This window comes from Scleropages formosus, chromosome 22 (genome assembly GCF_900964775.1).
Source record: "Scleropages formosus chromosome 22, fSclFor1.1, whole genome shotgun sequence".
NCBI lineage: Eukaryota > Metazoa > Chordata > Actinopteri > Osteoglossiformes > Osteoglossidae > Scleropages > Scleropages formosus.
In genome coordinates this window covers 19,430,550-19,502,638 of record NC_041827.1, presented here as the reverse complement: position 1 = coordinate 19,502,638, position 72,089 = coordinate 19,430,550, and the positions used below count along the sequence as shown (strand labels likewise).

The following is a 72,089-nucleotide window of genomic DNA, read 5'->3' as shown; positions in this document are numbered from 1 at the left end:
AGCAGCAAGGGGCTGCGAGAGACCCTTGGAAGGAGGAGGAAGTGCTGAGGCTGTGCATACTATACGCAAGGCTGTGTCTCAGAACTTTGATGTTCTGCAGATAGGCCCCTTGATGATAATCTTTGCTACCAAAATTCATGAGTTGTGTTTAATGGTGAGTAAAGCATCTTAATTTCAGGAAATTGTTTTAGCCCACTATTGGCTTTGGGGTCTTTTGGAAGACTTTCCAGTGGAAAGCAATGAAGATTTTTCCTGAATATCAGCAAGCGCTAAGACTGAACAGGACCATTATGGCTTTGTCCTAATTCTGTGTTCTAATTCATCCTAAAGACGAATCCCAAAATGGGTTGAGGTTGAGGTTCTGCACTGGCCACTGAAGTGTTCCATGTGTTCAGAATCCATGAATCTGTGGCCCATTTTCCAGCAATCTAAGGGGTGATGAGCAGAATAATTTTCCATTCTTGCCATTGTATGAGTCAGTGGAGCCAAAAGTCTGTATGTCTTCCAGTACCCTAATTATTGAATAGTGTTGGACAGCAAAGAGGATATCAGAATGAGTATTGTGACAGTTGAACAGAAGATCCAGTTTAAGTTTAAGTGCAGTTTATGTTTAACGATGCACTTACATACACACTACCTGATGGCCACACATTTTTAATGGGCTACAGTTTCAAAGAAATGTCACATCAGATTTGTCATTATTTATTGATACATTGTGAACTGTATGTGCTAACTACTGGAGGATCGTTTGTACTATTTAGCCTGACAGATTCTAAGCAATGTTTTTATAATGGAGTGGCAACAATATTAGATGATGAGAAATAGTTTTTGCAGTGAAGAAACTGAGTCGTTAAAGCTTTAGGTGTGTAAGTGTTACCCAGAAGTTCTCTGCCAAATTTGAAGCTAACCATTTTTTTTGGCCCCCCTTTTTTTCCTCTCAAATAACTTTGAACTTGAACAAGGGCCCTTAAGGCCTAGAGCAAACTGCAATCTGCTTCAAGAGCATCAGAAAACTAAATCAGCGGATATTCCATTCACTGTGTACCCTTCAACATCGCAGTGAGCACACTGTGGATTGACACTCAAGTGATTCAGCATCCAGGGTTATGAATAATGCATCCTGCAATCTCATTTGTGTGTGCAAGCCACTGATAGCAATTTTCAGTCTGAGACAGCTTGCACAACAAGTGGGACGTTTCTTAGAACAGTGAGGATTTTTCAATTTTGCAAACGACCAAACGGAAACCTTGGGGATGCAGTTTGAGACCCTGTTTTTATGCCATGCTGCCCCTTAGGCTCGACTGCCCCGAATGGATGGGACTGGCACTGAGTTATCACGACAGAAGGACGTGGAAGGAACAGCAGCATCAGATGCAGTAGCTTCAGATGGAGAGGTTGTGTGCTGAGTCTACAGGGTGCAACTTATTAATGCAGCAAAAGTAGCTCAAGCACTGACCAAGAGTCTGTGAACTTGACCATGAGCCAAGTCTTGTTGTTTAAACTTTGTTACAAAGGAGAAAGTTAATGAATAAAAGAGCTAATTCAGTTATCATTGGCCAGTTATTCTCAGATGTATTCAGAGACAAAATCAAAGAAGCATTTCAGCATCTGCATGCAGATTAGGGATGATTTTCTTTTTTTCTTTTTTTTTTTTGGCAGTCCCTGGATGTTCGTTGTGAATAAAAGAAACCTGTTATTTGACAAATGGTGTACATACAGACATAAAAGGGAATAGCAATATTAAGATTCACAGCAACAAATGTGGCGATCGCAAACAAATCAGGAGATGCTGTTCTCAGGTTAGGTAGGGATACTTGGTTCCAGATTCTCTTATTTGTCAATGTGTCATACATCCAAAATTAAAACAAAATCTAAACTCATGAAATATGTATATTATAAACAAATTATTTTTATACATTCTTTTATGCTCCTCTTTGTGGAATTCTCTTGCTAGGCAAAGATGAGTCTTGACAGTCAAAGCAGATGGAAATACTACCGCAGTTAAACTGTTCTTTTCATAAAATGTTTCCATGTTTTTTTCTGAATAGTTTTAAAATGTTTGATGGTGAAATGGAAAAATCTGAAATCTTATGCAGTGATCGTGCAATAGCAAGGCTTCTATAGCTTCCTGTAGGGTGGGTGATTTATTCTTCAGTATCCTGATTTTCCTGGCCCATGCAGATAATGGACTCCAGTGGTTTTATCTTCACAGAATTCCATCACTTTGGACTTTGAGTTACCCCCTTCTGACCACTGTCCTCTGTTTCTCCTCTCCAGTTGTTTCTTGACATCCGTCCCAGCTTGTGGTTTAATGACTGCAGAGGGTTTAAAATCTCCAGGTTAAATAGACTTGCTTTGTCCCTAAAGGTCAAAATACATGTTTCTTCAAACTCCACAGAACTTTGGCTAGTGATTTTAAAACCTTCAAAGACTGCTGAAAACAATTAGGAACGCAGGCAGTGAGCCAAGCGGATTTGTTCTTCACTTCTCTTTGCTTGCTCTTTTATTCATCTTCAGTTTCATGAAGGCTGCTATATGAAAATCAATCGCTAAGTAAATGCGTGTTAAAAATGGAGAACGCTTGAAAAGACAACTGCTGTGGGGATGCTGAAAGCTGTCAGGTGGTGCAACACAACTGTGGTATTCGTGAATGGAATGGAATGATGCTGCAAGTACTTTTGCCCCAATGCCGGGCCTGCCTACACCTAAATAGCTGAGTCAAAACCCAAACATTGGTTTTGAGCCAGAGGCCAATGGTGATTGCTTCCTTTATGCCCATCCGGATTTTTTATGAGCAGATTATCTGTCTGCAGAAATAGTGAGTCCATAAACTACCAGTCGTAGAAGATCTATTTCAGGGCCTTACCAGGGTGTACCGAAGTGTACGGCGATGCAGTGGGTGGTGCTGTTGCTTCAGTAGGGTCCCAGGTTCCAAATTGGCCTTGAGTTTGTGAAATTCCATGCTCTTACATGTGGATTTCCTCCAAATAGCCTGATTCTTCCCATTCTTTAACAGTGTACGGTTTAAGTTCATCGGTGGGTCTAAATTACTATTAATATCTGCCAAATGTGTGAAGTTTTCTACATTAAATGTGCCGCTGCTCTGCTTTTTTTTGTGAGTCATCAAATTCTTCAGTTTTTGTGAGAACATTTTTTTGTGGCAAACAGTGTGCTATGGTTTACTATTCTGTGACAATGTGCCTCTGTCAGGAGCAGTGAGGCAGGATCGTGCTATCAGAACAATACATGTCGTGCTCTGACTGACGTTCTTTTAACGAGAAACGTCTTTGGCCTTGTTCTCCGTTTCTGCTGTTCCATCCCAGTGAGCTTCAACTCCAAACTAATTGGCATTACGTGGATACGTGAATTTTTTCTGTCAGGCTTGGAGACTGCTTATAATTTTTACTATTTCAGAGTATTCAAATTGTGTTCTGGAGTGACATGATTTTTTTTCTGTTTTTAATAAGTCAGCAATGAGTTATAGTGTAGAGTGTACATTCAGCCTTTGCTTAATTCATCTGCACATGTAATAGGGATAACTTCAAATGTGTGGAAGTAACTGAAAGATAAATTATATTGTCTTTAAATTGCATTGTATTCAGGTTTTTTGTTTTAGTCTTGGGATCATTTCATGTCACTGAGTTCTTTCTTTTTTGTGCAAAAGGCTGGGTTCTGAAACTGTCTGCATATGATCAGAATTTTTCCAGGAGAGTAGAATTAGGTCGCTGGCAAGTTTTCCACTGCAGACACATGGAAGGAGAATGGAAGACATCACCTCACGGAAACAGGGTTGTAACTGCAGCCTCAGGGTTTGACTCAACTCTTTAAATGTTATTACAGAACATGAAGCACATAACATTAAGGATTTCATCAGTGGCCTTTGAGTTGCTGGATGACATGGAGAGGAAGTGTTGAGAAACTGATGCACAGAGGCTATGGAACAGGATTGTGGGTGACAAAGGTGAATACTTTTACTCATCTTCCCCATACTAATTAAGTCAGTGGCAGTAGGCAGCATAGTACCTAGAGCTGCCACCTTGCAGTTTAAGCATTTGGTCTTGAACCCCAGCTTGTCCTCTATTATCCTTGAGGAAGGTACTTACTATGAGTTGATATAGAAAAAAGGCCATGCTTGAAAAGATCATCTTAGCACAAAAATCCAATATTTAAAGTTGTTTTCAGCAAAGGTGTCAATGAACAATGAATAAATAACAATTTACTGTGTCTTTTCTGGGCGGAAATGAAAGAGAAAGTCACTTTGGGACAATCCATTTCTCACAGTTCATCCCTGTGCTTAGATTTTAAATGAAGCATCGTTTGTATGGTGAACATAAGCGCTAATGGAATGACGTGTGTAAGATATTGAGTTAACTGTTGGTGGCTTTTTAATAATGATGGCTGATCCTTGATGCAACTGTTTTCGTGAAAACGTTCTCAGGATCCAGTTTAAAAAGATTGATAATATTGTCTCAGCGGGGGTTGTGGCGGCACAGTGGGTTTGGCTGGGTCCTGCTCTCTGGCAGGTCTAGGGTTTAAGTCCTGCTTGGGGTGCCTTGTAGTGGACCAGTGTCCTGTCCTGGGTGTGTTCCATCGCCCTCCAGCCTTGTGCCCTATGTTTCCGGGTTAGGTTCTGGTTCGCCGTGACCCCGCTTGGGACAAGCAGCTTCAGCCAATGTGTCTGTGTGATATTGTCTCAGTGCTTACTTGACACCTTTGTCCAAAGCAGTTTGCAGCATTTGACTAATTTACACAGCTGTTTTTTTTTTTTTTTCCCCCCCACTGGGGATGTGTAACTTTCTCTACGCACTGTAGTATGGAGTGTGGACATGTGAGCAGTAAGCAGTGAGCAGCATGTATGTTGCTTACTAACCCAAGTTGAAAAACCTACAAAAATCCCAGTATCCTTCATTATTGTGAGCTTATTTTGTGAATGCCCATTTATTCTATTCCATAACTGCATTCTGTTAAATATGAAACTAAGCTGCCCCCTTTTAGCCCTTGGGTATTTAGAAGTGCATTTATTTTTCTGTATCTTTAATAACAGAAAAGACAAAAGTTTTGCACAACCTCTTACTAATTTTTTACATGTGTAGAAAATTATTTTTGTTTCTCAATACATCTCAAAATGAAAATAACATTTTATTAGAATTCCCAGTGATCACTTAGCCTGAAAAAGAAGGAGAATCCAGCTTTACATACCATAATTGAATTAAGAAAGATTGTCGCCGGCACAGTGCCTCCCAACCTGTTAGAAAGCACATGGTAAATCTTATTGTCATTTCTATTATCTTTTATTGAAGGTATACATCAAAGCCAAGCTCCAGATGTCAAGCAGCCCAATAAAATAGTATGTCTATAACCTGTCGACATCACTGCAAGGGGATATAGTCATAAAACAGTGTAGGCAAACCACAGGTACATGCAGTAAGGTGTCAAACAAGACAGCCCATTTGTTTCTTATTAATAATCGGAAAAGAGACCTTGTTTGCCTGGATAAGTGCTTAGCTTCTGTGTGCTATGAGAGTCATTGGAAAGCACTTGGGCTAGCAGGTGGGGGCTTTAGAGAACATTTTTTTGTTTTTATAAAAGCCTTATTTATATTATTATGTCTCAGAACATACTGGCCTGTTCTTGAGTCTACAAGTTTTTGATCTCATGTGCTTTTGGTGTACAGCCACAATTATGTTGTTTAAAAAAAAATAAAAAATCATGTGCTTGTTTTTTCTGACCCTTTACGGTAAGTGCTTCCGAGCTGCTGGCCTTTTGTCACTCAGAGGACCTCTACAGCACATTTCCTGGATGGGGTGGTGAGGGGGGGGGTTCAGAGGCTTAAATCAAACATGTTTGACCTTTCAACGATTTACAGCATAGTCATCTTTACAGAATGGCTGCAAATCAAAGAGAACTGCATGCCGAAGAGCTACACCACTTTGTACAAGGCTCACGTTGATGTAAATGCTACTGACTTTGACTGTGCATTAATGCAAAACAAAAAATAGAGTATCGTTTTACATGCACCATATTAGAGTTATATATGTTTTGTTTATTGTCTTTTCTTTTATTACACCTTATTACACCTGTGTTTGAAACTGAACTTCATATTCAAAAAGAAGTGTTTGAAGTTCAATGCCGGTGTGTGCAATGTCACTGCTTTTTAGATTCATTTTAGTTTATGTCCCTCGCAGCACACACCATGTAGAGACTACTTTCTTAATGTTTTGCATACTAATGTCAACACTGCTGGGTCTCTAGGCAACAGCAATGAGAAGCAGAACTTCAGCACTTGGATCCACTACTTCACGCTGCTCTTTTTTGTTAGTGCAGTAGCCTCTTATGGTTACCTCAGATTTGCTCAGCTTCCTTAAAAGTAGGACTTGGAACAATATCTGAATTTTACTGAAATGACGACACTGTATAGCTTAAAACGAAGGAAGTCAAGATAAATGACAAATGAAGAGTTTTGATCTTAGTGACCGCTTATTTTTGCTCAATAACAAAATAATGAAATGATCATTCTTATGTTAATGCAGTTAACACGATGACGTAGAAAACAGAATTTCTACTATCAGCTCTTCATGTTTGCCGCTTTTGCAGCCAATCGAAAGTGGCAAGCGCATGTGACGGAATCTTTCAGATCAGCGCTCTGTGCAGCAACACTAGAACAGTGCGAACAGGCAGCGAGGCCTGCGGACGACTGACGTCTGCACTTCAGTCTCCCTGCTCTGTCCGTATATCCACAGAAATTAAAAGCAACTGTGTCTTTGGGAGCACCACCTCGTCTGAAATGCTGAGTGAACCTCCTCAGCGGCCCAAACACCCACACGGCCATACACACATACGCACACACATTCACTCTCTATACAAAAGGCTTGTGTTCCATTAGAGGTTTCAGACAGACAAAGTTGGATTAAACCTCCTAATTGATGTCAAGAAGATCAAACATGCAGGTTTTGAGTACACTAAAAGATGAGGCGGTGATAACTCAGAGCTCCGAGTTCAAGGAGCAGACCCAGAGGGAGCTGGAAGCAGACGGAAAGCAGGGGGACCTTGCCAGGCGTGCCCAGCTGCTGAGACAATCGCGTCTGTGCTCTACACACAAGCGGCAAGCAAAACCGTTCGGGGACTTGAGCAGGTTTTCGGCTCGGCATCACACACTTCCAGCAGCTGTCTGTCTATGTGGTTTGATGTTCTTCAGCGGCGCTCTTTTTCAGGCCCAGTTCTCAGTGCTCCAGATGGAGAGTTTGTATAACTTGTAATGCTTTAGCTGAGCATTTGGCACTTCCTAATTGTTATGGCATTAACATTAATATTTTCATAATCTTAACAGCTCATAGAGATAATCTGTTAGAGCTTGACAAAAGATGGACAAAGTGAAGTTTTACTGTACAGTAGTTAGTGTAAATGTCGCCGGAGAGTTTAGCCTTGCTGTGTGTATAAGGACATCATTTGAAACACGAAAAAATGAACATCATCTTCTCTATATTATGTTCTTATATTTTTTTAATTGTTTCAGCTGATCATTGGGTACAGTGTATTTGTTATAAGTATAAAAATGGGGATATAAGTATACACATCCCTACCTTGTGTTATAAACATCTGAGGTATACATTTTTGCAGATATGATCAATTCACATCTAATTTTTAATTGAAATTTTCCTTACCGTTCCATTTACTACAATTTTCCTATTGCAGTGAAAAAAAAAAAAAAAACTGTCCGCATTTCCCGTTGCCACCATTAGTTGGCAGCAAGTATTACAGCAGGTAGTGTAGGTAGTGTAGCATCACTGCTTAGACAGCTTCGTTTCAATCTGCTTTTTTTGATCACCAAATGTGGTTTAATTTTTCATTCTGATTACTTCATGTGCCAAATAAATAAGGGCTGCTGGTGGCACAGAGGTTAGAGCGGCTGCCTTGACTCCACAGGGTCCAGGCTCAAATCGCACTACTGGCTGCTGCTGCGGCTGCTGCTGCTATTGCTGCTGCTGCTGCAGTACTTTTAGTCAGGGTACTCTGGATACTGATATAGTAAAAATTACCCATTTATGTAAATGGGTGAATAGTTGAAAACAGCTTAACATTGTATGTATTGCATATACTGTATATTGATGTATATGCATAAATTCAGGTTTGTTGCCTCATGCACACTGCTCTGTCCTCGGTGCCATGCGAGAGATAGCATCCGGTTGCTCCCCAGGGTCCCTTGCTCCTGAAGGTCTCTCTAACTAAGCCTGACTGAACCTCCTAATTGAGACCTGGGAGATTGGGGTCCCCAGGGTCTGAGGAGGGCAAGGAACAGGCGGCACATCATTTACTCTTTCAAACGCAAAGGCAGAGCTGATGAAAGCAGCACAGGGCTCTGCATCTATTCACCACGACTGCACTGGAACATGACGCCACGGCGGATTAATACTGTGGTGTAATGTTGTACACAAATCTTACAATCGATAATGTGCTGATCCAAAAATGGAATCAGCCCATCAGCATCAGCGATATTTGTATAGTGGAGAGAATGTTTCTGTGGAGTATTGCAAATGGCTTTTTCTGCATTTTAATATCTGACCTTCGGAGCTTTATTAATAGCCACTGTTTTTGAAATCCTTAAGCTCTAATCGTGGCATTCTTGACCTTGGGAAATTGTAGCAAGATTCTTTTTTGATTCCGCCTTGGAATAATACAGTCACGCTCCTCTTATCCCCTGACATGCAGCCTGAGGATTCTCATTCACATTTTAGCCATTAGTGCTGAAGTGAGTTGACAGAACATATTCTGTTGAGATGGCAGAACAACAACAGGATATTCAACCAACAAAAACAAGGCTGCTTCAGCAGAGCAGGTGCTAACCTTATTTAAAGTGCTGTCATGAATGGAGGGTTCTCATCTGAAATTGAATCTCATTTCGGTAACCGTCTGTGTACATTCAGTGTCTCATATTTGGATGGTCATGCTGTGTGGGAAAACATTTAACGTGGATGCGGGTCCAAACATTAAATGTGTGAGCGTAGATATCTTCTCCAATCAGGGACCTTGTGATGAGCGTTCAATACAGTGCCAGTGAAAAAGGAAGGGAACCGGAGGTGGCTCACTGGCCAGTTGGTACAGTTTTACTGTCTGCACTGGGAGCACCGCTCAGTGATCGTAGCCAGATGGTCTGAGCTGCCTGCACATGGATCTCGAACATGTGATATCAATATGCATGGTTTTCATCTAAGTCTTTTTTTTTTTTTTGTCCTAGACAGATGCTGCTTCTTGGTTGTTCTTAGATCTATTACAGGTTCTTTTCAAACTGGAGCATCTGCATGTGCACAGGTTCAGAAGAGCAACATCTGGGGTGATTTTTTCATCATTCAAGCCTGTCTTCCCACCTGGTCCATTGAAGACATATAGAATGCATTCCTTAGACCCTTTATACACACTAATAGTGGAAGGTGTCCTTTTATTTAAATTATGCTCAAACTTGATATGTTGATTGAAAATACATAACTTAAAACACAATTTACATTTCTCCCATAACTCCAGTTACCACCATACGTTTATAGCATTGTTTGAATAGCTACCTGACCTGTAAGGTATGTGCTGTGATCAGACCTTTATCATGACACACTAATGCCACCATTCATTTCAGTAGAATTATTATTACTTCTTTAGTGGACACCTCTCACCAAGGCAGCTTACAGCATTAGGTTTGTATACTGTAACATTAACAGTTCAGGGTAAGTAACTTGAACAAGGGTACTGTAGCAGGAGGGGGGATTTGAACCCAGATCCTTTAGTTGCAAGGGAGTGACTCTAACCACATTGTCACCTATTGCCCACTCCCCAGGATCAGGAGTTTTTTCCCCAGCTGGCACAAGAAATACATGTGTGGCTGTGATTTCTGCTCATTAGTATTTTTTATTAACATTCATTCAGTTGATGTCTTTCTCCAGGTTGACTCAGAGGGTTAGATAAGTGATTTGGCACTTATTTACCCCTTTATACAGATGGGTAACTTTTACTGTATCAATTCAGCAGCACACAGAGCAAATGCACTCATATCTTGTGTTGGAATAGAATGGCAGTTATTGCCTTTAATCCGTTTTCTTTTCTTTCTTCCTACTGGCAGACCTCTGTGTGCTCTGGGTGTTGTTCTAGCGGAGCAATTAATTTGCTGTGATTGTTGTGTAAATGTTAATTGGATAAATTCTGTTTAATGGAGAATTAAAATGTAGGATTTTTTTTTTTTTTTTTTTGAAATCAAGTTTGGGAGGGTTTTGTTGCAGGCATTTCTAGTTTCCATTCGCTCTGAATATTTATTTATTTATTTTTTTCCAGAATAATTAATACATGATGAAGGTTTTCATAGTGTATTTCTTACATTTTTGTTTCTTTGACTACAGCAGAATTCTTTTACTGCCCTTTACTGTCCTTTATTGCTGACTGTCCTATAGCTGGACACCACCCTGTCCACCTGCATTTTTATATATGTTGTTAAAGGAGCCGTAGGAATTAATTGTATTAACATTGACCTGTATTTCTGAATGCAGTGCTCTGTCAAAATGCCTGTCAGCGTGAGCGGTCACTGCTCACGCCTAACCTTTTTTGCAGAAATAGTCATTATGCGACCCACCAGGGTTGATGGACCGCTTCCCTTATTCTGAAATACCAGTATAGTCCCCAGCATTACTCAAGTGAGTGACAGCAGACTTCACCGACACAGCCTGGCGACCAGAGCAGATGTTTTACAGCTTCACCGCTGCATCTGCAGCAAATGGCTTTCCTTTTCCCCCCTAAAAATTTTCCCTTCTTGCTTTACATGTCTTTTTATTACCAAATAAGTCATATTTTACACTTATTTACAAATGATTTGAAGACACAACAGTACCAGTATATAATATAGTGCCACTGCCAAACGACAAGCAAAAAACATACAAAAAAGCTGTGTGCGACCTGCATTTATCTTTGTCTTTTAACGTCATTGTTTATTGTTATACATTACAGTCTAGCCTACAGAGACTGCCATCCTGTCCGGCGGTAGTGTGGTAAGTCCGATGTTGCACTGGAATATACATTATGTATATAAATGATCAATTGGAAAGGAAAGGCCATATACAACAGAGAGGGGAAAAAAAATCCAGCATTGAAATTTGAATCCATGAATTATTCATAAGAGGTCCTGAAAAGAATGTGAAGAGAAGTTCCCTATCAGTCATAATCTCTGGGACAGCAGTAATACAACTCCGGGCTTTGGGCACTTAGCGGCCTTTCCAGAGATACCTGAGCATTTAAATAAAGGAGAAAGAGGAGACCTTTGTATTCAGCATGAGCCTTTGCACTCTGTATGCGCCGCATAAAGCGCTGATACGTTCACACTTAGATGGCAACGGTTCGGATTCGAGAATATAAAGCAGAAACCGGGTTTGATGGGATCTGAAACCTTGTAAGGATAGAGATTTACACACTGTTGGGGCGGAAGGAAATGAGACTCGCCTTTAGAGAATTTTACCTAATGTGACAGACAGCACATATTAAATGGTTATCAGTTTAAGCCGGTAATTTGAGCTAAAATTGCAAAATGATTCACAAGACGGCTGTACCCTGCAGGGCGCAGGTTCTGGTGGTCAGACGCAGTGTCCACCAAAAAAAAGCTCCTTCTCTTTCAGAGAAAGAGGAAGTAAATCATGTTCGGAAGCGCGTGTAATAACGAAAAATGGTTTATTTAATGGAGCATTTTAAGACTCGTTTGGAGAATACTGTACAGCTGTAGTGTATAAAAACATTTGACAAAAATGAGTGTTCGGTTTTCAGTATGAGGATTTCTCACATAGCTTCATTTAGCCTTGCTATCAGAGGAGAAAATAGTTTTAATGTAGTTCTTATGTATTATTTTATTCTTTTTGTATTATCTGCAGATCAGGGCCACACATCTATGCATTTTCACCTTTTGTCATTTAGTACTCATTGAAGTGTTTAATGCAGTTCAGCGTAATTAATTTTAACTTGCATGTTCATAAACAGCACTGCTGGGACCTTTATCGAACTATGAAAAAATGAAGCACAGCACCAATCTCTGTGTTAACACAGGCAAGTGTGGTGTAAATAGCCCATACGTGCCATTTAATTGCATAGCGCAGAGAAAGATATGTGCTGGGATGGTCCGTCAAAAATCTTCTTGGACTGAAATATTTTTGTAACCTGACAGCAAAATAAAGATTTTGCTCTGAATTTCACTGCGCGCATCCTACCGCGTGCCGCTTTCTTCACGCCCACTCTCCGGCTCGCGCGTGTCACTGTGATCTGTCATTTGTATTTTGCGGGCCCTATTAATATGCTGTTGTCAATATAACTTTTAATTTTAGTTTGCCAGCTTTCGGGATGTCAGGGAGCGAAGATGAAGTGATTTGTTGGAACTACTGAAACACTGCATGTTGTGGGTATATGTTGTACACAGATACATTGTGCACAGTTACCATTATTATTCCTGTAAATAAACTTGTCAAATGCATGATTATTTATTTATTTATTTAAAGGAATTCACAACATTAGAGTCGCAAACAGCTTTAGTCACTTTGAATTGTCGTGCCGGGGGGTGTGTCCCATCTAACGATTCATTAGCACGCTGATTTTTAGCTCTTACATCTCCCAGAATCCAGTACGACTCCCCTGTAGGATATTAGCGCCGGCATCGGTGAATGGAGTTCTGCACTGTTAATAAAGCACTTCTGTGTCTCCTGCAAGCCCCCATTGTTCTTTCCAGCCTCGCCCTCATTTGTTGCTTCATTTGTTGCCGTTTGCCAGGAGACATAATCAGTCGGCGTAATCTTGTCCCACAGCCAGGAGATGTTACACCTCCGGTCCGAATTGGGGATACCTTGGGTCCGCTGGATGGGAACCAGAATGGCCCCACGCTGAGCCTCCCCCCATGGCACGTCTTCTCCCTGAGCCCTGCTGACTTCAGCAGCTTTGTTCCATCGCTCGGAGTTCATTCTAGGCCTTTCCAGGAAGCGATGTGTAACCCCGAGCGTAGCCTTGGGGAATAACAGCAGCAGGTGGCATCATGGCCAGAGCTACTGCCTTGCACTCAAAGGACCCAGGCTTGAATTGCACCTCGTACCGTGAATTGATGCAGTAAAATTACTCAGCTGTACAAAAGGTAAGGATACTGAAAGGTGTTTTGGAGAAAGGCTACAATAGATGAACGGCGGAGCTGGTAATGGAATAGTTTGAACAGCTGCCTTTGGACCCAAAGGTGTCAGCTTCAAATCCTACCTCCAGCTGTAGTATCCTTGAGCAAGGTACTTACCCTGAATCGCTCCATAAAAAACAACCCGGATGTATAAATGGGTAAATACCTGTAGGTGCCTTAACACTCTAAGTTCTGAGCTAAATGTATCCATGTAAATAAAATCCACTGTACATGTGAAGAAAATAGTCTGAGCTGTATATGTAGTGTCTGTGCTTTAAAGTAGAGATTGAGATGAATTTATTGTTCCTACAAACTCATGGTTGCTATGTGTAGAGGAACAGAACACCGTGAGTGACAAACACCACTAGTTACTGCTAACCCTTTGACCTTAGCAAATATACCACCAAACTGCACTTAGCATTACTCTGCCCCCCCCCATCACCGCCCACCCAGAGCAATAAATGACACGTCGAGATCCAGGTCAGGCGTTTTACACATGTATGGCAGCGTCTTGTGTGAGTAACGCTGTCGGAGGGGCTCGTTGTAGGTTGTAAGTTTACAAACTGCCTGCTTCCTCCCACCTGCCCCCCCCCCCCCGAGCTGTGGCGGGGTCCAACGGCGCACTGGTTGTAAAGTGTATGTATGCAGAGTGCAGCAGGCCCAGCTCCCCCCCCCCCCCCCCCCCCCACCTGCACAGGCTATGAGTCTTTATGGTCCTGCGGGGCTCCGCTTGGCTGCAGAGCAAATTACCTTCACTAAATATCTGCAGTGCTGCTCTCTCAGGAGTTGAAGTTACACTACTCGGTATTTTCTTTTATTCTGTTCTTTCCCACTTTTTGTCTAAACTGTGCTTTCGGGTTCGATGAACAGAGATTTTTTTTTTCTATTATTATTTTTTTTTTTAAGTGTAGAAGTACAGTACCAACAGAGACAATCTGTAAATGTTTCAGAATGTACAGTACCACAAAAGAGAGCACAGCTGCTGAGCGCAACATTAAACGCGTCTTGCCGGTGTGCTGGTTGTGATATACTGCAATATTGCAGAATCCACATAAATGATGAGTGATGAGTTGACATGGATGAATGAAATGAGGCAAAGAAATGGCCACACCGAGGATTCCCAGATGTCTCCTTGAACGTAGGAAAGTCCGTCATTAATGACGTAGAGCTGGAACCTGGAGTGTCAAATAACAAGTTTATAAGCCAGATTTTATTTAATAAAAGTATAAAATGGGATAAATAGTTAACATTTGTTTAACTTAGACACTTTTTTCCAGAGCTGTTTACAATGTTAAGCTGCTTTCAGTGATTTATCCATTTATACAGTTTATGCAGTTTTTTATTGTCATTTACATTTATTCATTCAGCAGACACTTTTCTCCTAAGCAGAGCACTTCACAATGATTATTAACTAGAATTTAGCTGAGGTGTAACCATTAAGCTATGTGCTGCCCAATGTTGTAGTAGTAGTATGAATATTATTGTTAAAAGTATAGTTCTAGTATGTTTTTTTTGGGGGGGAGGGGATGTGGTAACCCGGTGGGTTTGGCTGATGCCCGCTGTGTGGCAGGTTTAGGGTTTAAGGCCTGCCTGGGGTGCCCTGTGATGGACTGGCACCCCGTCCCGAGTTATTCCTCTCCCCCTCCGGCCTGGTGCCCTGTGGGTAAGGCTCTGGCTTGCCATGACCCCGTTTAGAACAAGCGGTTCTTAACGATGGGTGGATATTTGTCGGACAACTTTTTCCTTAGGTGGACTTTTCTTGAAGGGAAGACCTTTCCAGACCTCCAGCCAGCAACCCTTAAGTTACGTTTATGTTCATAACATTACCTGCTGAATGACTGCTGTCCACATTTTTTAGCCTGGATTTAATGATAGTGGAAAGACTGAAATGTGGACTGTTGGACTGCTGCTCAGCAGACATGATGTGTCCTGATGGCGCACATCTTGCGGGAGGTTTCCCTGTGGTCAGGTTCTTGGTGAGAGCACCTTCTGGTGGAGCCCACGCTCTGCCGATGGTGCCGGGCTGCTCTGCGCTGCGTGTGACTGGAGTCTTCGTGACAGGAAGAGAAGAGAGATCTTTCTCCACACACCCCGTGAGCACTCAATTATTTTGATATATGTCCTGCACCTTGCCGTTGCTCCTGCTCTGTAAACACGGATGAACATGGGCTCTTCTCCAGGACGCAGTAACACAGAGGGTTACAGCCAACCTTATTCCATCTTACTTTATTAAAGACATACATGCACCATGCTCAGGAATAAATTGGCTGCACACGGTGGTATATATTCTAATAAGTGGGTGCAAAACCAGTGATTGGTCGGTCTAGCTCCTAGATCTTTCCCTTAAGTCTCTCTTACATTTTAAATTGCGGGGTCTGTATGAGCTAGAAATGTTTAACTGAACGTGCCATGCTGCTGATTGTCTTCTCTGAGCAAAAAAAATAGACGTCACTCGCTTTTGCATTGCTCCATTCTGCCTACGCACGGTATAAGAAGCAGTCCTTCTCATTTGAAATTCAGTATCCAGCATGATTTTCCTTGAAAGGCGAGCGCAGCGTGTTCTGAGAGTGCTTGCCGACACAGCATTGCTGTATAACAAACAGCAGCATCGCCTGCTTGTGTTCACCTGCTTGCTGGACTTTTTATACATAGACGTATTAGCACCTCGTTCACTGATAGTGGATATAATGCACTATATATGTGAGAGTGAAAAACAATGTGTCAGACTGTCATAAATAGACTTGATGAATGCAACAATGATAATAATAATAATAATAATAATAATAATAATAATAATAATAATAATAATAACTGCATAGTGGCACAGCATGTAGTTCCGTGGCCTCACTGCTCCTGGGCATTAGATGTGTCAAATCTATTTCAGCCTGTGTGCAGTTATTATGTTCTCCTTATATTTGTGTGGGCTTCCTGCAGGTGCTCCCGTTTCCTCCCACAGTCCAAAGGCATGCGGTTCAGGTGAATCGGTCACTGTAGATTGACTGTCGTGTGTGCAAGTGACCTGCTGTGAACTGCTGTCCGGTTTGGGGATAGATTCTGGTTGACTGCAAGTTTGCGTTAAAAATTGATGGATTCTGTTCTTGGTTCCAAAATTATATTAAACGCTGATGTTTGATGTAAATTGCCATGAAGCCATAACCTATATATCTTCCTTCATTTTATGGTGCTTAGAGAAACTGCTTTTCAATATGCCATGTAAAAAAATTATAGTACTTCATTATCGTTGTCAGTAGGGGTCGGCTCAGAGGTGCAGTGAGTAATGTTGCCGCCTCACAGCACCTAAGTGGTGTGAGAGAATGTGGGTTTGATCCCCGCTCAGTCTGTGTGGAGTTTGCATGCATGTTCTCTGGGCGCTCTGGTTTCCTCCCACAGTCCAAAGCCATGTAGTTTGTGTGGATTGGGGAGTCTAGATTTCCCTTAGTGTATAAATGGCTGGGTGACTATGTGTGGCTACCCTGCAACGGGCTCGTGTCCCATCCAGAGCGTGTCCCCCTCAGCCTTGTGCACGATGCTTCCAGAATAGGCTCCAGATCACAGCAACCCTGCTTGGGACAAAGCAGTAATGGAAATTGCATGCATGGATGGATGGGTGGATGTTATTAGGACAGTACCTGAAGAGGTCAGTTTTGTAATTACTGTAATCATTTGCAACCCGTCTCTTCTGAGCTATTGGTACAGAATCATTTGCGATGAAAGGATCAGATCTCACAATGTGATGACATTGCCTTCCAACAGATTTCTATGCATTTTATCACTTCAAATTTTAACCTTTCTTTGCTTTTTTTATTTATTTATTTATTTATTTATTTATTTATTAAATTTACACTTACTTGTATAGCTGACACTTTTCTCCAAAGCAACTTACAATATTAATCTACTTACACTTATTTACAGTACTGTGCAAAAGTTTTAGGCACTTGAGGAAAAAGCTGTAAAGTGAGAATGCTTCCAAAAATAAAGGTCGTAATTAATAAACTTCCTGCAAAGCTTAGTAACCATCCATCGTCATCAACCACTTCTCCTGAGCGGGGTCGCTGCAGGTTTAGCCAGATCACGCTCTCTGGCGGGTCTGGGGTTCGAGTCCTACTTGGAGTGCCTTGTGATGGACTGGCATCCCGTCCTAGGTGCGTCCCCTTCCCCTCTAGCCTTGCGCCCTGTGTTGTCGGGTTTGGCTCCAGCTCACCGCGACCCCGCTTGGGATAAGCGCTCTCACTGTGTGTACTTTCTTTCTGTAACAACAAACAGAACCTTTACCGTAATACTGTAACTTTTTGCAAAGGGAATGCTTGGAAAATGCTTGGAAATCTAAAATATGCTCTTTCCCATTGACACTAATGGAGAAGACGTTAAATAACCGTCTAAAACAAGTATTTTTGTGAAACATCTAAGTGCCTAAGACTTTCACACAGTGCTGTACCTGTTTATACAGCTGGGTAATTATTTACTGGAGCAATTTAGAGTAAGTACTTCGCTTGAAGGTACTACAGCCAGAGGTGGGGCTCAAACCTATGACCTTTGGATCCACAGGTCAAGGCAGCACATACACATACCGATTGTTATAGGGCAGCATGTGCAGCTACGCAAAGAGTTGGAGAGGCAGTCAGACCATCAGCACCATGGACAGCAGCCACAGCTCCTTTGGTCACGTACACTTGGGCTAAGGAGCAAACTACTCCAGGAAGCCCTCATTTGTACTGCGATGCAGGTTCTCCAGCTAAAGGTTTGTTTCTGTTAAATGGGTACGTTATGGGTGATTGACTGCTGACATGTTTAATTTTTTGGGTGAAGCTTAACTTCTAGTCGATTCCAGTCTTTTTTTGAGCTCCACAGCTGTGAATTCAGAAAGGCGGTAATAATAGTTATTCAGCAATTTCTTTTCTCCCTTTTCTCCACCGTGAGCTTCATCTCCCAACCGTGAAGCACATTTGTCACTGCCTATAGTCCTTCTCGGCTCTCGCTGCGGGAAAGCGTGGCCCATCTCAAGCCCCTCTAGGGGTTAAACACCCCAGCTCAGGTTTTCTCCTGGACAAGCAGAGCCCCAAAGTTAACAGTTGTTTACCTGGACAGGAAAGAATTTGAGGAGCGTATCAAGACATATCTTTGTGAGGCTGGAATATTATTTGTTCATGTCCTTTCATTCCATTTCCTATAAAAGTTTTATATACTGTCCATCGTGTTCATTGTCCCATTAAAAACCCTTTGGGTCACCTTGATTTTTGGTGCACCGAGTGTGAAGCTGACATAGTGCTTGTTCAGTGTTTAGCCTCTGAGTAAAAGGTTGTACGCAGTGTGTTCCTTCATGGCTCCCAGCACTACAGAGATGGATTGCGGAAGCGGTCGGCAGCAGTGAGGAGCAGTTAGCCTACTGGTCAGAGACATAGATTGTTACCGGAAGGATATTAGTTCAACTTCCAAGAGCAGTAATACTCTCGTACCCTGAAGCATTTTTTCTCAGCTTAAATTGTACCGGTCACTTGAGGTAAACGTATCAGCTAAGCAGTGTAATGATGACAGTACTGGGAGAAATCCTAATAGTATATGATCATGTCTATATCGATCAGTAAATGTGATTTGCACCAGCAAAAATTGGGATAATCTGATCTTACCCTAGATGTTGTGGCATTCCGTTTCCTGTGTAGAACAAAGTGGACAGCGTATCGGTACTCTGGTTTATGTAAGAAAGGATTTAAAAAAAAAAAAAAAAAAAAAACTAATTACTTCATACAGTTCACAGTGCTGATATTAATTTCTGTACCCATACTGTCTGCCAATTACTCAGTGACTAATGAAGTGGAACAGCACTGCCCATTTTTTTCAGTCCTGGCACTTTTCTCAATTTAGTTGTTCTGCTCCCTCATGATAATCATTAATATGAATTAAAGCCAGTGATTTATCAGTCCCTTGTATATACATATGTCAATATGTTTTCATTGTTTAATCGTTTCATCGCTGTATCTGTGGCTAACCAGTGAGCAGCGTGTTATCTATGCCACAGAATTATTAGGGATTAGCCCTGATGGATGGCTTCCTTGCAGGCACCATTAGTTTGGATTCATCCCACTTGGTACTTCCTGCACCTGCGACCAGTGTCTGCTGGGCACAAGAATTATTACCATTGTATTTTCTCTGGAATATAAATTAATCATGGGTATCATGAGCAACTAATTATAATTTCTGGACCGTGACCAAGACGCACATCTTCCCCCAGGAAGGCAGAAGGCTCATGCATCAATAAAATAGAGTTGTGAGCTCTGACACAACAATAACTCTCACACATGGCGCCAGTGAATTTGGAACTCCGCACCTGAAGTGCACCGACGGAAGGGCATCGCAGACATGGACGATGGTGCAAGGACTAACCCCTGAGTTTGGTGCATCGTGAGAGAAAGTAGGTGTGAAACATAAATGAGGGTCTGAATCAATTGCGCTAACATCATGTACCACGAAAAGCTCACAAAATTAATTCCATGCGAGATTCTGCACCAGCACATTTGCACTGCGGTAAAATTTAAATTTCATTAAAATATATTTTTCCACTGTCGATAAAGGGATTAAGGATAAATTATTCGTTTTATAATTAATGTATAAACTTCAGGAAGTAGTAACTCCTGTTTCTTAAGAAACATTTTTGATGTCTGTTTTAACAGTTAATTTCAAGATTCTTTGTGCTGTAGCTCTCGAAAGGGAAGGCAGGTGTAGTGCGATTGATGTGCACTGCTTTACTGATATAGGCTTATTCCAAGACTGTGGGGGAACTGACAGTCGTAAGACATCAGTAGTTTTATTATTTATTTATTTATTTTTTATTTTTTTATTTATTTATTTGCAATACAAACGAAATCAATAGGGATGACTGGGAAAATGAGGGATGTAAGGGCACAGTCTTGGGCAGCTCAGGATAAATAGCTGAGCATCATAATCAATCTCCTCTAATGTCTTTCCATCCTCAGTTTGATCCACTTCCTGCGGTCAGTGGTTTTGACATGACTCCTGTGGGATCTTGAACTGAATCGTATGTATGACACAATCGCAAAAAAATATTTATTTATTTTCCTCTCACTGCTTTCGGTAACAATGTTTTTCCGGTATGATTTTATGCACCCATTTACTTATCTTAATTGCTTTCTAAGCTAAATTCATAGAGTAGCCAGTAAATAATTTTTAAAATTATGGCCGATTTAATCATATAGATATCTGTAGCCTTTAATAGATCCATTAGTTCTCCAGTCAGTCCAGCTGTCTTGCATTAAAAAACAGGGCAGCATCCTGCACAATTAGGCTTCCGGTAATTTCCATGTCTGGGATAGGAAAGGACACTGAACTGTGTTCAGAACATTAATAATTAATAGCCTAAATTATCAGTGTATCAACACCATACTGTATGAAACCAGATACGATCATCTTAAAGCTTAAGTGATATCGGTTAAATTATTAATATTGTTAGTATGTTTTGAATGCATTTTTTTCCTTGAGGGGGGTGCGGTGGTGCAGTGGGTTGGACCACGGTCCTGCTTTCCAGTGGGTCTGGGGTTCGAGTCCCGCTTGGGGTGCCTTGCGATGGACTGGCGTCCCCTCCTGGGTGTGTCCCCTTCCCCTCCGGCCTTACGCCCTGTGTTGCTGGGTAGGCTCCGGTTCCCCGCGACCCTGTATGGGACAAGCGGTTCTGAAAATGTGTGTGTGTGTGTGTGTGTGTGTGTTTTCCTTGAATAGTAGAAAGGCTGGGAGAAAAATGTTTGATATGAGGTTTATGCTCGATATGCGTAGAACGTGCTCCAGGCACCATCTGAAGAAGCTCGGTGTTGTGGACATTGTCAGGTGTCTCGTGGTCACGCTTTTCCTGCATCTCATGCTTCAGCTGCAAGATAGATAGTATGGGCTTGCACAGAATTTAAGTACGGTCCCCATTTTAACATTATAGTAGTTTAAATGGATTACCGTTATGCCGCATGCCAGCTGTTTAATAAATATGCAGGTTCTTTTATGTTAGTGTCTCATATTTGCCTCACAGTTGATTTATGGCTCTTATTCTGAATTTGTGTACCTTCCTCCTTTCCGTTGCTTTAACCTGGAATTATATTGGGCGGCCGAAAGCGATGCAAGGAGGACGTGGTGCGGGGATGGAAGCACACAGTTGTGACTATGAGGATAGCTGCTTGCGTAGTGCTTAGAGCTGTTGCCTTTGGACCCAAGGGTTGCAGGTCTGAATCTCACCTCCAGCTGTAATATCCTTGAGCAAGGTACTTACCCTTAGTTGCTCCAGTAAAAGTATGTAGCTGTACAAATGTAATTTAATGTTGTAAGTCACTTCAGGGGAAATGCATCAGCTAAAGGGGGTGCGGTGGCGCAGTGGGTTGGACCGCAGTCCTGCTTTCCAGTGGGTCTGGGGTTCAAGTCCCGCTTGGGGTGCCTTGTGGCGGACTGGCGTCCTGTCCTGGGTGTGTCCCCTTCCCCCTCCGGCCTTACGCCCTGTGTTGCCGGGTAGGCTCCGGTTCCCCGTGACCCCGTGAGGGACGAGCGGTTCTGAAAATGTGTGTGTGTGTGTGTGTGTGTGTGTGTGTGTGTGTGTGTGTGTGTGTGTGTGTGCATCAGCTAAATGAATGCGTGTAAGTCAGGTGGGATAAATGTTGAGATGTATATGAAATCAGAAATATATGCATGTATATATTTAAAGGGCAGATACGGCCCCTCGGTCACATACACCCAAAGGGCAATTGAGAGTCACCAGTTCACCTGCAACATGTCTTTGTAGAGTGGGAGAAAAGCAGAGCACCTGAAGGAAGCCCACATGAATATGGGTCCAACATCCTGACTCCACATCAACTGAGTGAAATTTGATCCCATGTTTGAGTGCTGCTGTACCCCTAGAGCACCTTGGAGTGGTAACAATGCACGGTCAAAGTATTCTAAGGCATCAGTGCTGCATAGAGGGGGGTACTGGCCTGGTTCAGTCTGCTGCCTTATCCTTGAAAGACCCAGGTTCAGATCCCACCTGCTGCTGTGGTACCCTTGATCAAGGTACTTATTCTGAACCAACAGAGTAAAAATCACCCAGCTGCATCAATGCGAAAATCACTGCAAGTAGCTTAACACTGGAAGTCACTTTGGAGGGAAGCCTCAGCTAATGTGTGAGTGAGAGAGCCGCACACTGAAATTTGTGCATTTGAGGACCCTTAGAGCTGCAGCTTCTTTCGTAATTCTGAGCGTTCATCTTGTCTGACTGATCTGCTTTGAAGTGCCAGGAACAGAGTTCGGCAGGAGATGGATTGCCGTCTCCGGTCCTCTAAATAGAGGGTGGGTTAATTTAACATGTTTCACTTGACAGTCATATTCTTTGCCCTTTAAGCAGTGTATCGCTCGGTACACTTCACTTTAATCCTTTCAGGGCAATGAATATAAAGGGAAGAAAAAGTAACATTTTATAAATTTATAGCAGTTTCATTTATATATTTATATATATTTCTTTAAACCAATAATTTTAAAGAAATCCAAACAGTGCCTCTGGCAGGGAGATGTACTTGCCTTTTGCTGCTGTGCTGTAAGCCCCTGGGTGTTTTCTCTGGCCGCTCCTCGGAGACGTCGTAGCTGCGGAGCGCGTACATTCAGCGTCGGCTTCAGCAACTCCTAAGGCATGGGATCCCGGCTCCACTTATTTGGATGAATGAATTATTAATGACCTGCTCATTTCGCTTGGGCTTCTGCTCAGTATTTTTTTTTTTAAACACACACTGTATATATTACAGATTGTTGCCACACTTCCCATTCTGCTGTCTCTCCCCCCCCCCACACACACAGATAAAAGAACAGAGTTTGCACAGGAAGTGTTGTGCTCTCTGGTGATTGGATGGGAAGAAGAAAATCTTTGACCTTGGAAACTGAAGATGCTGTTGCCATGGGAACTGTTAATCCTCCTGTCACTCAAGGGCTGCCTTGCAGGTAAGGTGTCCCCCAAGTTCTCTTTGATACAACACCTGATATGCATACTTTCTTTCTGAGATAAAGATCACGTCTCTGTGCACATCTCGGTTTCATTTTTTCCCCGTTTATTGTTTCAAAGGCTTTTTTTGCAATTCTCGTGGAAGAAACGTACGGAGAAACTGGGATGACATTGTCTCTCATTTTTCAGATCAAAACCCTTATAGGTACAAAGGAACAGGCAGACAACTTTCTCGAACTTTAAAAGAGATCATAGACGATTCTGGAAACGAACATACTCAAACAAAAATAACTTTTTCCCTTGCTTCAGAAACAGAAGCTGTTTTACACTGTTTGCTTTACTACAATAACATTTAAGATTCATATTTACAAGTGTCACGTTTTCTTGTAATTGTCACAGATTTTGCCACTGGGGTCAGAAATGACTGCGAGTTTGAATCCCAAACACACACGTTGACTGAAACCACTTGTCCTAAGCGAGGTCAAAGTGAACCAGAGCCCAACCTGGCAACACAGGGTGCAAGGCTGGAGGGGGACACACCCAGAACGGGATGCCAGTCCGCTGCAAGGCACCTCAAGCAGGACTCGAACCCCAGACCCACCAAAGCACGGGAGTCGGCCAAACCCGCTGTGCCACCACACCCCCCGAATCCTGCACATATTGTCCTTTTTATTATTATCGCTGACTTACTTTCCATACTGCTCCTAAGCTACATCATGAGTGAGGGGTTGAGTCCTGCTCAGGGTGGACAGAGTTTGCATGTTTCTTCACATGTTTGCACCCCCTTCCCCCAACATGCACACAATATCACAATATTCCTCCTGCCATGAAAACCATGTTAGTGAGCATCATGAGTCAGCATTGACTCACTACCACATGCAACATCATTGTACTGTACAGGTGTGAGATGGCAATACTGTAATTGTTCCTGTGAAGTGTTACTGCTCTTTAAGTCATAAGTGAAGATGAATCAATAACTTGCAAGCAGACGAAGACGAACAGGAATCAGCTGCAAGTATTATTTCCATCCTACTTTTGAGGTTCTGGAGCTTCTTGCATTCCTGCCAATGCAGTGATGTTTGACTTGTATATTTCCAGAGTACATCATGGGTGAAGCTGCGTGATGACATTGTTCGAAGGAGCTACAAACATTGCAGGGTGGATGTGTACTTTCCTTTCCATGCTAGACAATCACAGTGAAGTTTGGTGGAGTTCGGTAAACCAGGTTGTCAATTTTTGGTTCATCTTATATTCACATCCCCTTTCATCCCCCCCAAAAAAAAAAAAAAAAAAAAAAGCAGGAAACTGTAATATATACATGGCCTTTAACTTGAAATTGGTCCTGTTGTGCTGCTCTGGGTTAATTTATTCTGGATTCTTTTTATTACATTTAGTAGAGCTCAGCTTGTATTGAAGTTTTCTCTTCCTGTTTCAATTCTTTTTCAATAATATGCAAGAAATGCTTTTTGATGTATTTCATGTAACCCTCTTTCCCAGGTGGAGTGGTCTTTCTTTCAAAGGGTCATTAATAGACTGTATTTAAAGGGCCTATCTTGCATTAAAAGGAAGAGCAGTTTACATGAAAGGCCATCACTTGAGGGAGAATGGTGGCTGCTGTGTCTCCCCGTGTCCTTTAGCATTAGCCCACACTAGCTAGCACCTCCGTTTTGTCAGGTCAACGTGAGTGACCTGTGAAAGGAAGCAGACTCCGAAACATTTTTTTTTTCCCCAAAACTCCAGCATATGAAAGAGATGAAAAAGACTGAACACTTGAGAGAATTAAGAAAGCCATCATTTTGTACTTCTGCCTGGTTTAGAATTTATGGTCATATAGCAAAATACTCAAGTAAATACTTCGAAATGTCTGCATCCTGAGCATTTTGTAACAGGAAGGTGTTTTCACCCATCACGGGAAGAAGAGATACCCAGTGCTTTACACATTTATAAAGGACACTGACCTTTAAAGTAGTTTGTTTGCCGCTTTTGATATGTTTTGTGTTGCTGATTGTTTTCTTTTGCCGTTGTTGTCAAAAACTTAATGTTATATAATGAACTTTATCCACAAATTCTGGATTGTGGTGGTGCAGCAGGTTTGTCTGGGTCTTGCTCTCTGGTGAGTCTGGGGTTCAAGTCCTGCTTGGGGTGCCTTGTGATGGACTGGTGTCCTATCCTGGGTGTGTCCCCTCCCCCTCCAGCCTTATGCCTTGTGTTGCCGGCTTAGGCCCTGGCTCGCCGCAACTCTGCTCGGGACAAACGGCTTCAGCCAGCGTGTGTGTTCATGAATTACTTCCACAAAAGGCTAATGTATTTTGTAAAATTCATACCTATTTCAGAGCAAGTGTGACTAGTCTTTACCCTCTGAGTGGAGAGGTGGCATTTTTTGCACACCCCTATCAAATAGACAGGCTGATTTCATTCAGCTCTCCTCTGCAGTATTTACAGCTCATTCCTGCTGTTTATGAGAGTTAATGTGTATCATTACTATGGAAAATAAAGTTATCTCTTAAAGAAAACTTTAAGTGTTATTATATTGATTGCAACTTCGTGCGAAGTGACTTAAAAGTGACTTTGGAGCTGTGAGCAGAACTAGTCATCCGGTCCAAGTTGTGTTCGTAGCTTGAGCAGCCATCGAAATAAAACAAAATTTTGTGATTATTTTACACATCGCAGAAATGACCTCATGGGGTCAAAATGGACAAACATTTTAATGAAAGACTTTCCCAGGGAGGCTGAGAAGTGTGATGCCCCGATAGTTGGCACACACTCTCCGGTCCCCTTTCTTAAAGCTAGGGACCACCACCCCAGTTTGCCAATCCAACGGCACTGTCCCTGAGGTCCATGCAACATTGCAGCGGCGTGTCAACCATGACAGCCCTGCAACATCCTGGGCCTTAAGCTTTTCCGGGAGGATCTCATCCACCCCCGGTGCTTTGCCACTGTGGAGCTTACCAACTTCCTCAGTGACTTCCACCAGGGAAATGGCCTCTGGCCCTGACTCCTGTAAGGGAGGCATATCACTCGGGTTTAAGAGTTCTTCAAAGTGCTCCTTCCACCTCCCGACAATGTCCTCATCAAACGTCAGAGTTTCTCTACGCCTGCTAAACACAGCCTGAGCGAAACTCCTTCGACCCCTTCTGAGCTGCCGGATGGTTCTCCAGAACCTCTTTGAAGCCGACCGATAGTCATTTTCCATGGCCTCTCCAAACTCCTCCCATCCCCGGGCTTTTGCTTCTGCAACCGCAGCCGCTGCTGCCTTTTTTCGCCTGCCGGTACCTGTCTGCTGAGTCAGGAGTCCCTAGAGCCAACCAGGCCCTAACGGCCTCCTTCTTCAGCTTGACGGCTTCCCTCACCACCGGTGTCCACCAGCGGGTTCTCGGGTTGCCGCCCTGGCTGGCACCAACAAGCTTTTGGCCATAGCTGTGCCTGGCTGCTTCCACAATGGAGGTTTTGAACAGGGTCCATTCAGACTCCATGTCCCCTACCTCCTCCGGGACATGGGAGAAGCTCTCCCGGAGGTGTGAGTTAAAATCATTCTGAACAAGATCCTCTGACAATCGTTCCCAGCACACCCTCATTAAACTTCTGGGCCTACCGGGTCTGTCCATCAGTTTTCCCCGCCATCTGATCCAACTCACCACCACATAGTGATCAGTTGACAGCTCAACACCTCTCTTCACCTGAGTGTCCAGAACATGTGGCCTCAAGTCAGAAGAAACGACTAGAAAGTCGATCATTGACCTTTGGCCCAAAGAGCTCTGGTACCAAGTACACTTATGAGCATCCTTGTGTTCGAACATGGTGTTTGTTATGGACAAACCATGACTAGCACAGAAGTCCAATAACATTTCACCATTCGGGTTCAGATCGGGCAGGCCGTTCTTCCCAATCACCCCCTGCCAGGTTTCCCAGTCATTGCCAACGTGAGCATTGAAGACCCCCAGCAGGACTATGGAGTCTGTAGGTGGGGGCCTGTCCAGAACCCCTCCCACCTTCTCCAAGAAGGCCGAATACTCTGAACTGCTGTTTGGTGCATAAGCACACACAACAGTCAAAGTTTTCATCTCTACGACCCTAAGTCGCATTGAGGCGACCCTCTCAGCCACCGGGGCAAACTCCAACTGTATGGCAGCCAGCCGGGGGCTTGTGAGTATCCCCACACCCGCCCGGCACCTCTCACCTCGTGCAAATCCTGAGTAGGAGAGGGACCACCCCCTATCGAGGAGATTGGTTCCAGAGCCAACACTGTGAGTGGAGGTGAACCCAACTATATCTAGTTGGTATTTCTCAACCTCCCACACCAGTTCCGGCTCCTTCCCCCCAAGTGAGGTGACATTCCACGTACCAAGAGCCAGTTTTCGTCGCGAGAGGCCATGACGCCATGCGCCACCCTGCCCCCTCCTGCCGCCAGGTATGCATAGCACCCGACCCCCATACTGGACCTTGCAGGTGGTGGGCCCACATGGCCCCCCCACAATGCCTTTTCGGGCTGCGCCCGGCCAGGCTACCTGGGCCGGGGTCCTGGAAAGGAGCCTCCGGCCGAGAGTTGAACCTCAGATTGAAGAGGAACAATGCGGATTCCGCCCTGGCCGTGGAACAGTGGACCAGCTTTTTACCCTCTCACAGATCACTGAAGGGGCATGGGAATTTGCTAATCCAGTCTACATGTGTTTTGTGGACTTGGAGAAGGCCTATAACCGTGTTCCCTGGGAAATTCTGTAGGAGGTGCTTCGGGAGTATGAAGTACTGGGGCCACTACTGCGGGCCATTCGGTCCTTGTACGTACGGAGCGAAAGCTGTGTCCGCATACTCGGCATTAAGTCAGGCCTGTTCAGTGTGGGTGTTGGACTCCGCCAAGGTTGTGCCTTGTCTCCACTCCTGTTTGTGGTTTTCATGGACAGGATATCAAGGCACAGTCGAGGTCAGGAGTGCATTCTGTGTGGGAGTCGGAAGGTGACGTCCCTGCTTTTTGCGGATGATGTTGTCCTTTTGGCACAATCACATAGCTGCCTCCAGCACGCACTGGAACGGTTTGCAGCCGAGTGTGAAGCGGTGGGGATGAGGATCAGCACCTCAAAGTCTGAGTCCATGGTTCTCTCACGGAAAAGGATGGTATGCCCCCTCCAGGTAAGGGGAGAGTTCAAGTATCTTGGGGTCTTGTTCACGAGTGAGGGAAGAAGGAAGCGTGAGATCGGCCACAGACTGGGAGCAGCAGCAGCAGTAATGCAGTCGCTGTACTGGACTGTAGTGGCGAAGGGGGAGCTGAGCCATAAGGCGAAGCTCTCCATTTACCAGTCAATCTACATCCCTGCCCTCACCTATGGTCATCAACTCTGGGTGATGACTGAAAGAATAAGATCGCGGATACAAGCGGCCGAAATTAGTTTTCTCCGCAGGGTGCTGGGACTCACTCTCCGTGACAGGGTGAGGAGTTCGGACATCCGGGAGGAGCTCGGAGTAGAGCCACTACTCCTTCACACTGAGAGGAGCCAGCTGAGGTGGTTCGGGCATCTGATAAGGATGCCCCCTGGACACCTCCCTCTGGAGGTATACCAGGCACGGCCAACTAGGACGAGGCCCCGAGGTCAGCCCAGGACCCGCTGGAGGGATTATATCTCACAGTTGGCCTGGGAACAGCTGGGGATCTCCCAGGTTGAGCTGGAGGAAGTTGCGGGGGACAGGGGCGGCTGGGCCTCTCTGCTCTCCCTGCTGCCACCGCGACCCTTTTAGGATAAGCGGGACAGAAGATGGATGGATGGATGTTTTTAATAATACACACAATATGAATGAAAATTTCTTTGCGCACCTTACATTTTCATTCTACTAAATGGCACTAAAATCTTTTCAGCCATGTGAGTGAAAAAAATAGAAAAAAGCGCCTTGTAATTAACAGAAGAAATGTCAAAAATGGTCTGCATGTGATGTGTTGTTGAAAAATATGGAGTCTGAACAACTGGTGTCTGCTCGGACCTTAGAGAGGAGTGTACTGCATGGCCCTGTCTTCACCCAAGAACCGAGTGACAGCGTTTTCCCTTTGAACTCCGATGACAGCAGAGTTTTCATAAACTGTAAAGCCAAGGGAAACCCACCGCCGAGTTACAGGTGAGCCGCATGTGTCCTTTCCGCAAGACAACATGAGAGAGCTTTAAAAAACAAGGCATTTTCTTAGTCCGACTCGAGAGCTGCACAGACTAACATTGAGAAGTATTTTAGACATGTCTTGTTTTACAAGGAGTAAAAAAATGAACTTATTTTTAACTTGATATTGTGTCAGCACATCAGCGGACATAACCTTCCAATTCTCTCCCCAGATGGAAATTTAATGGAGTCGACATTGACAAAGACTTTGACTACAGCTTGATGGAAGGGAACTTGCTAATCAATAGGCCTGACGCAACGCGGCACGGAGGTACCTACCAGTGTATAGCCTCCAATTCCCTGGGCACCGTCCTCAGCAGGGAGGCCAAGGTGCAGTTTGCATGTGAGTACTTTCCTTACGAAGTGCATCATGGGAGAGATTACCTGGCAAGGTTTGCCCCAGGAGAGAGACACTATTCTGTCCATGTACACATTGCCTAGTAAAAGTGATCTTTTCAACCTGTGCTGAATATATTTCTATGCTTTTATATCCATGTAAAAATGTAGCTCTGCTTTTTCATTGCCATTAGTTCACCAGAGCAAATTCTACGTTTATACATGTACTTGATGCTTTGGCACAGCAGGTTTGTCTGGGTCTTGCTCTCTGGTGGGTCTGGGGTTCAAGTGCTGCTTGGGGTGCCCTGTGACGGACTGGTATCCCATCCTGGGTGTGTCCCCTCCCCCTCCAGCCCCATGCCCTGCGATGCCAGGCTAGGCTCTGGCTTACCATAACCCTGCTCGGCATGCTCAGCCAGTGTGTGTGCGTGTTTTCTCCAAAGGAACTTATAATGTTAAGCTACTTGCAGTTATTTACACAGTGGTGTCATTTTAGCAGAGCAGTTTAGGGTAAGTACCTTTCTCAAGGGTACTACAGCTAGAGGTAGGATTCCAACCTATGACCTCAGGGTCCAACAGAAGCAGCTCTAACCACTACGCTACCAGCATTTTATTCTTGTGCTCTCTCGATTAAAAGTGCAACCGGCAGTGGTCACGTAAGAACACCAGTATGAAAAAGATGAGTGAACACCTCCTTTCTCATTGTATTTCTTCCTCTCCACCTCCTTGACGTCACTTTTCTTTGGATCTGGAAAAATAGGTACTATTACAATGAGTAATGTTCCACTGCATGCTTGTAAATATATGCATAAGCAGCTATTAAAAAAAAACTGCAGTCATTATAACCTCCATTGAAAGTAAGCATTCCTGAAGGTCTGAATTATTCATCATACACCAGTATATGTGGAGGAAATGGGGAATTAAAATCCAGTATAAAACATGAAGCAATGTAAATAAACCTTTTTTTTATTGTCATGTTTACCACTGTATTAAATGAGTTCAATGTGGCACATAAAAAACACTTGAACAGTGTATATGACAAGAATTTTACTATACTATACACACACATTTTCAGAACTGCTTGTCCCATACGGGGTCGTGGGGAACCAGAGCCAACCCGGTAACACAGGGCATGGGGACACATCCAGGATGGGACACCAGTCCATCGCAAGGCATCCCAAGCAGGATTCGAACCCCAGACCCACCGGAGAGCACGACCGTGGTCCAACCCACTGCGCCACCGCGCCACCGCACCCCCTGCTATACTATACTATAAAAATTATTTTGTTTTCAAACTGCACAGGAGCTCAGAACACTGGTCCTATGTACAAAAGTTGACTTAACTGTCATTAATTTTTTAAAACCACTTTTTAAAAGCACACTTTGTAAAGCTGTAAGTGCGAACTAGAAGCACATTCTGCGAAACCATTAGGACAAAATATTACGTATTAACATGTTAAATGTGCAAAACATTTTTTCTCTGAAAATCTCTCAATAATACATTCCAGTGAAAATTTGTCAGAAATAAAAATGTAATTGAACTTGTTTGTGAAACCCCAACTAACACAACCATAATTAATTAAAGCAAGCACAGACTGTTTATTTAAATATACATATATGAGCTACACTGTCAAAATGGACTCTCATGTCCTTATAATTGCCTGCCATAAATTGTCATGAATTTTACACAATAAAACTTGGTAAAATGCATGCTTTACCCTGCTTGACACTGGTCTGTAGTAATATAAGTCCACGGTTAGTGTGGCATACTGGTATTGACATAATTTTAATATTTATGCTGGAAACAGTCCTTTGAACAGTTCAGGAAAGGGGAATTTTGTGGACACTCATTTGATCTCTACTGACGACTTCTGAAAAACTATTTGAGCTACCGGTGCTATGGGGGTTGACTTCGGGTTTACGTTTAAAGTGTCTTTTCTTTTTTTTTGAGTAAAAGCCACGTTATCATACCAGACACCGTAAGTGCTCATGGTTCTGTCATCCATGGGCTGCTCCGCTATAAACCACTGTGGGTGCCCTCTTGAGCTCCACCTCCCTGTACAAATTGCTGAAATTGTTTCTGATGTTGTCTCCCTTCATTAAAAAACATCCATGATGTCAATAATGTCGAGCTGGCAGTGTGTAATTACACCAGAATGCAGCATCAAAGTCTACGGGAGTCTTGCAAGGCCTGTCTTTCTGATTCAGAGTATGATGTGTTGAACTGAAAAATCCTGAAAGTTTGTGGGAATTTGTATAGGCAGGAAGTAAAACACACACATATACTCACACACATACACACAACTTCCTTCCTGTATATTCATACAGTGAATAAAGAACTTAAAAGTTTGCCAGCTTTATTATTTAATATTGAAAATTAATATCTTGTTGACAGTTTTGTGTATTCCCGTGCTTCGTGTTCTTAACAGCTCAAAGTTTTTTCCCAAGTCTTCAACAATGCTGAAAGGGTTTACAAGTACGCTATGCAGTGAAAGGTAAGAAGGAGAAACCGGTGGTATGGTAGCACAGTGAGTAGCACTGCTGGCTCAGTGTATCTGGGTGGTATGGGAGGATGTGGGTTCAATCCCTGCTCGGTCTCTGTGGAGTTTGCATGTTCTCCCTGTGTCTGTGTGGTTTTCCTCTGGGTGCTCTGGTTTCCTCCCTCAGTCCAAAAACATGCTGTTTAGGTTCACCTGTAGCATGTGAGTAACAGGGAGAGAGTGTGTGTCATCCACTGATGTATGGATGAGTGACCTTGTGTAAGTAGTGTACCTAGCAGTGTAAGTTACTGCAGTGAGTAAAGTGTGTGGGCTGATAACACTACATAGAGTTCATTGGAAGTTGCTTTGGAGAAAAGTGTCTGCTAAATATGTAAATCTAAGAAATGACTCTAAAAGTGTGACTAGATTATTGTCCCATTTGATTATAATAAGGTGTATCTACAGAATTGTGTACTTTGATTATAAAATTGTGTAATATATGCTGTGTCCGTGTAAGACAAGTCACTTCTGTTTGGACTCTTTGTTATTAACATTGTTAGGGAAGAAAATAGTCAAGCAACAAAACACTATAGCAAGTGAATGTAAATGGTAAATAAGTATAGTAAAAATGCCTTTGAAATTAAAATTTGTTTCCTGTATGTAGACAGAAGTTGTATGAATTGAGAAGAATATGTCAGTTGACAATATGTGAATATTTTATCGTATTTTTAAGATTCACATGTTTAATATTCTTTCATGGTCAAAAATTCAGGAAAATATTGAGTCAACATGAAGTATTTTTATGAGAACTATTGAACCTGATGGTACAAAATGCCTAATAAACAATGAGTCCAAAGCCTGTATGGCGCTTTTTATAATGCCCATTTTATATGCATTCAGAATATTTAGTGTAGGTATAAATGTATAGGTAATGATGACAATTATGAATTCAAAGAATACCAGGTACCAGTTTAGATGACAATGATTATGTTCGCTGAAATGTGAACTATATCAATTTAAATGAGCAACTGAGAAAATAGCTGTAAGTTTGATGAGTTTTATGTCTGAAGTCTTTTCACTGTACACTGTTATTTAAAACCAGGGACAACTGCTTGCGTAGTGGCTAGAGCTGTTGCCTTTGGACCCAAAGTAGTACCCTTGAGCAAGCTACTTACCCTAAATTGCTCTAGTAGAATCACCAAGCTGTGTAAATAGATTAGAAGTTGCTTTGGAGAAAAGCTTCAGCTAAATGAATAAATGCGAAAACACCGAAAATGTGTTTCCGTGACGACAGTTTTGCGAAAACGGTTTGCTGCTTACAGTGACCCTTTGCAGTCGTATTTGGCTTGCCTGCAACATGGTCTGTGCCTCCAAATCTGCTGTTCAGCATTTTGCACAAGGAGTTCTGCAGATCGAAACTCTGAAAAAAAAAAAAGAGTCAAAGCAATTGTTAGAAGAAGGAACGGTAGGAGCCTGTTCAGCACGGGGGCACAGTTCTGTTTACAAAACCAGCGTGACAGGCATATTACAGTCCCAGCCCATGAATTAAAGATTTTCACATGAAATCTGTCCGCAGGAGAATGCATTCTGTTGAGTATCCAACTAAGGACAGAACATTTAAAAAAAAAAAAATGCCTATTTAGCCTTTTCGCCTCAGATGCTGCACTTCCTCGAAAGGGTATTCATTTGGTTCTATTAAATTGCTGCTTGCTTTAAGGATTTACAAAGGCGAAGCTGAGCATTCAGAGCTGCTGTTCTCTTTAATGGGCACTGCGCGATGCATTATGCATTGGCCGGCCGTCCTCGGGGGGGAAACGGATGCCTATAGGAAGCGTTCAGGAACACAGGACCCACGGAAACTGCCTGGCGAGGCGGAGATATGAAAAGGCGTGGGATCCAGAAAGTCCACAAAAAAGATGCTCTATTGCAGTAGTTCTAAAAGGGTTCACGCTGAAGTCAAAAGGTGTGGAGCACAGCAGGTCACATTAAAATATGTGTTACCTGCATTTACATTTATTTATTTAGCAGACACTTTTCTCCAAAGCAACTTCCAATGAACTCTACGTAGTGTTATGAGCCCACACACCTTATTCACCACGGTGACTTACACTGCTAGATACACTACTTACACTGGGTCACTCATCCATACATCAGTGGAACACACACACTCTCTCCCTGTCACTCACATGCTATGGGTGAACCTGAACATCATGTCTTTGGACTGTGGGAGGAAACCAGAGCACCTGGAGGAATCCAGACATGACGAGAACATGCAAACTCTCAAATAATTCCACCCAAACAAACCATTTTAACACATGTGCATCCATACACACTGTACACAGCCCCCCCCCCCCACACACACACACACACATACACACACGCAAGCAGTACCAGTCAGAAGTTTGAGTGCAACTCGATTATCTGACCTTCAAGCTGCATAAGCATGTCTTTAAACACCTCATATTTCATCACATGTACTTATGTAAACAGATGTGAACGTCCCTCAGAACTTTGCTGAAATTTCTCCAATATTCCATGAACGAATTGCAGGAACGCATATGACTCAGAGTTCTGTATACACATAATGTTCATTTTGATAATCAACATGTTAACAGTGTAACCGTGCGCAATAATGCCCAACAGAAGGTTAAATAAAGAAGACAGGTCCCTTTTACATTAAGAAAATAATGCAAATGTTTGTCAGTTTTGTTTAAATTATTGGCTCTGACTTTTAATTTCATCATTGATTTTTGGTCTTGTGTATATAAGTATATAAATCTCAGCGGCCTACATACACTGTGTTGAGATGTAGGCGTGTAGAGACACAGGCCTGAAACCTGAAATCCCAGGACGGGTCCTTTTTGTAGCACCTTTGAGAAAGGCCTTAACCTGAATTGCTCCAATACAATTTCCAGGCGGAAAGAAACAAGCAAAAATTGCTGGCTAGACAATAAACAGGTGATAGACAATAAATAATAATTGTTTTTGTTTCTTTCACAGATCTACAGAATTTCAGCAACAAGCCAAGGAGTGCCGTGTCTGTGAGAGAAGGTCAGGCTGTAGTGCTGCTGTGTGGCCCTCCGCCTCACTCAGGAGGTACTGTACAACACCCCCTGTCCCTTGCACCAGCTCTCTCGGGGCCCTGCTGCTGTGCTGTTGGGCCCAGACAGCGGTCATTAAAGGTTGATACGAATCGAATTTGCAGCTGGTGCTGGTAAATAGTGCTCTAGTTAGTAAAGCGAAGAGCGCATTGGAAGTGTGCTCAGTGATCCCAAAGGCTCGTTTAACCGCTTTTCCCGTAGTCATATTTTCCTCCTCGCAGTTCTCGATCTGAAGTCCCAGGCTCTTCAACAGATTCCAGAATTTTCTAGCGTGAGCAGAGTCGCGGAAGACACTCTTAGAGAAAGTGCTCTCTACTCCTCAGATTTTTCAATAGGATCAAGGTTGTTTTCTTGCAGAATAGTGGTAGGTAATAAAGGCCCGAGACCCATTCAGAGAAAACCGCGGTACGTCTGCGTGGGAGCGTTTATCCCGACGCGCAGCTGTGAAGCCTTTCGTCTGCGAGCTGCTGATTAGCAAGCCCTTCAAAGTGGCGCGTGCCTTCGTCGGCAGCTCTGCGCCACCGGCGCGATTTCATGCCGGTGCGCCGATATTGTCTGACTCAACACTTCCCAGGCGAATCGATGGCCGGGAGCTCTCCTGACTGCGCACCGCAGATTTAAAGTTTATCTGCTGCATTTTTCCTGTATGCCTTCATTTTGTTACACCACACTCTAATACATTTAAATGTCTCTTAGTCATACTATACGTTGGATGGGATCTAGTTACTGTATATCAGACAGTAATCCCAAGGTAGGCTTCCTCAGTTCAAGTGTGAATCCTTGTAAATACGCCTTCCTCGGAGTCATCTTTAACACTACAGCTGTACCTTGTGATATGTCGCATTTTTGTGAAGGGTGAGGTTAAACCGATGATGAAGATGAGCCCGAGATTCTAACAGATCTTGGCAGACAGGCGAGCATGACAGGTGGCGAGAAAAAAAAAAAATATTGGGTGCTTTTTTTCATATGCACCCATTTCTCAGTTTATAAACCTAATTCCTTCCCGTAATCTGTTCATTTGGTGACAATTTGTATATCAGAACAACAAATACCATTAATTCTTATGGAGAAATTTCTAAATTGTTTCAGGGACAGAAGTACACCCACAAATGGCCCCAACACCCAATTACAATGTGAAATATTTTCCTTGTCTCAGCACAGAGTACAGTTATCAAAATTTCCAGCAACTGCTATTAAACAATTACAAATACTGTAATAAAATAACAGAACTTCCATATTTATATTTATTCATTGAGCTGACATACAATGTTAAGCCACGCACAGCTATTTACCCTAACTACTTACTGTATATAGGCAGGTAATTTTACTGGGGCGAGTAAGGATAAGTATCTTACTCAGGGCAGTAGGTGAAATTCAAAGTGGTTAGGTCATGTAGCATGACAATGATCCCAAACACAAAAGTAAGTCCACATCAAAATGGCTGAAAAGAGACAAAATTAAAGTTCTGGAGTTGCTTAGTCAAAGTGCAGACCTAAACGGAACAGGACCCGATAAGAGCAGTTTGTGCTCGAAAATCAACCATGTTTTGTTTAAAATTCCACCACAGTGATGTTAAGGTCTGGTACTGAATTACTGCAAGTGTTTGTTGCAGTCTTTGCAGCTAAAGGTGGCCGATTACTTTTTTCTGACACTGCCAGTTGGTGTTGGATTACTTTGCTCTTTAAATAAATTAAATAGGTAAAAGTGTGATTTGTTCAATCAAGTGCTCTTTATCTAATATTAGATGTTGGTTGAAGACCTGAAGACATCCTGTGTCAAAAATTTTCTTTAATAGAGGAGATCAGGAAAGGGCCAAATACTTCTTTTATCAGAACTGTCAATGTATGTTGTGTATGCATAGCAAAAAGAAAGGGTAGACAAATATTACAAATATAAAAGATTATCCCTATTTTGTCACAAATTATCCTAAACACAATAAACAATCAAGTGTTATAAATAAATGTTGTCTTGCGCACTGTCTCGCCAGGTTCTGTGGGAAAAATACAGCCTAAGAGCATTGCACAATTTAGTCGGACTCCAAAAATCATTTGCGTCCACTGTAGGAATCTCGTCGGCAGATTTGAAACTGTCCTCCTGCAGCTGCTTTGTTGCTCTGGGACCAGGCCTCTTCGGTGTAACGTTCAGAGATTGTCTCTAATCATGAGGGCTCTGTCGCTGTGTCCTGACAACTATAATGGTTTTAATTTGCTATTTCCCATAAGGAAGCTGAGGGGACAGACTGTCCGTGCTATTTGAAAGTGGCTCCAGGATATAGTATTTCAGCACTCGGTAAAGTTTGCCCTCCTTCATTTCTCTCGCACTCTAATAAAAGTTCCTTAATTTGGCACCAATGTCCCCAGACCCGAGCGCTCTCTGTTCCTTACCATCTCATTAAGCAGAGCCCCCATGAACAAATTGCCAGGCAAAAAGGCACTCCATGCAGATCACTCTCTGCATGTTGAAGTTCAATGCTAGCCCACATTTTGTACAGGACAGCTGTATTTCAAATGCAAATTTCCTTATTAAATTAGTTAGAAAGGAATGAATAATACAATTATGTAAATAAAAAATGCATGAAACACCTTCAGATGTGTTTCTGGATTTTTTTTTAGTTTACAAGAACATGGTTGTACATCAGTGATATTCAGTGCTTAGGTCAGCAGGTGGTATAGTGATTAGATCTGCTGCCTAATGAAAGGACCCAGGTTAGAATCTTCACTGCTGCTGTTGTACCCTTGAACAAGGTATTTTCCTTCAATTGAGTAGGTAAAAATTACCCAGCTGTATAAATGGGTAATTAATTGTAGATGGCTTAAGATACAAAACCTACCATTGTAGTTAGCCTTGCACAAAAGTGGCAGTTTAGGGAATAAAAGTAAATAGTTATGTCCATGAAGTTTACATACTGCTAGAAAAGAACATTTCATGGAGTGTTTAGGCAAAGAAAATAAAACCTGTACATAACCAGGTCATGTCTCAGATGTGTTCTTTAAAAGGTTGTACGTTTTTCCCGTGAAAAAAATCAGTACCGTCATCTCAAAGCAATAATCGTATGAAAATTACTTAATTAAAAAGCCCGGCATGATTTTTCCTTTCAAAAACTTTGAAGAATTTTATTTGTTTTCATCAAGGGAATTCTCCCAAAATGTAACAGTATGAGAGGCTACAGACACGCAACCATCTGTAAGCAGAAATAGCTACACGCCTCTGTCTGATGACTTTTAATTGCACAACTGCCTGAATTTATGAAGTTACGCGGCTCTGTTTCCAGTATTTCTAAGCGAGGCAGATAATTTCTTCTTTAAAATGAAATGAAACACAACAGGAGCATCTGCTTTGATTCTGGTGAGGTTTCACAATGAAAATTGAGCTTGACCGTGGGAAATGTGAAGAGAAAAGAAAACAAACCAGAGGGCATGTGTTTTTTTTTTTTTTCCTTCTTTGTACAGTATCAGAACCAGAAACAGGCAACCTTTCTTCCGTGCGCTTAATTCAAAATGACTTTTGCTGGAACATGAGTGTCTGATGCAGGAATTTGCCATTTAGCCAACGTCAAGTCAGATGTAGACCTGAGTCTTCACACTGTCTCTTCACTGATTGTACCGCACACCAGGACAGACTTTCTCGGCAGCAACTTGGGAGAAAAGGCTCCTCTGAGCAGTGGGAGCGCCTTAACGGTATTTCAAAGCCTCCTGAAGGCTTCTCGGCTGGATGGGAGAAATCCGTATCGATTTTCATCCCTTGCTTCACCTCCGCATGCAGAGATAGCACCATCTGCCAACAAGAAAAGATGTTCCTGGGTAACAGTAAAAGCAGGGATTATTACCCTTGAGTCTTGGTTCTTTTTTGTCTCGTTCATTTTTAGAGGTTACGTACTCTTGGATTTTCAATGGACACTCGAACCCCCTGCAGCAGGACAATCGTCGCTTCGTCTCCCAGAAGACGGGCAACCTGTACATTGCCAAAGTGGAGGCCTCGGACGTGGGAAACTACACCTGTGTGGTGAGGAATCTGATGACCAACACGACTGTGGTCAGCTCGCCTACGCCTGTGGTGCTGCGTAGCGACGGTGAGTCGCACTCATCACTTTTGGTGCCGTTGGATGTGAGCAAACTCCATGTTCGGAAAACATCACGAAGATGCTACCAGCAACCACAGTGCAATCAGTACTCAGTTTAGAATAATAAATTTACCAAGGGCAGAGGTTATTTGTACACCTTTGAACCTGTCTTTAGCACTTTTACATTCAACATACACAGGACAACACGTTACACCCCATGCACATATTACACTGACTGTACACAAGGACACAGTCCAACTGACTTCACCACGAAGCCACAGAGAAAAACATCCGGCGTTACCGTCATACAGTATATCGTCATGACTGAAACCAAGCTGCTTAATCTCCTCCCCCAACCACCACATCAACCACAAGGTGCCAACATGGGTATTTCATTGAAGTTGCCAAGTGGGCACTTCCCTTCATCGGTGTTTCATTGAATTAGGCCCACAACACCTCAGGAAGGCTTAACAGTGCAGTCTGGAATCCCAGGCCCACCCCCTCCACACACATGTTTGATGCCCTCCATCCACAACAAATACAGCAACTCCACAATCTCAGCCACGCTAATGAAACAATACCACACCTCTATACATACCAACAAAGTTGTAAACACACCACTCCGCAAACTTAAACCAACCCAACTAACAAGGTCACACTTCCTTACATACCAACGGCTGTCTTCCATTCCTAGCCACCTGCTGCTAGTTAAAATCACATTTAAAATCACAAATGCATTGAATAATAAATGAAACCTGAACTGTAAATATGACTCTGAAAAATAAATCCCAGAACTTTACAGGTTTAAACTCATGAAAGTGATTCAAATCATAAGAGCTAAAATGTGCCAAACTTAAGTACAGGTGGAGTGGCTTATGTTGGTCTGGGTGGTCATAAGTGACATGATGTAATTCTAGGACTACTTTTACCCAGTTGAGGAAGAGTACTCTGATACTGCTATTACACATTACTACCACTCTGTCTGAAAACACATGAACACTCATTTTTGGATCAAAATGATTACCCTAAATGACTAGAGTAAAAATTACCCAGCTCTATAAATCGATAAATCATTATAAGTAGCTCAACACTGTAAGTTGCTTTGGAAAAAAAGCATCAGCTAAAAAAACAATGTTAATGACCACATAAGGGAAAATGACTAATGAATCCAAAGTGTCTAATTGATCTCCCTTCCACTCAAAAAACACTCCAGCCTAAAACGTGCTTAACATCTGCCCCAGAATTCATTTAAAAGATGAAATGGAAGTTGTTCTTTTGCGAAGCATAGATATGTATGGATCCACCACGCCTGATACAGGCCAACAGTCGCTCTTATTTCCTCCTTAGGCAGTAAATCAGACCTGACCCACTTTTCTCAAACTAATTCAAAGATCAATGCAGGCTACAAGTCAAGGTTTATGTAAATGCTGGGTACATTGCAGTAAAAATATTGCATTCAAATTTGCTCCCCCCCCCCCCGCTAACTTTACAGCTGTTATGGGAGAGTACGAGCCCAAGATAGAAGTCCAGTTTGGAGACAACATTCATGTTGGCAAGGGATCGTCGGTGAAGTTGGAATGTTTCGCTCTGGGAAAGTAGGTCTCAAGTTGTGTCATTAGCCTGCGGGTTGCAGGCTGCAAGTATCCAAAAGCAATGTGTTCGATTTGCCAAGATACCCTTAACCTTGTTGGAAACAGCTCAAAAAACCTCGCTGCATATAGCTTAAGCTCAAGCTGCTGAGGAGAGATGCTGAACGTTGCTTTAGACGTACTCGCAATATTCTCCATTAGGCAAAGGGTTGTTTTGTTTTTTGTTGGGAAGCATACACCAGGTGGCTCATCTAACCTTTCTGCTTGACCTCCTCCAGTCCAGTGCCTGTGATCACATGGAGAAGAGCAGATGGAAATCCCTTTCCTGGCAAGATCAAAATCAACAGCTCCAACGGTGTCCTCGAAATCCCATATTTCCGACCTGAAGATGCCGGTGTGTACGAGTGCGTGGCGGAAAATTCCCGAGGACGGAACGTGGCCAGAGGACACCTGGTTTTTCACGGTACCATCATTCGACGCTCACTACACATAAAAGTCTGGCCTTTTCACCCACCTTTACCTGCCATAAAATTATGCATTTTTCAAATTACAAAATCTCTGTAAGACAGTGACATTTTGATGTCACCAACTGTAAGGTCAGTGGAAGTTGTTTCAAAATAAATATGTGTGTGAAAGGGTTGCCTCGGGTCTTGGGGTTGAGTCAGAGTTTGTTGAAGGCAATTATTTTTGTGTATTAAACAAGTGTGTTTTCATGGCTCTTTATTGGCTCTATCTGTCATAGTGTCTCTGGTAGGAGAATCAACGTATCGCACCCTAATTAAATGTCAGATAATTAAGCATACCTCATGGCACCTTCACTGTGGAAGCAGTTATCTCTTTCTGTTGTCAAAGTTCAGCAAAGCAAGTCTAATTAAAACGCCTGTTTTGCTAATTATAAAGTTAAGTTTAATAACAGTTTTTCCTCACTTCATTAAAGAATATCATGAAGACAGGATGATATGGAATTAATTGTACCAATTAACCTTTCCGATTTGTGATTTTCTGAGGACACTAAGCTTGCCAGTGTTGCCGCTGAGTACTTTTGTGATGCACAGAGAAAGAAAACAAGCATGATACCAATTTACTCTTGAGGCTATATCCAGCTAGGACACAACAACAGCTCCGTGCTGCAACCGAGGGTGACAGATATGTTATTCAAGTAGCAACTTCAGATTTAGTCCGTAGTTTATTAGAGGATTTGTTGGAGTCGCGTTTGCGGTGCCAACGCCTTAATGTGTTGACATTCTGTGAAACCTTAAGTAAACTCCCATATTCCCTCTGCAGACGTTGATCATCTGCAATGGGTTCAGACGTTGAGAGATGCTTATATGTCCATTGAGGCAGATCTTTTCTGGGAATGCAGAGCGAGTGGTAAGCCAAAGCCGTCATACAGATGGCTGAAGAACGGCAAGCTCCTGGCTCTGGAGGTGAGAGGAGAAACTATGTGTGTCTGTGTACTTATGGTTCTGTCTGTGAATCTGTGCTGTTCAGATATCAAAACATTTTGGCATAGTAAGACATTTCAAGTTCAGTTCCATGTTTTTTTATATTTTCAGTTTTTTTTTCTTTTTTTTTTTATAAGGGCTTTATTAATTTTCTTGGATTTGTATGGATCCCTTTGCTACAGGTTGCCTTTGAGATCTTAAAATGCAAAATTTGTAGAGAGACCGTTAGCAAGATGTATTTGTAATAATAATAATAGTTATAGCGCAATTAAAAGAACTTCGGCGTGAAGACTGAAGGCAACAGCGAAAAAAATCAAAACTTAAAAGCTGATTCAAGAAAAAATACAATCTAGGCACCCAAGTGGCCTCCCACCCCTACTGGGCAAGTTAACACTGCACAATTAGGGAAAAAAAATCTGGTATTTTGTAAGCAGTTTCTGGTGCGGTCAGGTGGTCATCCAGATTCCCCTTGTCTGGTCAGCAGATGATCTCCACTAGGGCAGAAAGTACAGCTGGCGAGGGCTTTCAGATTTCAGCAGTGATGTTCACTAAAGGTGTGCTGACGTGTTGCAGAGTCACAGCGAAATAGATGTATATATTTACTACAATTAAAGATAGTGAGTAGCATGGACAGATATACAGACACCTGGAAAGGGAGAAGCATATCAGAGAATTTTTTTTTTTTTTTCCCCAGATTTGAATGCACAGCCTGAAAAGGCATCTGTAACATTTTTATAACAGTCAACTATGAGTATTGGATAATCAAGTCTGGGATTTGATTTTTAAAAAGCCATCAATTTTTTAGATTTTGCATTAAAATGTGTCAGAAATGAACATGTTGGTTCGCTCTCATGGTTCAGCGCACTTTATTATAAGATTTTAATTTATTTAAATAAAAATCCTGATTCTTTTTTTTCTCTCTATTTTTTCATCAGGACAGAATACAAATAGAAGGTGGCAAATTAGCCATTTATAACCTTGATCTGATGGATTCTGGGATGTACCAGTGCTTGGCAGAGAATGAGCGAGGAGTCATTTACGCCAGCGCTGAGCTCAAGGTTGTGGGTAGGTGTCGATTGTGTAACACAGGTGCTGCTGTTGCAACAGATATGACGTCAGTTCTCTGGCTCAATAAACACATATGAGGTGACATTATCAGACTATGTGATGTATTGTGCACCTTAGGCACAGTTAATCACAATTAATCTGGAAAGCAAGTCAGTCGGTTATTTGATTTAAACGTAATGCATTAGTGTAATTATAAAGCCATTACATGGATGGCATTTACGCTAATTTATATGGTTTCTTCTTTTGGACCTCGGTGGGGTTCTAATACAATTTGTTGCTCAGCCTCTCCACCAGATTTCTCCAAGAGTCCGGTGAAGAAGTCCACTCTGGTCCAGATAGGAGGGGAGGCAGTCATTGAGTGTCATCCCCATGCGTCCCCAAGGGCAACCATCTCATGGCGGAAGGGTGGAGACTACCTGAAGGACAGCAGGAGGTATTGAGCCTCAGCGATGGTGCAGTCACTGTAACAGGCTGCGAATTTACAAGGATCTGATTACCTTTTTTTCGGCATGACGGATGCTAAGTGGGCTCTTCGGTGCCATTATCTAATTTTGCAGGTTTTATTTTTTCCTCCTTTCCTCCTTTTTTTCTTTTTGCCTAGTAGACGCAGAATGTCTTTGTGGTATTTTTACTTAGAGGAGCATAGCAGCTGTGAGCTGAACTGAACCAGGAGGCTGGGGATGCAGTGATATTGCAGAATAAGGGATCATGTCACACGTCTTATGCAGCTCAGATCCATCGTGGTTCAGACTAAATGCAGCTTTTCTTAAGGGGGCTTTGCACACAAGCCATGCTGACTGCGGCAGGAAGAGCAGGCCCACCCAAAGTGCTGGCAGTAGCCCAGAGCTTTAATCCACATTGGTTTGCATTCCCACACTTAGCACCAAGTGGCCTGCCCAGAGGACTGCTTTACACCGACATGCAAACCACAGTTCACATTCTGCTCGGGGTAAAACTGGGTCTGCTCCAATGCCAATTCATCAAAGGGACAAAGTGTCACAGATTATGGTTCTGATCCAATCTCTCGCTCTAACATTTGCAGTATATCAGAGAGGTCAGTGCTGAAAGCTCAGGTACACGCCTGCGCTGATGGATGATGGGTATTTCTCCCTCCAGCATATGGCTTTACTAATTTGGCAGAGCTTTTGCACACTGCCTCTGTGTAACAGAATTATTTCGTGAGATTGCTACACCTCACATCCCTCTGGATGTTTTAGCTAGTTTACTGTGCTGGGCAACACATAGTTTAGTGGAACTGCATCAAGAGTTACACCATGTAACCCTGGTTGCCTGAGTGACATTTTATTTAAGTATAGTAATGTTAATGTGTCTCTCGAAAGTTTGAGTACATTTGTTGGAAGCTTTTTTTTTTTTGTTTTGTTTTAATAATGTAATTGGCAATATTTTACCTCCAGTTTATTAGTTTGAACTATTCTTCACTTCCCTTCCTCTCCAGATAGTTTTTGTACATCTTTGAGGTATGTTTTTTGCTGTTACATTGCTAAACAATGTCCAGCTAGTAATAATTCTAATTAAATGGTATACTGTGACAGCTTTACTGACTAACATTGCCATGGACTTGGTAAACATCACCAATTCTGTGACCAGCAAGGCAGCCCCACTGCATGACACTGCCACCTCCACACTGGGCAGACACAACTAATGTATTACACCCTCTATGTGTCTGACAAATATTCAAAAATTTAACTGTTAGTTTAAGTTTCTTTTATGTACTTCATCCTTGCCTGGTATATAATCCAATGTGTCTTGCTACAAAATGATGTTTAATTGTCTTCCTTAAGCATGACTACATCTGTGATATCTATTGTCAGCTAGCAGGTCTGTCTTGGGGTGTGAGACTAGCGAAGTAGGCTATTGTGCACAAACATAGTGTTATACTTTTCACGCAGCAGTGTAAACAGCATCATTTTGGCGTCAGTTTACTTGTCCTGCATGTTTGCATGTCCCCTTCTGAAGATATTCTTTAAATAGTAAAAGTTAATAAATTTGGTTTCTGAGCTGAGAGCCTCAAAACATTCAAATTTTATTCACAGAAAGACTTTTCCATGTAACTGTGTACATTTTATTTGTGACCCATAGGAGTACTGGTTGCATAAGGTAATATTTTAGATTTTATCCCAGCTGAGATGTACACTTAATCACCAAGAAGTCACGTAGCTATGAGATATTTTTTTTCCTCCGAGTATCGTCTGAATCTTACTTTTTCCTGCTGTTCACTCTGCCCAGACAACTTCCCCCAAGACAGGCTTCTCTATATTCATATCTTGTTCCATTACCTTTTGGAAATGACTTTTAGTGTGTTGATAGCATCGCACACATGTTGTATGATGATAAGGCCTCAGGTAAAGATTCATTACGGTTTGAATCATCTCATCACAATGTACCTCTCTTCTCCTTCCTCTCCCCTCTTAGCCTTAATGTCCCACTGTGCATCCTATTACAATACACACGTTTAATCTTTTGAACAGCCAGTACTGTGCCATTCCACAGAAAATTTGCTCTGCACGGAACAAAATAATTGCCCTATGAATTTTCCAAAATGCACAAATATTCTCCTATTTGCTGCAGTGCTATGGACAAGCATGTGTTTGTACAGCAATGTGTCTGAAACCCAGGGAAAACAAATAAATTAATTAATATTGAAATGCATTTCTGTTCAAGAAATTGAATGCTGGCTCAGTTATACATTTTTTTTTATTTTCCCTGTGCCCTTCAGCTAAATTTTAGTGTCCACAATTTTATTTATTTTTTTTTTAACAACTCTGCAACTTCCCACACATGTTTGTTATGTGTTCCTCATGATCGTTTGCATTCCTCCCAACCAGGCAAATGATCATGGAGGACGGTAGCCTGCGACTCACAAACGTCAGCAGATCAGATGGTGGGCGATACACCTGCGTGGCCCAGAACCCCTTTGGGACATCCAGCAGCAGCGGTTCACTTGTGGTTAAAGGTACCGTTCCAGTCACCAGCTCCACTGCTTTTTAGGCAGATGGTCTAAACCATGAGAGGAAGCAAGGGGGAAAAATAATAATCCAAGCATGAAATTGATAATGAAATATATAGTTGTTTTATGTTCCTGCTGGTTTGACAGAAGCATAACTCATCTTGGGTTTTGTCAGCTGTGAGTTATTGGTCATACAGGAAAGATTTGAAAATCTCTGGCACCTAATGCAGAATTTGCTGGTCCTTCTTCAAGCTCACTTTGCACGCTTAATTAAAAAAGCGCGACGGCGGCAGTTTTATAGTTCGGCCCTTTAATAGCGCATGGGACCTCCTTCCATCTTGCACACTGATTGTGTAGGTTTCACGCTCAAGAAGATCTTAAATAAAAGCAGCTCAGGTTTTTTTTCCATTCGAAAAGCATCCAGGGCAAAGGTATTTTCATTCCCTTTCTTTTTATCCGAGACCTGCCGTAGAGCTACCTGCACCCTGTACGATCGCACTTCATTTTAATTAGGGCACTTTTAACGAGGCATCCGTTTCCTTTTCTTTATGATTCGCACAAATGTCACAGTTTGAGAAAATAAATGAAGAGCAGAACTCCAAAGGTCACTCCAATCCATCCCCACCGCTCCTCACGCTAGTTAAAGAGACATCTGTTTCCACAGGAGGTCTGACATGGGGACCTGCAGAACACTTTTCAGGATGCCTCGTGTAAACAATTTTGTATTAATTTATTTTCTGTGAAACCTTTGATGGCTTCATGATTTAAGGACACGCTGTACATTTTCAGGAACCGATGTCAATTTACATTACATATATATATACATATACATACACACACACTTTAGATGAGTTTAAAGCTCTATACTGTACCTTTGTGTATTCATATTTGTTTGCATAATGCGTTAGCTCGCACAATAATCATGGCTCTACACCCTATATCTTGCATGAAAGATGAGCCGTTTACCATAGTCCTTTCCGTGAAATTTGATATGAGGACTTCTCGTGATTATTAATTAACACAAATTAACACTTTTTCGAACAGAATCTACAAAGATTGTTGTCCCCCCTCTGAACATGGATGCCACTGTGGGAGAGAGCATTGTGCTCCCGTGTGAGGTGTCCAGAGATCCCTCCCTGAGCCCCGTTTTCAGATGGTTCTTCAACGGGAAGCCAGTCGAAGTAAACAAGCAAGATCACTTTGAGAAGATCGGAGGGGTGCGTGTTTTCGCCCTGCGCTGCACATGCGTGTATATGGACACATGACTCGCACTTAAGGCACAGCCAACAAGAAGTACTGCCACGTATGTGATTTTCATAGGGAGTAGCATAGTAGTTGGGTGATCGGGGGGGTGCAAAAAAGACGTTATTTCCTGAATTTCACAGAGTGCAGGGCCATGACATGCTGGTAAGGACAGCTGGTAGCGTAGGGGTTGGAGCAGCTGCCTTTGAACCCAAAAGTCACAGGTGCAAATGGCACCTCTAGCTGTAGCATCCTTGAGCAAGGTACTTACCTTAAGTTGCTCCAGCTGTGGGGGCGCAGTGGCACAGTGGGTTGGACGGGGTCCTGCTCTCCAGTGGGTCTGGGGTTCGAGTCCTGCTTGGGGTGCTTTGTGACGGACTGGCGTCCCGTCCTGGGTGTGTCCCCTCCGCCCTTACGCCCTGTGTCACTGGGTAGGCTCCGGTTCCCCGCAACCCCGTATGGGACAAGCGGTTCAGAAGTGTGCGTGTGTGCGTGCGCGCTCCAGTTGTATTACCCAGTGCTCTAAATGGGTGAAATTGTAAGTTGTTTTGGAGAAAAGCATCAGCCAAGTGAATATTTGTAATGACTTAACAGCGCATATGCGAGATTTAGAAGTCCATTGCTGCCCAGCTGAGAATAAGAATGAGGGTTACTTCAGCACCCCCCTCCCACACATCCCACATCCCCTTGTCGGTGACCCAGGACTCCTTCGGACTGGGACGTATTTCACTTCCTGAGTTTGTGCAGATGAGAACACCCCTATTGTACAGTTCCGCACCTCTCTGCTTAGCTCGCCGAGAGACGCTCAAAAGATGGAAACACCGCAGAGGACTCCAGCCACACTTAACGTTTCATTTCGTGTGTTTACATCTTCATATTTAATCTAGATGTTATTCATGCCTTGTTCCTGCTGCCATCATCTGCCTTTGTGGACTCGCGCCTGTGTCCTCCAGCTAAAATGCTGCCCGTGGTGTGTTGGCAGGATTCTGCCGGAGACCTGATGATCAGGAACGTTCAGCTGAAGCACGCAGGAAAGTACGTCTGCATGGTCCACACTGTAGTGGACAGTGTGTCAGCAGCAGCTGACTTGATTGTAAGAGGTACGCTTTTGGTGAAAGGGGACGGTGCTTTTTTGGAACATGGTGGGCATGATGTATGAGCGAATGCGCTACATATTAACACACCGTATTAAGTACTTCATTGCAGTCTCACAGCTTTACGCGGTAAATATCAGCAGCTTCGCCGAGTGTGAAACAATGAGTATCTGAAATCAATGCTGTAATCTTGTACTCTTTGTTCCTGGGAATCTATCACATTTCCATTATCTGATGAAGGATTGTTCATTTGGCCTGTGAATATTAAGTGTATTCCTTTCTGGGCCAAAGATGCATTTTTGTGCAAAAGGCCTTTAGTCTATGCGCTGCCCTGTTTTGGATTCATACAAAGTTACTAACCATTCGCCTGGCGCTGCGTATCTTGTTCTTCTAGGGCCTCCAGGTCCTCCCGAGGGCCTCACAGTGGAGAAGGTCACAGACACCACGGCTCAGCTCTCCTGGGCCTCCGGGCCTGAGAACCACAGCCCCGTCACTGCATATGTCGTGCAAGCGCGCACCCCGTATTCAGTTGGCTGGCAGGCGGTCAAAACAGGTACCAGCAATTCAGCCCTAGCCAAAACCGGCAGAGACAATGACAGGACACAGCAGGCTAGCGGGGCATTGTTAGATAGCTGCGCCAACATGTTTCATCTTGTAAGGACAACACACCTGAATACTAACATGCGTTTGTAAACTTAAAATATCCCACTCAAGCCCCAGGAGAGTAATGGATACATTTTGATACTTCATTATCACTCTGATTTCCTTTCCAGTCTTTTATAGCTCGCTTTGATAAGAGATGCCATACGGAGATGAATTATAAAATGAATAATTAAGAAACTGGACAGCACATACTCATGCGGTCCAGAACGGTGTAATATGTGTGGGTGTGAACCGGTATGTATTTCATCTCTTAATTCTTTAATCCTAGTTCCTGATTCTGTGCCTGGACAGATGTTGCATGCCACTGCGGTTGATTTGAACCCCTGGGTGTATTACGAATTCAGGGTGGTTGCGATCAACAGCGTGGGTGTGGGTGAGCCTAGCGTGCCCTCCAGGGCGCTGCGCACGAGGGCAGCAGGTAACGCTCTCTTCTCCCTCCACTCCCTCCTGGACAAAGATCATTACATGAAATCCCTACAGATTTCACCCCACCCCTCGCTGCACATTTCCACTAATTAAAGAACTTCCAGAGAATAAAACCCAAATTAATTTAATTGACATTTTCCTCCAAGTTAACAAGACGTTATACAGCAAGGATTAAATAAGCCCTGAATACCAGTGCTCTATTGGAACATCTGACTTTTAAGATAGAATTGCTATATTCCCTCACATATTCCTCTTGTTGCTAATGTCTGAAAACTAAACGCGTTATACCTTTCAAGAGCACAGATGCTGTTTATATCAGAATGTTGAAAATCCAGTTACTAATTCATGCCCACATCAACTGGAACCTCCCAAATGCACGCCACGAGGCAATGGCTTTGGAAGCATCTCTTTTCAGGCTGTGTTCCCAGCGCATTTGCCTTGATTTCGGGGTCTGCGCTGTGCGCAACTCCTCTAGCTTTCTGGACCTTTGGAGAAGGCGTTGCAATCAGCCGCCGGCCTGCCCTTGTCGTGGCTCCACGGGAAGTGCAATGCACTGAAAACCAAACACCCAAGTCCTCTAATTCTCCCCAGCACCTCTAAGTGTTGGGTCTGCTGGCACTTTTTGCTGGTTGCGTGTACCCCGGGTGACTCGCGTTCCCTCATACTGTGTGCGTTGCTGCTCTTTCTCCAGTGCCCCAAGTCGCACCCACCAACGTCAGTGGGGGTGGAGGAAATCGAGGCGAGCTCGTCATTGTATGGGAGGTAAGGATTGTTAGAAATGTTCTGAAATACTCCCTTTGTGGGGCTTTTTGCTTGCATAGAAGAGATGAACACAAAACTGCTTGATTGAATCAATAATGTCTGTGGGCCAGGAAACTCTCAGATATTTCCAGAAGCTACATCTGTTGAGGATGGCTACATGTATTCCTTGCAAATTTTTGGAAATCCCATAGTAAAACAAACATAATGTGTCACGGTTCATTTAGTTTCCCTAGCAATATTTTCTTATGTTAAAATACGAAAACATTTTTAATGTTTATTTCTGACTATGGAAATTTAAGTTTCTGCTAGTTTAAGCTTTCTCTGAATGCTTGGCGGTACCACACCCCAGTGGTCAAAAACTGAAAGTCCATAGGTTTGCTGTTAGGACTCAGATGTAATGAAATGAGATCCCTCTGACCCTCAGAGCTGCTGAATCCCTCTCAACCTTAAAGAAGGATTTCAAAACCCATCTCAATCAGACCGATTTCTTCTTAATCTTGTAACTGTGCTACACATTTTCATCATACCATCTATCACAATCACCTATTTCCTATCACACTCCTGTGTAATGTGCACTAGCATAAACTGTGCTGTGGTTCAGCATTCATGTGTCTATGTCTAAAGCTCTTCATCGGTTGTGAAATGCAGTTTATTCCGATCGGCACGTCACTTTGCCAGATGAATAGATGTAACTGTAAATGTCACTGGTTCCCGGGCCTGAATTCACCCGGTGTGCACCTTTTCTCCCAGCCCGTACCAGAGGAGCAGCAGAATGGGGAGGGATTCGGGTATGTTGTGGCCTTCCGTCCCATTGGCACGACCACCTGGATACAGACAGTAGTGGCTTCACCTGATGCATCAAGATACACATATAAGAATGACAGCATCCCGCCTCTCACCCCATTTGAGGTGAAAGTTGGTGTTTACAACAACATAGGAGAAGGTCCTCAGAGTTCCGTGACCACTGTCTATTCTGCTGAAGAAGGTTTGTTTTTTCAGGTTTATTTATTTATTTTTTTTTTTGTGAATTTATTTTCCATCTGAGAGGGGGTGCGGTGGCGCAGTGGGTTGGACTGCAGTCCTACTCTCCGGTGGGTCTGGGGTTCGAGTCCCGCTTGGGGTGCCTTGTGACGGACTGGCGTCCCGTCCTGGGTGCGTCCCCTTCCCCCTCCGGCCTTACGCCCTGTGTTGCCGGGTAGGCTCCGGTTCCCCGTGACCCCGTAAGGGACAAGCGGTTCTGAAAATGTGTGTGTGTGTGTGTATTTTCCATCTTAGGCTAGTTAAGTCTTTGGTTTCACATTGAACCAGAAAGAATATGAAAAGCTGGACTTGGCAAGAATTTATGTAGAAATTCACACAATTTTCTTCAGAATCCTTGTTCCATCAGAATAAATATCTATATCCAGCTATCCGCATACTCAAAGCAAGGGCTGCATAACTCTATCTATCTATCTATCTATCTATCTATCTATCTATCTATCTATCTATCTATCTATTATTGAGCTTATTTCACATTTATAGTGTCTCACCAATAGTAACTAAGAGATGAAGATAAGATAATTTGTGAAATAGTGGCAATGAATTTGTCTGCAGAGTCGATTTTCCCAAGTGTTGAATGACTTTTTTCTTCCTGTATTATTTTCATAGAGCCCTCAATGGCACCATCCAGGGTGTGGGTGCGGACACTGTCTGCTTCTGAGATCGAGGTGTACTGGGAGCCTGTCCCTTGGAAGACCAACGGTGGAAGAATCCTTGGCTACGAGGTAATGAACGGGACACAGATACACTTTAAGTTGATTAGATCTTATAGAATTGGAAAATGTACAAGTTTAATGAAAATGACAAGATATTTCACACTAAGGGACCTTTTCAATGTACCTTATTGCAGTTTTAGTGTAAAATTTAATCCCTTGCAGGATCCCTAATTCTGTTGACACAAATCCTACAGGGGAACATGGATTGTAGTAATTAATGGGATTAATCAACATAATTGAATGTAGTATTAAATCAGAGAATGTGTTGTGGTCACTGCGAAAATGGCAGTCAGCAATCATCTCACTACCTTCCCTCTTCTTGGCCAGGTGCTCTTCTGGGAAGCGGGGGAACAGGAGAGTGAGGCAGAGAGAGTGAGAGTCGCCGATACCACAGCCACCATCTCCGCCCTGAAGGGCAGCACAACGTACATAGTGGCAGTGAAGGCTCGCAACAGTGCCGGTGCGGGTCCTCAAAGTGCCCCGGTCAACGTAACCACCAAGAAGCCACGTGAGTGTGTGCGCTCAGGTTATGGAGAAAAGCCCTTTGTACGGTCAGGACTTAAACACGTTCAGTTCTGCTTTAGTTTCCATCCAGCGGTTCTCAATCTGGGCACATCTGAGTCTTCAGACCCCTTTATAAATATGCCACTTACTAACTGTCTTACATTTACTCATTTAGCTGACACTTTTCTCCAAAGAACTTAAGATACCTACAATTATTTACCCAATGTTACAGCTAGGTAATTTTACTTGAGCAATTTAGGGTAAGTACCTTGCTCAAGGGTACTCCAGCCAGAGATAAGATTTGAACCTTTAGGGCCAAACACAGCAGCTCTGCTATGCTACCAGCTCTCTTTTTTTTTTTTTTTTTTTTTTTTCATTTATTCAAGTCTTTCCTTCAAAGCAACTACTGATAGTTATTTAACTATTTAGACAGCTGAGTGATATATACAGTTCAGGGCATGTACATTGATCAAGGGCACTACAGCAGGATGTGGGATTTGAACCTGAGTTCTTCAAGAGCCAGGCAGCACTTTTAACCACTCTGCACCTGCTCCATTACTACAAGTTTAGTGGTTGGAACCAGTGAATGTAACACCTTGACTGTTGCCGAGAGCTCATTATGTATATTTTAATCGAGAAAATCGAATTTAGAAAATGTAAGCGCTGAAACTCAGATTGCTTCCAGCACAGACAACCTCTATGTCTTCACATGGATTATTATCTGATGCGAGAGCCTGAGCGAAGTCATGTGTTGAAGCTGAGATGCAGCTCACTGATAAGATAAATCCTGACACCTCCTCATTGGGGAGTGTTTGTGAGCTAATTTCAGCTAATAAAAAGAGCAGGCAATTAAAGCTGCCAAGAAGAGAATAGTCAGCAATTAAACCCACTATTTGCTGAAGTTCCTAATGTATTTGTCTTTTTGAAATGCCCTACTGTTATGACACTGAGACTGGATTCTAAGCAGCTGCTGATTAAAAAAGCCTACTTAAATATAGGCCACATCAAGTTAGATAAGTTAATTAAGACTTTTTTTACCGTGTTCTTCATATTTAAGACTTCCAAACACATTACAAGCACGAAAATCACAATGTCAAAATAGAATATTATTGTTGTTGTTGTCGTTGTTGAATAAATGCCTTTAAAACTAGATCAACTCCCATAAAGTGTTACTCCTAAGAAAAGTAAGGTTTTATTTAAGTTTTAATCATGATATCAGGATGGATGTTACTCTTTAGTATGCTTAACGTCATGACGCAGTTACTGCAATTTGTCAACACCTCTATCATTGCTGTGTAAGGGCTTATCTGGGGATGGTCGTAAAGTTACGGTGCATGAACATTTACACCACACATGAGCGGGAGAGATCTTGGGCAAAGTGGGTCCAGAAAAGCTGAGTTTTCAGACCCTTCTTGAATGTGGACAGAGATTCAGCAGTTTTGAGTGAGAGGGGGAGGTCGTTCCACCACAACGGAGCCAGAACCGAGAACCTCCGTGCTTCACTTTTCATTCGCGGGACCACGAAGCGAGCAGAAGTAGACGAGCGAACGGGTCTGGTTGGGGTGTAGCGGCTCTTCTCTGAAGCGATGCACAGTTCAGGGTAAACAAAACATGTAAAGAGCTGAAGTTTAAACATGGGTCTGTATGACTGTTTTTAGCACCAAGTCAACCGCCCGGGAATGTGGAGTGGAACTTGACCAACTCCAAGATCTTTCTGAACTGGGAGCATGTGAAAGCGCTGGAGAACGAATCGGAGGTTACAGGGTATAAGGTGAGCCGCTCCACCTTCCTGCAGGGACACTGCATCTCTCTTTCAGTGGTAATTTTAAAAGGAACAATATGCATGGTGGCAAATGACTGATCACAAATTGTTTTATTGTGCAAGTAACACCTTTAAAATATCTAATATTATCTATTAATATGATTCATACTACATTAATAATTTATTATTAAATATTATGGGTATTTTGGAGCTTACATTTACACAATACTTGGTTGCTGATTTGTATCAGTGAAGCACATTTTTAGAGGTATTCATGAACACATTCTCAGTAGTTTTGAATAAATAAACACAGAATATCTTCAAATTGTCTTTGAAGTATTATGTTTTTGAACATTATTGTTATGCAACGCATAAAGTTATCTGCTGATGACACGTTGAGATTCAGAATTTTTCCTACTCCTACACAGTCAGTCAAAGCATGGCAGGTTTTCACCTTCTACCAGAATTAGATAATAAACCCTTTCCTTTCCACGTCAACTGTGTGTTTAATACTGGTTGTAATGTATTTAGTTGTGGTGATAATGTTGTATTGCTGTAATGTGATTGCATTAATTTCTTTAAAAATCTTGGAAATCTTTTTTTTTTTTTTTAAGTTAAACTTAAGCTTACAGTTAATGTTTTTACCCCTGGAAATGTAAAGTGACATGCTATTATTATAAATAATATATTTATTTATCTCACATCTAAATGCACTACAGCTGCTTATGATCATTCGCTTTCGTCTCTATACATCAGAACAATGTAATGGACACACACTGTCTGAAACTGCTTGTCGCAAGCTGGAGCCTAACCCAGCAACACAGGGCTCAAGGCTGGAGGGGGAGGGGACACACCCAGGGGGGGCACCACTCCGTTGCAAGCAGGACTTGAGAATCAGACCCACAAGAGAGGAGGCACAGGCCAAACCCGCTGTGCCATCACACACACACACACTACAGGTGATTGGCATTACCCAAGCCATTTCTTTGAACAATGGGAGGAAACCAGAGCACCTAGAGGAAACCCAAGTCAACACAGGGAGAAAAAAATTTAACCCCATCTGTGAAACCAGGGATCAGTGCTGCCCACTGTGTGTAACTGATGGATGCATCATGCTAGGGGCCAGTGTCGGTCCTCCAGGTTTCAGTTTTTTACAAAGGAATCATTGCGAATTGCTCTATTAAAAATGCATCAGTACTCAGTACACACACACATTTTCTGTGCCGCTTGTCCTGTACGGGGTCGCGGGGAACCGGAGCCTACCCGGCAACACAGGGCGTAAGGCCGGAGGGGGAGGGGACACACCCAGGACGGGACGCCAGTCCGCCGCAAGGCACCCCAAGCGGGACTCGAACCCCAGACCCACCGGAGAGCAGGACCCGGTCCAACCCACTGCACCACCGCACCCCCTCAGTACTCAGTAATTAAACTTTTACATTCTCCATCCAGAGCACACCACACCTCTAGATTTTGGGCCAACGGCTCATCGGTCTTCCCGCAGTACACGCTCGGGCAGGCTGTGAAGAAGCAGCAGGTTTATGAATTTAAAGAATTCTTGTGAAGAATTCATTTCCCAGAGAGTGTCTGGCTAATTGACGTGGGCTCCCCTCTGATGTGCGTCTGCGAAGGTGAGGAGGAAGCAGGCCGCTTCGGAGGCATCGCCCATGTCCGCCCATGCGCTCCACTTCCACAGGGGAGCCGCACAAGCGAAGCACCTTTGATGATCATTTGAAGTTCATGTCGTCTTTAAAATTAAAACCCCTGGCAGAATTTCGGAATTCGTATCTGAAGAAGCTTCCCTTGCATCACACGGCAAAATGAATAGATTATTCTCTCTGTACTGGATTTCACAGATTTGATCCCTTCTTTTACCCTGATTCACTGTGTTTATATCTCTCCACGTTAGTTCGTGATCATTCCAAGGGGACATTATATGACTCAAAAGGGCCTGGCCGGAGACACATTTAACACTTTGTCAGTTACAGAGTGGGATGGCACAGCGCAGGACATTTTTCATGTGAAGTTGTCTAGTGGGAAAATATGCCTTTTTTATATTAATGGATATGTTTCTCAAACTTTCCAACTTTGAGATATGGCTGGATTGTGCAGAGAATAAATCTAAAAAGGAGTAAAAATGTCTTGCAAATGTCATGTGCTTTTCGTGTTTATGTGGGTCACTGGGGGTGGATCTCACTCTCTAGGTCTTCAGTAGCTCTTGCCTTTAGTTTGTGAGGAATGCACAGCTCCTGTTTGTTCCTTAGACTTTTTTCAGTAACGGTAAAAAAAAAAAAGGGGCAGAGGAGAAACCTTGGAATTTGTGCTGAAGTGGAAAATAATGGAAATATTAAATTCTCAAAGACATCATGATGAGCCATACATACATTTACATATGATTACTGATGATTGATTACCGTGACTGTCCAACTAAGTTCTAATCAGACCATTTATCCATCCATTCATTCATTATCTATAACTGCTTGTCCAGTATAGGCTTGCAGAGCCTATCCTGGAAGCACAGGGTGCACCCTAAACATCACACCAGTTCGTCACAGGGCAATCACACACTCTTACACACACTATGGGCAATTCGGAGACCCCAGTTCACCTGAAGCATGTTTTAGACAGTGGGAAATCAGGGCACCTGGAGGAAACCCATGCAAACTCCAAGTCGGCTATGCTGGGTTTGAACCTACAGCCGAACACACAGTCCAGGAGCCTGGATGTCACACACCGTTTCAAAGCTACAGCAGAAATTCCTTTTCTGACCTTTGAACCTTGGACCTTACAGTATAGTCTCGTCAGTGCTAACCGCCTGCTCTCTCGCTGTGACCATGAGTGCCGTGACCGTGCTCCAACCACCTCTCCCTCCCAGGTGGTGTATCGGCAGGACTGGCACAGCCATACCGGCGTGGTGGAGACGAACAGGACCTCAGTGGAGCTGCTGCTCCCAGCGGGCGACGGCTACCTCATCGAGGTCAAGGCGCTGAGCGACGGGGGGGACGGCAGCAGCAGTGGCCCCATCAGGATCCCCAAAATGTCCAGTAAGGCCTCCCCCTCATCAAGGCTCGTCACTTTGGCAGCAGATACTGTCAGTCCCTCCAGGTCCCCAGGAACGCGTTGCCTGAGCTGCTTCTTCATGTCATTCCGAGAAAAGCACAATGTGCCGTGTCAAAAACACATCTGATTTTATAATCACTGTGCTGGATTAGACAAAACAAGACTGCCCTTCCACCAACAGTCAGAACTGCTTTTGTACCAGCACACATGCGTCTGCCTGACTTTAAAGTGCGGTGGAATAATAGGCAAGGTAGCTACACCTTGTGGTACATTTACTTATTTAGGTGATACATTTCCCTAAAGCAAATTACATTGATTTACCCTTTTATACAGATAGGCAATTTTTACTGTACCAGTTCAGGTATAGTACCTTAATCAAGGATACTACAACAGGAGGTGGGATTCAAACCTGGGTATTTCAAATGCAAGTCAGGAGCTGTAAACACTATGCCACCTGCTGCCCGATTTAAATATTTCCTGTCGCATGAATTTTAGGTGCCACAGAATTAAAATGATTGTTCCATGATTTAGAGTGTTTTAATGGGGTAAATTTGCTGATTTTTTTTTTTTTTTTTTTTTTTTTTTTGCTTTTATTTTCTTTTTCAGGTCTTAATTCCAAAGGACATTTTAGCTCTTCTGTCAGCAAAATAGAATATATTTTCTCAGTTTCCCTTTTTGTAACATCAGCACTGGTTTTTTAAACAGAAATAAATGGAAAAACTTCAAGAGGTCATCTATAACGTTATCACCATGCTTTAATATAGCGTATCATCACTAAATATTATAGCAGCTTTTACAGATTAGTTTTTTCAACAATATGGGCTGAATCTTCACAGAAAACCTCCATTGCCTTATGCCTACGTGGGTTTTTGACTTTTCATGAGGAGGTAGGCAGAAAGCGAAGGTCATGTTTCTCCTATGGCACTTAGGGGTTTTTAGTGCATAGGAAATGCCAGAAGTACACGAAGGTGTATTTTGCTGATCGAGGTGTTCGGACCGCTAGAGGAAATGTCAGCAGCACGGTGATCATCAGAGGGAGACTACATGCCATTCATCTCCGTAGGTCCAGCCACGTGCTTCCTCTTTGTAAGTATTGCCAAGCTGCCAGCAAGCCAAGAGTCCCGTTGAGCGCGACGAGGATCGCCTTGACAGGAAACCAGCGTCGCGCTTCATGGATGAAGCATGTGCAGCGCTCCCTGCTCTTTTCTCTGGCAGTGACAACAAAAGCCTGTTGCCTGATGTAATAAGTGAACGTTAATCAATAAAAAAAAGACTCAGATGAGACTGAATATGCCAAAATAATTACCCGCAAGACAGCTCAGACATTTATGAAGTATAATGTACATTACTGATCCCTAAGGAGGAATGAAATGCTGCTGAAATGGTACCCTTTCGCAGAAATAAACACGATAAAAGGGAAGGTTGAGTGGTACACTAATTTTTGAATTTTAGATCGCTGCACATTGGCAAACGCAAAATGCGGCACTCCACTGTAGCCAAGGCTAATGTCTTTACCAGTATTGAACAATGCCATGATTGCATTAATTGGTTTAAATCTAAATATTGTCATATTGTCTCTTTAATGTTAATTCACCTCTCTGTGTACTTCATTCTCTTTGAGTTCTCCTCTTCTCTGGAAATAGACTACACTAAAGTATTGGAATTATGAGGTTTCTGATAATTGCTTTTCTTAGTCCAAGTAATTTGAGATCTGAAAGACAATGATATAGTCTGTGCTACATGATATTAAGTAGTGAATCATAATCTAAAATGATCCAAGTTTTCTATTAGATGCCCATGACTGTCGTGTTGAGGCTAGTGGAAGATGTAAAAATTCAATTTTGAGGAAAAAAACAAAATATATATATATATGCACACACACACATTTGTACCATACACAGTGTGATTAATGCAGTTACATCAGCGTTGTGTTTTGCATGCTGCGATTGCCAAGAAATTTGAATCTTGAAGGAAAACCTGTTATCTTCTCATGATTTATCTCACTGGAAAGCGTGTTGTTTATTAACATTGATTCAGTGCTTTCTCACTTTTTCTAAAGTTTTGTAACTCCGAAATCATATTACTATTACCATTATTGTCATCATTTGACTTCATACGGATGGATTACTGTTTGCTATGGCTGTTATTCAGATTTGCGCAAGTGATTTAATACCATTGTATTAACGTCTAAGGATATCTCTGTGAGATGGTATTGGAAATGAAATAAACTTTCATATTGAAAATCTCATTCTGTTGAGGTTCAGAGTGTTTTACCTCTAAGGATAAAACACTAGTTGTGTTTGCTCGGCTGCCCTGAAGAAATTAATGACATGAATATGACCGGAGGCATAAAATGCTGCTGAAGGCAGCCGTTTTGCTGGAGGACGTGAAGCCAATTGATTTCTGTTTTATTGGTGTCTGTTTTCAGGGGCTTCCATCTAGACTAATGAATAAAAATGAGGAGAAGGTGAAACATCGGTATGGATTGTCGAGAAGCAGGCGCCTCAGAAAGGTACCCACAGTGATAATGTCTGAAGTTTATTACGTGGTCTGAAAGGTTTTGTTCTTTCTTCAACAGCAAACCAGTGCTGGAACTCCCGCCTCTAATCTATACGGTTGCCTGGCGACCACTGCTTCAAATAAGCATGTGTGTTCAAATTATCCATACTCCATACACAAGCAGAGAGAAAAACTGCTGATAATAGTTAGAATACATTTTAATTGCATTCATGTTCCACACTTACTGTATGTGTTGAACAAAAGGTGCTTCATAAGTACTGCCTTTCATTTCTACTTAAAAATCACATGTCTGGTATGGCACTGAAACTACACCTGTCACACCTGAAAGAAGAATGTAATGTTGGAACAAACTGTGAGAAAAGCAGAAATGGTATTGCTAGCTACAACTGGGAATTCATTAAATTTCTTCTTTACCGCGTTTTAACTCACAAAGGCGACTCTTTCTTGAACATGTCAGCGCTGACTTTTCAGTCATTTCTAAATACAGATATATTGCTTTTTTTAGTACTGGATTCGAAAAGAAATTTGGTTTGTCTCCTGATCGTTTTATAATAAAAATAATGGGAAAAAATGGGGTATATTTTTTAATCCATCGATTTTGGAAGTACACCTAAGCGGAAGATTCTAAAAAGGGTTTGTCCAATGACTGATTACATTTTCAAAATTTCCAAAAAATATATGAAAAACACGTTAAGATGCATTTATCAAAATATGTGCAACTGTATCCATCTCTTTTTTTTTAACTGTACAGTACTTTTAAAACTGAAACTGCAAAACAGAAATATGAAACTAGGCTACAGCTGGAGCATGAAATGGGGTTTCAGTCAAGGCTACAACACTAAGGAATGAGTAGGTTCGAGGCACACGCTGCACGAATCTCACCAGGCTTCATGACAGCTGAGTGTCTGAACATCAATATTAATCTCAGGAGAAGCACTCACATTTTCAGGTGTATCGGGGATTAAACGTTAAGTGTCGATCCATCTGAAAATGGGCAAAGTTAATTTCATGTGTGCAGCATTGAACACGCCAGCTCTGGGCGCTCAGTGTTTTTCAAGATATAGTGTAAGAAATCAGGGCATTTTGTTCTATATGCAGTTTCAACACTTACATGTATTTATTTAGCAGACTCTTTTGTCCAAAGCGACTTCCAGTGAACTCTATGTAGTGTTATCAGCCCACACACCTTATTCACCGCGGTGACTTACACTGCTAGATACACTACTTACACTGGGTCACTCATCCATACATCAGTGGAACACTCGTACACTATGGGTGAACCTGAAGAGCATGTCTTTGGACTGTGGGAGGAAACCAGAGCACCCGGAGGAAACCCACACAGATACAGGGAGAACATTCAAACTCTACAGAGACTGAGTGGGAATCGAACCCACACCGTCTCGACCACCCAGGTGCTGTGAGACAGCAGTGCTCACTATTTGTAATATTAGGCTGAGATACTTAATTGGTTAGTGTCCATATTACTTCTCCTGAACAAACCCAGAGAATTCAGCCGGAAGTCCCACTTCTGAATAGTCGCTTTTTTGAAGAAAATTAGAAACGTAGAAAATACATTAGTGCTCTGGACTCTTGAGGCTGAACCTTGTCTGGAGCAAAACACAGGAGCCAAGTTTAATAACAGTCTGTCAAGGCAGTTTATGCAATCAATTTTTGTATCTTTGGATAATGTGAACCATATTTGTCACAAGGCTTTTTTTCAGAAAGGCCTTTTTATAATAATAATGACAATTTCCAAAAACTTAGCCACTCAGGAGTGACAAGGAAACTTAGCAGCTGAAGGAGAATTTGTCTGACTCTTTTGGTGCTGCTTGCCAAGGTGTGCAAACATACCAAATTAAAATACTAAAACAGCTTTGAGTCTGAGATCATAAACATACTGTGTCACTGAAATAAAGTGCATTGCCCTAATTACTATAAAGTCATAATTCAATAACGAAATCAATTATAGATTTTAACCTTGTAGGAATTAACAGCCATGTGAAAAAAAACGATTTGTTTTGGATGTTATGCAGCCAGTTGTTCACATCAAGTTCAATCAAGTTCTGTTACTCTCAGTCCACAGGGATACAGGCATGTCTTGATTTATTAAATAAATCCATACCTAAAAACAGGACAAATATCAAAATTTGGGACCCCAAAGCCTACTTCCCATTATTTTAGATGCAGAAAAATAGATAGAATAACAATACATTCCCAGCCTATGTAAAAACCCCAAACAAATTTCCCAAAATCTCACTGAAACACTGTCAAACACCTACTGTAACTATCAACCCGTGATTTCAGGACAATATAAAATGCATTTACACATCCTCTGGGGTGGCTCCACCTTTTTTTAAGTGGTTGTTTCTCTGCCGGATGAGCAATAAACCAAGCAGGGATCCACTGAGCGCATCATGTTTATTGCGAACAACTTTCTAAAACTGTACATAACTCCAAAACTGCAGATAATACACAAATCACCTTAAGCTAGACTTTTCCTACTAATTTCTCTGTTTTCTCTGCAATCATTCAAGTGGTTAACACATCCAATATGGCTGAATGACACTTGTGTGGAATTTCATACACTTCATACACTGGAATTTCATATACTTCTCATGCCACGCTTTCTTAAAGCAACGCTTGAATTCCAAATAAAGGTTTCCGCCATTATCCGAAAGATTTGCACTCCTATGAAACCTGTCTTAAGCCAAAATGGCGTAAAGCGAAGAAGCGTTCCGAGACCCCAAAAAGAACCTACCAAATCATACCAAATAACACATAAAACCTGATAGTATGAATAGTGGATGCAGGCAAGTTCGATGCACGCACAATGTCTTTATTTCGTTCACCACGATCGGAACGCTTAATTACGTTCAGTTTTACGCTAAGCGTAACACCCTTACGGACTCTCTTGGGCTTTTCTGATACCTTAGGAGACATCTTGCTAACGGATGCACAGAAGAAATGGAGATAAAGCACAGATGCTCACAGACACAGTTCAAAGCTTCGATGGCTTGATGCTGAGATGCCGAGTGTAGTTCCCGGGGAAGGAGCTTGCCGGAAAAAAAATCTAAATTCAAAATTCCAAGTACGGCTTCTATCGCGTGTCTATTGCCAGCTCACCACCGTGAAGTCAGAAAAATCATAAGTCGAACTACGTACAGTAAATCGGGGACCACCTGTACTAATGTCGGTGTTTCATAAAAGCGAAGTGACGTAAAGCGGGCTTTCGAAAAGCAGGGCATTCCAGTACACCGACAGACACAGAGAGATGTGGATGCAGATGCACCAGTTACAGCACATCACTGCACTTCTGCTTAACTTTTGCAATGTGTGACTTTGTATTTTTTTCTCCACATGCTTCCCATCAATTTTGTTGCACTGATTTTTTTTCCTTCCATAAATCAGAAATGGGGCATCAGAAGTCAAGAGCCATTATACCGAAATTTCAGATAAAGAGAATTTGCATAACAAGGGACGCCTGTACTAGTGCTTTGGCAAGGATGTTAACATGAGGTGTAGGATCACATCTTTGTCTGTCATTTCTCGCTTCTGTGGTACCTGGACTGCTCCAGTTCTGCTCAAAGGCCCCCGGTGCTACTTGCTGGGTTCTCTCAGTGGAGTCGTTCTTCACACAATACATATCACTTTTAATTTATACGGCACCTCCATTCCAAACAATATTTAAATAGCTGTTAGGTAGAGATCGTTTAATTTGAGTATGAAAATTTTAATGGTCCATCCTTGGGCGATGTAAAGGGTCAGATGCAGGAGAATGAGACTGAATTCGGCCCAGATTCCGACAGATAGCCAGAGGAGGAGGAGACAATCGCCCTCTGATGCACAGAGGAAGGAAAGCGCTTTAAAAAGGACTGAATTGAAATTAATCATTTTGGTGATAGAATAGGGTTGTCTCTAGGTTCAACTGCTGTGTGGCAGAAATGACAGTGGAAGAGCGGGCGGTGCCATGTGGCGCTCATGGTGACGTCTCGCTAAGGGCACAGTGTGCGCTGCCAGATGTGAAGGTTATGAGTTCTCCCAATTTGTCTTTTGTATTTTAAAGACATAGCCGAGAGCAGCCACCTCGCAGGGCCATTCTGTATCAATTCTGCTGCAATATTAGAAGACTCTTAAGGATTTCACAATTTCCATTAGAACCCATCAGAATGACCATTATCTCCCCCACAGTCCAGTGTATAATAAGGTAAAATATGATAGAAATCTGCATATCACATTTCTGCTGCATGTGAGCGCATATATAAGGGTGGATGGAATAAGAAAGGACGAAAACTTTGAAGTGAGTAATTCAAAATTACAAAGGATGCTAATGAGCACAATGTGTGGACTCCTGAGGAGGGGAGAAAAGTAATATGGTCTGATGACTCATCTTTTCTTTTTTCCTATATCTGAGAAGGTTGATATTTAAAGCTGAAGGATTCCTTCAGGTCACCTTTTCTGTTACCAGCTGGTAAACGCTGTGGTAGACCTGTGCTGAACGGCCACATTATTGGACATTAAATAATTTTTCTAATAAAAAAATGCATGCATGTAAAGTTGTATAACAGCCAATGAATATGAAGCCTTTTAAGACCTTATGCACCCTATGCTGGAAACACTGTTCGCTCAACATTGTTCCCATTTTCCAAAGCCCACAAACAAACTGGTAAACATGACTTTATGAAAACCCAGATAAAATCAAAAGCCTCCCATGTCTCCCCAGTAACTGGGTATGAATATGAATATGAATATCTAATGGAAGTTCTGAAGCACAGTGAATATTTCTACATTCTTCATCCATCAAAGAACTGGAGGATTTTCCTTTTGAAGAATGGTCCAATTTCTCTGTAAACACAGTTTAGGAATTGAAGGACAATATTCTCAAAGTGACCGTAGCTGTACTGAGGGCAAATGATGGATCTACTCTTTATAATTTTGTGACATTGTTATATTGTTTGGCATTTATACTGTTTTTCCACCCACTGTAATTTTATTATTTACTGCTAAATTCATCAGAATTTCCCGTGATTTAAGATATTCATCAAATGTAATTATAAATCTTTTAAAGGGTCATTTATGCCCACTCGAATAAACAAACTAGTATACACACACACACACACACACACACACACATTTTCAGAACCGCTTGTCCCTGACGGGGTCACGGGGAACCGGAGCCTACCCGGCAACACAGGGCGTAAGGCCAGAGGGGGAGGGGACACACCCAGGACGGGACGCCAGTCCGCCGCAAGGCACCCCAAGCGGGACCCGAACCCCAGACCCACCAGAGAGCAGGACCTGGTCCAACCCACTGCGCCACCGCACCCCCCTAACTAGTATATATAAGTGAAAAAGAAGACTGACTTTTCTGAGTTATTATCATCTATTATCATTTTAAGATTACGAAAAGGATAGCCCGCAAACGGAACGATTTTTCAACAACGTAGTTTACATCAAATTCTAGGTACCTCCTACCGTGATAGGATCGCAAACGAAGAGGTGTTACAACGTAGTGGTCTGCTGCGGCTGGAAGACACTGTTGCTGAGCGACGAATGGGACTAAAGGGTCACATTTTACGACTTTCTGACCAGAGACTTCCAAAGGTAGCGATGAATGGGTGCCGCCAAAGGGAAAGCGCAAACAGGGTCAACCACAGGAAACGTGGCGTTCCACCTTTACAGAAGACCTCAAGACCATGAACATGAAATGGGCAGTTGCTGAGATCATTGCTGCCAACACAGCCCATTGGAGAACACTCGTTGCCCAATACGTGAACCGATGTGGATGGAACTAACTATCTATTATCATCTTGACCAGTCCCGGGTGATGAGAATCTAAAGTGATTGAGAATATACATGGCTCACTTGGTGGAAACTCCAAAAAGAAAGGAGCCAAACCAGGAAAAACAGCTGCAACTTAACATTGTACCTGTAGACTATGAGCTTCTTTGGAAAAAAGTGTCAGGTGAATACACACACACACACACACATCTTCAGAGCCGCTTGTCCCATACGGGGTCACGGGGAACCGGAGCCTACCCGGCAACACAGGGCGTAAGGCCGGAGGGGGAGGGGACACACCCAGGACGGGACGCCAGTCCGTCGCAAGGTACCCCAAGCGGGACTCGAACCCCAGACCCACCTGAGAGCAGGACTGTGGTCCAACCCACTGCGCCACCGCACCCCCCCATCTGTCAGGTGAATAAATAAATGAAAATGTATATCATAAAACAATGTTCACTCATGTTTTTGCATTTTGCGAATTTTGTTGATGTCATGTCACAGACGTTTAGACGGATGGAAACTCCACGATTCTCAGAGGTTGTCCTTTAAGATCCGTCAATGACAGCTTTCATTAAAATCCCACCATGCTCCTATGGCTCATATCAATCTGTGTTAACGGTGGAGTGTGTGGGAGCACTGAAGATGTTTATGCTTCTGCGCTGCTGTGAACCAAGAGGTACATCTGAACTTACAGGAACATCTTTTACTCTCCAACTGCTGCTGTTCTAAAGCAACATGGGGGATGGACTTTTTTGAAGGTGATGAAAACCATTGCTTCAAACCCATCAATAACATGCAGGGTGTATGTAGATAACTTTTTTCGCTAAGTGCTATTCACTCAATGTTGACTCTATGTGACCACATAGAAAGTTTCATCTTCCACTTGCATCCTTGACGTTGCAAGGGATGTGTCCATTACAACTGTTATCGAGTCCATCTATCTGATTGCTGGTCGTCACCTTCTTTTTCCTTCAACTTTCTTACGAATAAGACTTCCAGCCTGATTTGATCCAGTGTCCCACATCCTACCCCTCTTTGATTTCCTTAATATCCATAGTGTCTTTAAAAGTCTCCTCCAGCACCACTGTCCAGCGATCACATAAATATAGTGTTATAAAAAATACGATTTCTTGGACTATTTTAACCTTAATTCTTACACTTACATTTTTGCTAATGCATTTAGAAGATGCTTTTCTCCAAAGTGATATACAACTCAGAGTAAATCATAATGCATTTCACCAACAGATGGAGAGATACAGATGCAGACACAGAATTCACAGTTTCTACAGGTACCATTACTACAGGAGTGCATTACTAACTATATACTAACTGTATATAGAACTGATAGGGAATACATTTTCAAACAAGTAATGTACTGCAACATGGTGGTACAGTGAATAGCGCTGCTGTCTCACAGCTCCTCGGTGGTGCGAGAGGATGTGGGTTCAATCCCTGCTCAGTCTCTGTGAAGTTTGAATGTTCTCCCCATATCTGCATGGGTTTATTCTAGCTGCTCTGGTTTCCTCCCACACTCCAAAGATATGCTGTTAAGGTTCACTCACAGTGTGTGAGTGACAGTGTGTGTTCCACTGATGTATGGATGAGTGACTCAGTGTAAGTAGTGTATCTAGCAGCGTAAGTCACCGTGGTGAATAAGGTGTGTGGGCTGATAACACTACGTAGAGTTCATTGGAAGTTGCTTTGGAGAAAAGCATCTGCTAAATAAATGTAAATTTATTGATTAGACAAGAGATCTTGAGAGAAGCTGGTCTGAGACCCTTTTTGTTTGCTGACATTTATTCAACAGCGGGTCTTCCTGCCATATTGAGTGTGTTATTCACTTGAATGACAGCAGAGACAGCAAAGCAATTAGAAGCAAAATTTCACCTGATGGTTTTTTGGATGTACAGTAGATGCACGTTTTAGAAGTTGTACACAGTTTTACAAAGTTATTCACAATAAAGGCAACGTGCTCAGTGGATCCCTGCTTGGTTTATCGCTCATCCTGTGGAGAACTGATTAATTAAAAAGAAAAGTGGGAATTACACCAAAGCAGTAAGCATGTAAATGTAAATATTTTATATTATGCATTCCACTACACTGGAGCCAGAACCAAGAACCTTCAGGATTTTGATTTTAGACCTCCTTTGCATGGCTGCAGACATTGGCTACAGACCGTGGTTCATCCTGATAGAAATGAGCCTTTTCTGAAGAAACAGCAGCATGAAAGGGTGCAAGGAGCTCTTTAGAAACTGCTAAATATGTTAGAATTTTAGATTTCTGCCTTTCCATTTTGCCACATGGTGTTTGAATTTGTTCAAGTCAAGTGAAAGTGGCTTTATTGTCATTTCAACCATATACAGCTGGTACAGTATACCCTGAAATGGAACAACGTTCCTCCAGGATCATGGTGCTACATAAAAGAACAATATGCCAACCAACCAATCAACCTATTTTAACAACCGCTTGTCCCAAGCAAGGTCGTGGTGAGCCGGAGCCTCACCCGGTAACACAGGGAGCAAGGCTGAAGGGTTAGAGGAAACACCCTGGACAGGATGCCAATCCATCACAGGGCACCCCAAGCAGGGCTTGAACCCCAGACCCACTCCACAATGGGCACTGGCCTAACCTGTCGCACCACCACGCCCCCCCCAAGAACACACACACACACACACATTGTCAGAACCGCTTGTCCCATACGGGGTCACGGGGAACCGGAGCCTACCCGGCAACACAGGGCGTAAGGCCGGAAGGGGAGGGGGACACACCCAGGACGGGACGCCAGTCCGCCGCAAGGCACCCCAAGCGGGACTCGAACCCCAGACCCACCCGAGAGCAGGACTGTGGCCCAACCCACTGCGCCACCGCGCCCCCTATCCCCCAAGAACAATATATTACAATGATACATTACAATATATTATAATATATACAATGAAAAAAACTAAATATTACAATATCATAATTAATTCTGTGAAAAATGTAAACATAATTGCAAAAAAAACTGCAAAGGTAATGGTATTCAGTTGAGTACGGGTGTGTGTGTGTGTGTGTGTGTGTGTGTGTGTGTGTGTGTGTGTGTGTGGGTTGGTGTCAATCCAGTCCCTGGGTTTTGAGGAGTCTGATGGCTTGGGGGAAGAAACTGTTACGCAGTGTAGCCATGAGGGCCCGGATGCTTTGGTACCTTTTTCCAGATGGCAGGAAGGTGAAGAGTTTGTGTGAGGGGTGCGTGGGGTCATCTCCAATGCTGGTGGCTTTGCGGATGTAAAGTATGGCGTAAACTTCTGCAATGGAGGGAAGAGAGACCCCGATGATCTTCTTGTTGGTACTGTGTTTGTGTCGGATAACCATGGGCTGGAGGCAGGACATGTTGGTCTGGAACGTAGAGGACAGAGAGAGTTGAAAGAGAAAGACAGAGCTTAAAGGACCCATTAGTGATGGCATCTGTGACACTGTCTGAGAACTGTGCGATGGACGGGAGAGAGTATAGTACAGCAGAGGAGAGGGAGGAGAGCAGGAGAGATTTTAAGTTCTGACATGGTGGGTAGCAAGGTGACAAAGTTGCGAGGTGGGGTAATAGGGGTGTATGGAAGGCTAGAAGGAGAAATAGAAACATGAAGTAAAGTAACAGAAAGCACTGGAGAACCACGATGCTAGAGAAGAAAAGGTTGAGAAGATTGCTGGCCTTGTGAGAAGCGGAGCACTGTGACATAGAGATGCCGAAGGACTATAGAAGTGACAAAAGGCTTCATGCATCCTGCAATGCATGATGGAAGTTGAAGTCACCCAGGAGGACCAGTGGATTGCTTTCCACTGGAAGGGGGTTTGCAAGGAGAACATGCAAACTCCACAATATTTACAGCCATCTCATTCTTACCGTGCTTCGCTCTGAACGATCGCCAGACGCTTACAGGAAATTTTTGCTTTCTCGGTGACGGACACCATCTTTCGACAAGGGTCGCCGTGGGGATACTGGTGGAAGATATACCGTACGAATCACAGAGACATACATAGAAACGTTGCGTGCAGCTCAAAATAGCTCCAAGAAGAAAGACTGGTAGATTCTCCACTAAATATTTGTGACATACTGTATTAATCATTTCTGGGAAAGATCTTGAGGCGTGCTGACGTCGGTTCATTGTGCTTTCTGTTACAGTTATTACCACCGTATAAATCTGCATAAAGATTGCGATAATTTGTTTTCGCATGCTGAATACTATATTTTTCCTTTGTTGCTGGTCTATTGAGAAATGTGTGTCAGGAAGTGCAGACTGTGTGACTCTGGGTTTCAGAATAATTGTACTACCTCTTTGTTTCATACGTTAATCATCTAATAGTTTTGGTTCTCGGGTGATGTAAATTAGTCGGCTTCTTACTGCAGCGACTGAAGAGCAAAGACTCGAGTTGTAAAGACAAAAGAGCCTAACTGTGGGATTCCGCTGAGGGAGGCTGCCGCTAATGTGGGAGATCTGATGTTTCTATTGTTCTGCGTTGCGTCGTGTGTTGCTCCCAAAATATCTGACGTTGAAGTTTCCGTGTAACTGGACCAGACGTTTCCTGTGGGACGGTGACCTGGCGTACCCTCCCCTTCCAGCTCCTCCATCGTGCTTTAACTTCTCCATGAGCCTCTGGAAGTACCAGCCTGCTGTGTATAAACCCACTTGATCCCGGCCTGCGGCTCCTCTCCACCCACCTCTCGCTGGACTTCCTGGCTCTCACCGGAATGTTCATAACCTTGGACGATACAGCCACGCCCGTGACCCTCTCCACCAGGTACTCCTCTCATAGCCTTCGTCCCTCTGGCAGAGGTGGAGGCGCAGACCTGCTCATCTCTCCCCGTTGGGAAAAATTGGTTCTCTCCTTCTCCACCTGCCTGATCTTTCCTCCTTTGAATTCCATGTTGTCTCTATCGCTGTCCCAACCACACTTTTGACTGTCCTTCTCTATCACCCTCTCGGCCCTCCTTTCTGCTTCCTGGATGACTGTGATGCAGTATGGTGTTTAGCGGACGCTTTTCTTCGAAGCAACTTCCAATGAACTCGATGTAAGTGTTATGAGCCCACACACCTTATTCACCGTGGTGACTTACACTGCTAGAAACACTACTTACAATGAGTCACTCATCCATACATCAGTGGAACACACACACACACTATGGGAGGACCTGAACAGCATGTCTTTGGAGTGTGGGAGGAAACCAGAGCACCCAGAGGAAACCCACACAAACGTGGGGAGAACATGGAAACTCCACACAGGCTGAGCAGGGATCGAAGCCACGTCCTCTCGCACCACCCAGGCGCTGTATGTTTCCAATTCTATATGCAGCTATTTGTCTGATGTGCTCCAGTAAAAACGGGGGCACTGGAGAAACTGACTGTGCTTCAAGACCTGTTTGTCCGTTGGCGAACTGAGCTTTTTGTTTTCTCTGAGCTGTACGTCGCCATGGAGAAAAAATGTACGCTAAATGCATAAGCGTGAACGTAAGCGTAGGAGCCGCGAAACGCTTTGACGGTCAGCGAGCCGCATCTCCAGCAAAACCGCGAATGGTTATTCACTCAAACCTCACTCCCCATGACACGGTGGGAGAGAATGTGGGCATTCAAAGACGGTCCTGCTGCTTTGAATGGGCGGTTACAGTTTGAGGGCTGACGGTTTGGTGGTCTGGCTTCATCCTCGTTCCATTTCAGCCTGTCGATGATGCTGTGATCTTCCTCCTGCTTCGAGTGGAGCCCCGGAACTCTTCTTTATTTGTTGTCTCTATAGTTCTCTCGTAAGAAGATACTGCTGCCCGATAGCACAATACTCCCATCCCGAACTCAAATCTGACACCCACCAGAGTTATAGGCCAAAAACACTTAGTTCCAGTTCATATGTTCAGTTAGCACTGGATGTCTGTGTATTTACTGCTATGGGAATTCAGGCTTGACTGAGTATCACTGTGTGTGAAACTGCCATAACACATGTTTAGGAATTTTTAGTTCTCTGTCGTGCCATGAAATGTTTTCATAATGTATCAGTTCGCATGCATTTAAATTTGACAGCTATGTAATGCTCGCTAGAAACGATAGAGTCGGTAAGAACAGTAAGAAGACGTATCGATTCTTGCCGGTCTTTAAAACCGACATGTTAGAGCCGTGGAAAAAATAATCATTAAACCAGAATGTTCATTGTTAGTTAGAAGTAGACATAACCATTTCTGCACTCTAATCTGTTCTCATGGAAAAAAGAAAA

The 72,089-nt window shown here is 42.9% G+C and overlaps 1 protein-coding gene across 1 annotated transcript; it reads left to right on the top strand.

The window, feature by feature from the left end:
* The first annotated feature begins 23,058 nt into the window (after nt 1–23,058).
* On the top strand, nt 23,059–59,038 carry cntn6 (contactin 6). The gene is made up of 22 exons (XM_018733999.2): nt 23,059–23,113; nt 29,087–29,213; nt 29,423–29,592; nt 35,066–35,161; nt 39,032–39,235; nt 40,719–40,821; nt 41,094–41,278; nt 42,100–42,242; nt 43,196–43,325; nt 43,611–43,761; nt 46,175–46,302; nt 47,341–47,513; nt 48,521–48,638; nt 49,027–49,185; nt 49,564–49,713; nt 50,413–50,483; nt 51,234–51,468; nt 52,131–52,246; nt 52,565–52,745; nt 54,400–54,512; nt 57,376–57,544; nt 58,167–59,038. Exons 1-22 carry the CDS (start codon nt 23,059–23,061, stop codon nt 58,259–58,261), a joined length of 3,072 nt encoding a protein of 1,023 aa, XP_018589515.2. The 3' UTR covers nt 58,262–59,038.
* The last annotated feature ends 13,051 nt before the right edge of the window (nt 59,039–72,089 follow it).

What these genes read in the sequence shown, in the direction of transcription:
- cntn6 (XM_018733999.2), top strand. Translation starts at nt 23,059, where the DNA reads ATGCTGTTGCCATGGGAACTGTTAATCCTCCTGTCACTCAAGGGCTGC. An exon ending in CGGTTCACTTGTGGTTAAAG is followed by an intron (nt 46,303 to 47,340) that starts GTACCGTTCCAG and finishes TTTTTCGAACAG; the next exon opens with AATCTACAAAGATTGTTGTC. An exon ending in CAGGATCCCCAAAATGTCCA is followed by an intron (nt 57,545 to 58,166) that starts GTAAGGCCTCCC and finishes TTTCTTTTTCAG; the next exon opens with GTCTTAATTCCAAAGGACAT.